The 67138-nt window shown below is 50.3% G+C and overlaps 3 protein-coding genes across 8 annotated transcripts in view; 2 read left to right on the top strand and 1 right to left on the bottom strand.

Annotated features, from left to right (window-relative positions):
• Positions 1 to 682: 682 nt before the first annotated feature.
• Positions 683 to 33196, bottom strand: TCN2 (transcobalamin 2). 5 transcript variants are annotated; one of them, XM_055080541.1, is made up of 10 exons: positions 33089 to 33190; positions 23869 to 23977; positions 14743 to 14959; positions 10149 to 10306; positions 8964 to 9125; positions 7429 to 7601; positions 7117 to 7303; positions 6105 to 6276; positions 3589 to 3704; positions 683 to 1255 (listed from the first exon to the last, which is right to left on the bottom strand). In XM_055080541.1, the coding sequence occupies exons 1-10, from the start codon at positions 33101 to 33103 to the stop codon at positions 1194 to 1196; spliced, it is 1371 nt and encodes a 456-aa protein (XP_054936516.1). In that variant the 5' UTR covers positions 33104 to 33190; the 3' UTR covers positions 683 to 1193. The 5 variants fall into 5 exon arrangements, with proteins under 5 accessions (XP_054936516.1, XP_007128726.1, XP_007128727.1 ...); XM_007128664.4 differs by lacking the exons at positions 23869 to 23977; positions 33089 to 33190 and adding exons at positions 11045 to 11237; positions 14231 to 14441 and having other exon boundaries at positions 14743 to 14831; XM_007128665.4 differs by lacking the exons at positions 23869 to 23977; positions 33089 to 33190 and adding exons at positions 11045 to 11237; positions 14231 to 14438 and having other exon boundaries at positions 14743 to 14821.
• A 3765-nt stretch (positions 33197 to 36961) lies between these two features.
• PES1 (pescadillo ribosomal biogenesis factor 1) lies at positions 36962 to 53241 on the top strand. The gene is made up of 15 exons (XM_007128662.4): positions 36962 to 37064; positions 39657 to 39736; positions 43182 to 43335; positions 44477 to 44586; positions 45991 to 46162; positions 46245 to 46334; positions 48510 to 48626; positions 48746 to 48820; positions 49021 to 49110; positions 49262 to 49389; positions 49782 to 49907; positions 50039 to 50223; positions 50683 to 50849; positions 50990 to 51151; positions 52736 to 53241. Exons 1-15 carry the CDS (start codon positions 37041 to 37043, stop codon positions 52817 to 52819), a joined length of 1764 nt encoding a protein of 587 aa, XP_007128724.1. The 5' UTR covers positions 36962 to 37040; the 3' UTR covers positions 52820 to 53241.
• A 2358-nt stretch (positions 53242 to 55599) lies between these two features.
• Positions 55600 to 67138, top strand: part of GAL3ST1 (galactose-3-O-sulfotransferase 1) — a 16543-nt gene continuing 5004 nt past the window's right edge. The window contains exon 1 of one of the 2 annotated variants that reach the window (XM_007128661.2): positions 55600 to 55661. Coding sequence is in view for 1 of the 2 variants with exons in the window: in XM_007128660.2 (XP_007128722.1) it covers positions 65074 to 65121 (48 nt within the window). In the remaining variant the exon portion in view is untranslated. Of the gene's footprint in view, positions 55662 to 64827; positions 65122 to 67138 lie in introns of those variants that run through there. The other variant, XM_007128660.2, reaches the window with a different exon arrangement.

Raw genomic sequence — 67138 nt, forward strand, 5'->3', positions numbered from 1 at the left:
ATGCTTCCTCCTGGGCTATAGTCCTCATTTTGCCCCAAATAAAACTTAACTCGCTACTCTCACGTTATGCATTTTTTGGTTTGTTTTTGTTTTTTTGTTGTTGGTTTTTTTTTTGCGGTACGTGGGCCTCTCACTGTGTGGCCTCTCCCGTTGCAGAGCACAGGCTCCGGACGCACAGGCTCAGCGGCCATGGCTCACGGGCCCAGCCGCTCCACAGCATGTGGGATCCTCCCGGACCGGGGCACGAACCCGTGTCCCCTGCATCGGCAGGCGAACTCTCAACCACTGCGCCACCAGGGAAGCCCCTGTTTGTTTTTTTAAGTCGACACAATCATGAAAGCCCCTGATTTTCAGTGTTTGAGTGGAGGAGCCAGGAGGCCTCCCCAGGCCAGGTCTGTCTGTCTCCTAAGCCACGCCCCCCCACCAGACACTCTCCCTCTGTAAAGCAGAGAGGAAAACAGAAACATCAACAACCTCAGAGTTGTGCAAGAGAGCGTCCAGCAAGTACACGCTCCCTAAACAGTAATCAGCGTCACCACCGCCAGCACCCTTCCTGTGCACCCCCCACCCGTACCCAGGAGAATGCTCACTCCCCTCCTCTGCTCCCCATGGGCCTCTCTCCCCCTCCTCTGCTCCCACAGCCCCCACACTGGCTCCAAGCATGAGGCATCAGGACCGTGGGGCATGTGCACAATCAATTCTTTAATCATTTTGAAGGTGGGCTGACAGCAGCCCTGCAGAGCCCTCGCCACCTGCTATGCCGCAGTCGGCTCTGGGGCAGCAGCCCCGATGGAGTGAAGAGTGGAAAGCTAGGGTCAGGGCCACAGAGCTCTCCTTGCAGGACCCCCATCCCAGAGCAAGCGGTACTCACAAAGCCAGTGGCTGGTGGCCTCCTCGTGCCAAGGAGTCTGAGATGCTCACGCCCTCCAGCCTATGAGTGGCCTTCACGGGACACCTGCGGGGCCAGGTGGGGCCAGACCCGGGCAGACAGACCTGCCGGGGAAGGTGCTGGGCTCCCTGCTCCAGGGTGGGCGGTGGTTTAGGACCCCCGCAGGGGTGGTGGCTGTGGCGATCCGGGGACAAGGGCACAAGAGGAGGCAGCAGGGTCAGGCGTGTGCCTGTTACAGGGATGTCTGGAGGGAGGGCAGAAGCCCAGGAAGTGTGGGAGGCAGCTGGGGTGGTGAGCCTGGGGTCTACCAGCCAACCAGCCTCAGCTCGATGGCTTCTCCATCCCTGGGTCTGTAGTCAGCAATACCTGCAGAAATATTGTGGGATGGGAGTTAACAGGGCAGAGTGTTCCCCCCACCAACCTCACCTTCTGGACCCCTGTCCTGAGGCCACGGTCTGTAAGATGGGCTCAGGGCTTGGTGGTGGGAGACTGGGGGCCTGTCCAGAGCCAGTCTGGAGACTCTGAACTCAGTTGTGACCTCAGGGTTGCTGAGACCCACAGGCTCATTTTGCAGTGGGGGACCCCCAGAGGGTGTGGGAGGGTATGGGACAGCATGCCGGATAACCAACATGGGGCCAAAGGAACCAGAGACCCTGAAAACACCTGACCGGCAGGGTCACTGTCTTCATAGTCCCCCAAAGGGCCATCAGGAAGAGGGACCTGCTCAGTGTGGTCTGGGGACCACGAGTGAAGTCAGCCTTTGCTCACTAGGGACAATCCAGGCTCCAGCACGACACCTCGGTCAAGCCCCAGCTCTGCATTCACTAGGGTGTGACTCTGGGCAGGTTATTTAACCTCTCTGAGTGCTGGTGTTCCCATTTCTAAAATGAGGATAATAATGATATCAACAACCAGACCCTCCTTTTTCCCCATGGGAGTGGGCTTCCTGCTGGAGTGGGAGTCGAGGGGGGTAGGTAGAGGACACGACCACCCACATCTGCCTCATGGCCGAGTCCATCAGGCTCTCCCCCTCGGCTACCTCCTCTGTCCAGCCTTTATCAGTAATAGAGGCCAGATCTGGTCTCTCCATCTGTCACCTCTTGGTTTTATTTCTCAATTTGTCCAGAAGCCAGGCAGGAAAAGAGAATGCTTTTTACTGGGCTCCCTCAGCAAGTCCCACCTTCTGTAAAGCATTTGGCCCAATGCCTGGCCCATGGCAAATGCCCACTAGAAGTTCCAGGTAGGAGCGGGGACAGATGACCCTTAAGAGTCTGTCTGGTAACTGGGCTGATGCTCAGGGATGCTTATGACAGCTTGGGGCATAAGAGTTAAAACTGGAGACATCCTAAAGGTCCAGCAGGAATTGATAAGCTGTGGTCCACCCATCCCACTCCACACCAGGGCTGGGCCCTAATTGGCCTAAGCCAGTCTTGCCATGGTCCCTTCTCTCTAGCCAATGATGGGCGCAGAACCTGGGCCATCTCCTAGCAACAGGAATGGGTCCAGGAACGCTCCTGTGTCCCAAATCCGCCTTCAGGATGCCAGGAGACATTTGCTGGGGGATTCAGAGACAAGTTTCCCAAGTCATAAAAGGGAGCAGCCCCAGGAAGACACAGAGTAGCCTCTCTGGAGGTAGGAAGCCAGCAAAGAGAGGGGGAGAGTCACAGGGAGGTGGGGCTGAGGCTTAAGTCCTTGCTCCCGCTGGAATCTGGTCTCGTGAGCCAATGGATGTCGTGGAAGCTAGTTTGTATTACATTTCTGTTACTTGCAGCCCAAAGCACCCTGCTGGATGAGATATCCTATGTGGCTATTACAAAGAAAGGGGAAGACCTACATATACCAACATAGAAAGATGGCTACAATATGTTAAGGCTGAAAAAAATAATTTGCAAAACAGTATATAGAGCTGTGCCATTTGATATGCCAGCCATTAGCCACATGTGGCTACTGAGCACTTGAAAAGTACAAAAAACAGGCATGCAAAATATGTCATTAATAATTTTGCATTGATTACATCTTGGAATGATATTTTGGATGTATTGGACTAAATAAAATATATTATTAATATTAGTTTCACCAACTGCAGAATTTAGAATTACACATGTGGCTCACATTTTATTTCTATTGGAGAGCACTGCTATAGAATATGGCTTCATTTCTATGAAAAAACAAACGTACAGGGCCTCCCTGGTGGCGCAGTGGTTGCGCGTCCGCCTGCCGATGCAGGGGAACCGGGTTCGCGCCCCGGTATGGGAGGATCCCACATGCCGCGGAACGGCTGGGCCCGTGAGCCATGGCCGCTGAGCCTGCGCGTCCGGAGCCTGTGCTTCGCAACGGGAGAGGCCACAACAGAGGAAGGCCCGCATACCACAAAAAAAAAAAAAAAAAAAAAAAAAGTACATATTTTTAAAATTATCTGGAAAAAATACACCAAAAGTTAAAAGAAGTTATTTCTGGGTAGTGGATTACTGGCAATTTTAATTTTCTTCCTTTTTGCCTATCTGCTTTCCTAGAGTTGCCACAATAACGTACATAAAAATTCTTCAGAATACAGTTAAATACATGCAAACTTGAGCATCAGTGGTTATCTGAGGCTGAGGCCCAGGAAGGTTCAGGGGAAAGCTGGCATGAGTTGACAAAGTGCTGGGACAGGGCTGGGCTGGGGGACACGTCCGGAGGGGGCTGGCCACCAGACTCACCTTGCAGCAGGGGGGTGTCGGGGGCTCGGAGGAGTTGCCAGAACTCACGTTCCCCAGCTTTATTCCCCATCACGGAGGTCAGGTAGGGGCCTGACAAGGAGGCCTGTGTTCCATACCTACCAAAGGGACAGACTAAGAGGGAGAAAAGGTGACTTTTGCTCCCCTCGACCCAAGGGCAGAAGTAGAACCACCCACACAAGCCAAGTCCTGCCCTCGCTCTCAGGGCAGCGCTAACCAAACCCTTCCTGGGCCACCTCACCAGGGGTCTCTCCTCCACGCCTCCTCTCCAGCCCCACCGACACCGCCCACTCGGGGGACTGCATCCCCTCTGGGGGCTGACACGGCAGGGGGCGGGAATTAGAAGCTGACAACGGCCCATGAGAGACAGTGAGGCCAGCGTGAGAAAGAAGCAGGAACAGGCAAGACAGAGGCAGAGACGCCCAGTGGTGGCTCTGGGTCTCTGCTTCCAGAAGTTTCTGTGGCTCAGGGGCACCCCCATCCTTGTGGCTGGGTTGCTCAGTCTTCTCTCCGACTGTACACACCCCACGCTCCCCACTACCAGAGAGGCTTGGATTAGATTCCTGGCTTTTGCAACCAAGAGACTCCTTCTTCATGCCACCCCTCCGTGACGCCACTGCCACAAACACAAAGGGATCCCGGATCCTAGTTCCCGGACCAGGGATCGAACCCACGCCCCCTGCAATGGAAGCCTGGAGTCTGAACCACTGGACTGCCAGGGAAGTCCCCAAAGGGATCCTCTTAAAACACTGTGGCCCTGTCCTTCCTGTCTCCTTATCAATGGTGTTGTTCTTAGAGAGGGAGAGTTTTCATAGTTTTAAGAAACAGAAATACCCTCAGGGTGACCTGGTCGAAGGGGAGGTTTTAGGGAGCAGCCCGTCCCCAGTCCTCCCTTAAGTGCGGGGCCACATGGCTGTCTGGAGAACCACTCTGTACTGGCCTCTCTCCGTTTCTCTCTCCTCTTTCTGCCTCTTTCTCTCCATCTCTCTCTGTCTCTTTTCCTGTCTCTCCTTCTAGAATCCAGCTTTCTCTGCTGTGCACTCACATGCCCCAAATGTGCCTCCCTTCTAGCCTCTGAACCCGTCTCAGACACCCCCTCCACCACCAAGAGAATCATTTCTCAGATTGGTATCCCTGACGTTTTCTCAGAGGTCCTGGAGTTCTGAATAAAAATGTTAAGTTCAAATTTTTTTCCATTTTGATGACAATATCCAAACACGAATACCAGCAGGTTCTAGGTAATCCCAGGGCCTGCCGGACTAAGGCCTCCCAAGGGTGCCCAGGGTGTGTGGCCCCCAGAGGACTGAGGTCGGCTTGGTAATAAGTGGCGTGTTCGGGGCCAGGGAAGAGTCTACAAGCTGCAGCTGCCTGTGCAAACTCCGCCTGACGGCAGCTCAAACCCAAGAAAGTGCTGAGCACATCAGGCTCACTGGCACTGGTTTGTACACCTGCTCCTCAGCAGACAGTCCCTATTTGAATGTTATTGGTTTCACAGTTCTCTTTGTATTTCATCTGCAAAGCTGTTTAGGATTTATAGCCGCCTAAGAGCCAAAAAGAGAAAGGACTTTAAATGGTAAACATTAGTACACATCTAAGTCATATTATTACAGAAATAATTTAATCTGGGGTCTGGGGGAATTTTCATCCTTTATAAGTGTTTTTGCATATCTCTGGCCTGAAATTCCCTGCCCCAGATGACCCCAAGGTGCCAGCTGTGGGTCCGCCCTGGCAGCAGGATGCTGCCCTTTGGGAGCTCCAGTTGGCGACAGAAATTGGGACCCTCTCAAACCGAGGCACATTTTTCTAGAAGAGAAGTCTGGGGTCTAGTGGGGTCTGGTGGAAGGTACTCATTCTCTGGGCCAGATGCCCATTGGTGATCCCTCCCATCTTATTCAGGCACAGACACAGCTGGCACAGAGCAGTGCTCTGGAAATGCTTGTCCTCAGATCTGTCAAATCTCAGGGTGAGAAGCAAGTTTAAGGCCGTTGGTCCACCTCCACATTCTGCAGAGGGCTTGCCCAGGTAATTAAATAATCACAGGGATTAGACCAAGATCGTTTGATAACAAAAATTCTTATTCTTCTGAAAGCTAACATGTATCGAGCACTTCTAAGTGCCGGACCCTGCACCCGAAAAGCACGTACCATGTCCTCTCTGTCCACTAACTCCTGGACTCCTGCATGGGCTCTGGTGGATGGGGGGAGCACACAACTGCCATCCTCATGAGCTGCAGGAAAATAACTGGCCTGGTCCCTAGCTGGAGAGCGGCGAAGCTGGGATTCCAGATGTGGAGGGTCTGCCTCGGGAGCCTGCTCTCCTAATCATGATGCCTGTTTCCGCCACAGCGTGGGTGAGTCGGGGGCGGAGAAGGTGGAAGAGAGCCCGGGCCTCTCCCAAGGGAACCCTCTCTCCATCCCTTGCCCCATCCATGTCCTGTTTTGGGGATGTGGGGTCAAGTCGGGTGAGGGCTGGGAGATGGCGGGGGCGGGCAGTCTCACCTGAATCTGCTGTGCTCCTGGGCCTTCTTCAGGACATCTTCCAAAGAGGAGCCGACAGGGACAGAGACGGAGTGTCTGTACGAAGGAAAGATGCTGGAGACCTTCAGCGTGACATGGATGAACTCTGGGACTTGGGTCTGTGAAGGGGTCTCCGTAGCTGGTTCCAACAGGACTGTGCCAGGGAGAGGGGAAGGGGCAGCTGGTCTGACGGCAGGGGGCCAGGCCTTAGTCCTCCTTTCTTCCCTGGAAGACACTGTGGCCCATAGAGACCTCCTCCTTCCCCTCGGTCCCAGCCCGGTCAACACCACCACCACCTGGCTGCCTTCCCAGCCTCCCCTGTCCCTCAGCTCCCACCACCCTCACCACCCAAGGTCAGGCCCCTCACTGGTTTTTCTGCCTCCAGTATCCCCCTCCCACCTCTCTGCCACAAGCACCCCCCAGGGTTCTTTCTAGAACATACATGTTACCTCTGAGGGCCTCCCCTCCTTTTCACCCTCCTGCCTGCCACTCCAGCTCATTCTCTCAGACCCCACTCTTTAGTGAGACCCTTCCCCCCAACTCCAGTCTTGTACACCTCTGAGACTTTGCCCTTGCTGCCCCCTCCCTGCTCTGCCTTTCCTCCCCTCTTCTCCACTGGCAAATCTCACCCACCCTCCCCAGTCCCTCCCCCAGATGAAGCCCTGATTCAAGCAGCTAACTGGGACTCATTATGATGTATCAGAGCTAACCAAAATGTGTCTCTCCCCATTCACTCATTCAAACACTTCTGTACTGGGTATCACACAAGGGGCTGGAGATTCATGGCCCACCCAGAGCTCACCATTTGATATCTCCCTCCCCACACTGTGAGCTTCTAGCATCTGTGACTGCATCTTAGCTGCTCGTGTGTCCCACGCACACCTGCAAACCCCTGCTGACTCAGCAAATCAAGATGGAGCAAGTTCCTTTCCTGGGACAGGCAGACCTCATTGCAGATTGAAAAGAGCAGGGCTTCTATGAAAGGCCCAGCTACCTCTTGGTGCCTGACAGTCTGGGGAGATGAGATCCACATAGCTCTTCTGGTTCAGGATGGGCAGCAGCTGAGAAATCATGAGAGGGTTCTGGAAGGCCTTGTGCTGTAGGCTGGCCAACAGAGCAGCCTTGGCCTTGAGGCATGCTGTGCCCAGCTCCACCGTGGGCCTAAGGGAGGCCATCAGCAACTGGTGACGGAATGGGGAAGAGGAGGCGGGTCAGCCATAGGGGAGGGGCCAGGTCTTCCAGCACCCCACCGGTCCACCTCCCACCAGCCACCAGGGTGGAGCCCAGCCCAGAGTCTCCTTCCCACCTGCAGTGCCAGAGGGGTGCTGTAGACATTCCCAAAGTGGCCCTCTGGGGTCTGGGCCTTCAGGATCTTCTCTTGCACTCTCCCGAGGGCCACAGTGATCCGGTTTCTCTGATTGGGGTTGAGGTTGGATAGCTCCAGACAAGAGAAGGCCAAGCCCGCCATGGCCAGTGTGTCTGCAAGGGACAGAGCCAAGTGGGGTCAGCCCGGGCAGGACCTTGGGGCAACGGGCAGCCACGGGAGGGCTGGAGGTAGGGGGACAATATGGTCAGAGCAGCATTTCAGAAAGTTTCCACCAGCTAGGGGGACCAACAGCCCAGTCTGCCCAGTTTCCAGGATGGCAAACTGGGATGGGTGGTCACCGTAACCCTGTCTGCTGCCTGGGGGTTAGAGGTTGGGGAGAGAGACTGGCGGAGGCAAGGCCAAGAGGACTTTAGCCTACACAATTGTTCCCAAACCTGCCTGCACTTTAGAATCACCAGGGGAGTTTCTTTTTTTTCTGGCCGTGCTGCACAGCTTGTGGGATCTTAGTTCTCCAACCAGGGCTCGAACCTGGGCCCTCGGCAGTGAAAGCGCGGAGTCCCAACCACTGGACCGCCAGGGAATTCCTCACCAGGAGATTTGCGCAGGCTCCGATGTGCAGGCTCAGTGGCCATGGCTCACGGGCCCAGCCGCTCCGCGGCATATGGGATCTTCCCGGACCGGGGCACGAACCCGTGTCCCCTGCATCGGCAGGCGGATTCTCAACCACTGCGCCACCAGGGAAGCCCACCAGGAGATTTTTAAAGGAGCAGGTGCCTGGGTCCACCCCCAGGTGGTCTGGTTTATTAGGTCCAGGGAGCTGCTTGGGCCCTGGGGGGTTTTAAGCTCCCCACCCCGGGATGATTTAATGTGTCCACTGTGGGTTTTCTATAAGCCTCTGAGGCAGAACAAGCTCTCTGCTGGCAGGGGCCCTGCTGCCTTCTCTCTGGGTACCTACCCTCCCCACCTCCAACCTACTCCATCCTACCCCACCCTATGCGAGGCACACACACTCACAGAACACAGCCAGGCCTACAAGAGACCTTGCAATCATGATGACAAGAAAGGGCACTGGAAACCCAAGGTCACACAGTGAGGAAGCAGATCCAGAATCCAGGCCTCAGGTCTCTCAGCTCATTTGATGAGAACATCATAGCTGTGTATCCAGAACTTCCTCCGTGCTGGGCACCATGCTATGCCCTTTACATGTAAGGCATCTTTTATTGAGATGCTGCTGGGGGGTTATTTTACCAGAGAAGCTGAGCCAGAAAGGCCAGCTGATCTGTCCAGGGTGACCTACAGTAGTATGCGATGGAGGATGGGGTCAGGAAGCCGGTCCAGCCCCAGCGCTGGCTCGCAGCCCCTGCACCACAACGAACCCTCACCATTGTGCTCCTAGTGGACTCGATAGGAGGGGTCCCAAGGAAAGGTGAGCATGGGACCAGGGGTGGAGGCCTTCATTTGGGGCAGGGGGCTGGAGGAGTGCCAGCCTGGCCTTCAGGGTCTGGCCCACTCACCCACAGGGAAGTGGCCCTTCTGGAGATGCTGTTCGTGTTCCACAGCATACAGGAGCTTGCCCACCACGCTGTCATGGACCCGCTTCTGGTGGACACACAGGGCCAGGATGCCCAGGCCGTACTGGTAGTAGCTGGTGTGAGGGTGGCCCTGGTGATGATGCCCTGGGAGGGAGAAAACCATGGGGTGGGGCTGTCATGCTGGGCTTGAGGGGTGACCTCTCTGCCCCCTCCCAGCAACCAGCACTGCCAGCACTGGACCCATTGCCCGCACTTCCCGACACCCTCCTTTGGGTCGTGGGATCCTTCTTCCCTTCATTCCCTTGACTCATACTTGCTGAAACCCCACTAAGTGTCAGGCACTGTGCTTGGAGGTATGAACAGTGATGACAGGCCAAGCACAGTGCAGCCAGGGCCTCCGGAAATAACACAACCCACGCTCACGAGATCGTGATCATAACTGAACTGTGGACCGAGGTCCATGTGGCCAAATAACAGAGGTCTTTGAGTAGCTGGGGAGTCGGGGAAGGATTCTCTGAGTCAGGGATGCTGGGAAGAAAGGGCAGGGGAGAGGTAAAGGTGGAGTAGGAGTGAGCTAGAAGGGGAAAGAAACCTTCCAGATAGAGGGAACATATGTCAAGACACTGGTTTGTGAGCTGAGAGAAGGCCAGGGTGGCCGGAGCCCACGGAGGGGCGGGCGAGTGGATGAGCCAGAGGGTGGGTGGGCAGGGCCTGGAGAGGAGAAAAGGGCAGACAGGCTGGGCCTGAGCGCTGTGAACACAGCAGGGAGCAGCTGCTAGAGGATTTAAGCAGCACTAACAAGATCAGATTTATATTTAAAGGCTGGCTCTGTGTGTGCCAGACTGAGGTAGGAGGCAGGAAAGTTAGCAGAGAGAGATAAGGAGTGAGTAGTAGGGAGGCTGTGCAGCTGTCCCAGAGGTGGGTAATCAGGCCAGACTTGGTGGGTGAGCAGCAGGGCTTGCCAACAGAGTGTATGTGGGATGCAGGAAAGGCTTGATCAAGAATGGCTACCGGGGGAGGCCCAAGCCTCTAGCGGATATGGAGATAGGCAGAATGGAGGGCAGGAAAGAGGCCTGGGGAGGAAACCCAAAGTTCTGATGTAGATGTTTCACCAGACAATGTTGTCTGATGCTCCCTCCCCCGCCCCGGCAGACCTCGCCTCCTCACCAATGGCCCCCTTCTCGTCCTCCAGGAACCGCTTCAGCTGTGAGACCAGCCTGCCCCCTTTGCGGCCTCCGACAAGCTTGCAGTTGGCCCGGAGAGCGAGCAGGTAGAGGGCCAGCTGGCCCATGGAGGGCTTGGCCTCGGAGTCACTGTTGTCATTGCTGGAGGCAGACATAGGACAACGCCAGTTAACAACACTTCAGTGAGAAAGTGCCACCCTGGTAAGCTTGGCTTGGGGTGCCCCACCACCACCACTATGAAGTGGAAAAAATCCTAGCAGTTGTAACGTTTCCAAGATCTGCCAAAAGCAGATGTAGTCAGTTATGTAAGTTGTGTATGTCACGCTTATTTCATAAAGATGAGAAACTAAACTCAAGGACAAACTCTGAGGGCTCTTGCCCTCAAATGACCTGTTTGCCCCACCATTTTGGTCACACTTCACCCATACACTCTCCCCTTTCTTTCCTCTCCCTGCCCTGCATCCACTTCTCAAGAGGGAGTCCAAGCAGGAGATGCTCCATGGTGGTTCTGACCCATCACCTCTCATTCAGACTCCCATGCTGGACCTCAGAACAGGCTTCCTCTTAATGCTCCCTGGAAAGGGAGCACAGATAGTCCGATACTGCTGCTGGGCTCAGTATGAAAGAGTGCGGCCATGGATTAGTAATGTCTGCCTCAGGTACCGGAGGGTAGAGTAGCTGCCCAAGGGCTCCGGATTGGCATCTCCAATCTAGTCAGACCAACCCCATTCCACAGATGGAGAAAGGCCCAGAGGAGATAAAACTTGCCCTAAGGTCTCCCAACAAAGCAGTGACGGGCCCAAACCGGAACGCAGATCTCCTGTCTCTTAGGATGTGGAGCACGCCATGGGGAAAAGAGGAGAGAGAGCGTGGCCAGACCTCAGGAGGCTCTGCTGGTAGCTGAGCTTGAGGCTGTGCAGGTAGTGGGCCTCCTTGGCCCCAGCCTGCAGGCTGGAGAGGCGCAGGCCCACGTAGATACTGGGGTTCAGCTGCTCCGGGGAGAGCCGGTCCATCCAGGGCAAGAGGCGCTGGCCCAGCCTCTCCACCAGCGTGCTGTCCACCTCTGTTATTTCTTAGGAAAGAGAACAGGCCAAGTGAGGTCGCAGGGCCAGGCCACCAGCGACACCTTACCAGGGTCTTCTCCAGGGAATAAACATCCCCACCTTACTGTCACCTGGCACACACCCTACTCGTATGGGGGAGTCCGACTGTAACGAGAGGCAGCGGTAACGGGGGAAAAGCTGGTATCCTGAAAGAGTGGCCGGAGTGGGCCAGGGAAAGGTGGCGGGCCCAGGGCAGAGGAAGCGGGTGCCAGGCAGCCACTCTGCCCATCAGGAGTGACAGGGAGACTGTATGCCGAGCGGCGTGGGGTGCCCCAGGCACTGCGCCCCACCTCCCTCAGTCCTCAGGCCAGCCCTGTGACATAGGGCTGTCATCATTGCATTGCACAAAAGAGGAAACAGAAGTCCAAAGTTGTGGGCGTGTTCCATCCATTTACAAAAACTTCAACCCACACTGGGAACAGGTTACAGAACCAGTTTTAAAACAGAAATAGAGTCACAGATGTAGAAAACAAACCTATGGTTACCAGGGGTGAAGGGGGGCAGATAAATTAGGACACTGGGATTGACATATACACACTACTATATATAGAATAGATAAGTGATAAGGACCTATTGTATAGCACAGGGAACTCTACTCAATACTCTGTAATGACCTATATGGGGAAAGAATCTTTAAAGAAAGTGGATATATATGTATAACTGATTCACTTTGCTGTATACCTGAAACTAACACAACATTGTAAATCAATTATATTCCAATTAAAAAAAAACAAAAACAAAAACACTGCAGCCTGCCCACTGGCTAACTGGGGCTGCCTGGTGAACTTCCTCTGGGCAGATCTCAGAATAACGATTTTCCTGCCCCCTCAGTTTAGGTAAAAAGGACCTGAGATTGTGAGGTGAATTGTTAGAAAGCCATCATCCTTTGCGACTATTTATCTGTGTGCGTTGGGATTTACCCAGGAGGGAAGCAGAAGCCTTAGGGGTGTTTCCCAGCTCCAGCTGACTGGCGCTTTCCTCCCTGAGGGAGGGAACCTGAGCTGAGTAGGTGGCATTAGAGCCACTTTAGACTTTTCCCCATTTACTGCCTCCCAGTTGCTGTGGGGCTCCAGCTGCTGGGCAGACCGCCCCTCCCAGGGGATGGAGCAAAGGAACTGGGGAGGAGGTGTTTCTCTTTTCCTTTCTCTTTCTCAGTGCTTTTCTGTGTCTGCCCCCATTTCTGTAGGAATTTCCCTCTCTCTCTCTCTGGATCTATCTCATTCTCTCCATCTCTCAGCCTGTCTCTCTCCTTATGTCTCCCTGCGCAGTTCTCTTTTCCTCTCCCTTTTCTTCAAACTGGAGAGGGACCCCTGCCCCCACCCTGGGCTCTGACCTCCAGCGGGTGAGTCAGGCCTGGGATTAGCATGATAGGAAGAGGAGCTGGTGCTGTAAAGAGAGGTGGGTAAACACAGTTCAGCCTCCTTAGTAGGAAGGAGCTGCTAAGATTCACCCGGGGTAATAAAAGTGAGCCTAGGCGAGCTCCCTCCCCTCAGGGCCTCCAGCTCACAGGGCTGCCCAGCTCTGCCAGCTGAGGACTGGCTTTGACACGGGGAAGCACGGGAGCCCACCCTGCATGGGCACTAGTGCAGATCTGTGTCAGTTTCACAGCCACACAGGGCTTGAACCTGGTAAAGCAGGTGGTGGGAGCCTTGCATCACACCAAGGAGGAAGGCTGGGGAGCATTCTTAGCCCATTTTACAAGTGAGTGAATGAGACTGGGGGTGACTAAATGGCCCAGCAGCAGTGGGCTGCACCCCCCAAACCCAGTCCAGGGCTCTTTGGGGTCAGGCCTATGGACCAACTGTTGACAGGTTCACACCCACTGAGGGTGCCGGGTCTCCCCTGGGGACTGCCTGGACAGGAACCAAGAGCCAAGGGCTGAGGGGTCTGGTGGCACTTGTGGAACACGCCAGGTGGGAGGCTCCTGGTGCCCAGGGAAGACCGTGACCTGGAGTTCTAAGAACTGAGTCCAGCAAAGCCCTGGAAAGCTGGGGCGCCTTGGGCAGGTCACCTGGCCCCTTCAACCCTTGACTGCTTCATGTATCACCTGCACACGACTGAACCTGCCTCTCGGTTTCTCCAAGGGTCACAAGAGACCCTGCTGGTGTAGGCAGAGCGAAATGCTGTGGGCAGAGGGCGAGGAGAAATGAAGAGAGGCGGGCGGCCCACCTTCCCTTCCTGCCTCTGCTTCCCATGTGGCTCCGAGGCATGAGCAGCCCTGAGCCTGTGCGCTCCAACTCCCAGACAGGTGCCAAGAGTTCCCGAGATACTCCCGTGGGCACCGGAGCAGGCAGGCCCCTGTATGGAATGTAAAGCAAACGCCTTGCCGCTGCCGTGACCCGCCAGGGTCTCCACACGCTCGCTTTCCCTCTGCCGGGGTGCCCGCCCCTCACTCATTTCCTTGCCAGCTCCTTTTCCTCTTTTGGGTCTCAGTTCCTGCATCACCCCCGGGTCCTTGGAAATCCTTCCCACCCCTTCTCCCTGAATTGGCATTCCCCCACCCCCTGCAGGCCTTGGGCTTCCTTTGGCACTCATCACAGCCCCCAACACAGCACTGACTTGTCTCTTGAGCGCCATCCCCTTCACTAGAACGGAAGCTCTAGGAGGGAGGCAGGGAGACCTGTCTTGCTCTTTGTTCTTTCCCCAAAGCCTAACATGGTGCCTGGCACAGAGAAGGCTCAATCAACGTGTATTGAATGAAACAAATGACTGAATTAATGGAAGTTGATCTTGTCTGGCGGCGAGTCAGACATACAATTCATCTCAATACAATGTGCTACAACGCTGAGGTCCAGCTAAGTCCAAACTGCTGCGGGAGCCCAGAGGGGCAGCTAAGTCATCCCTGCCACACACACACATCTGAGCCTGTTTCTCCAGCTCTATAATGAGGGGCTTGGACAAGATGGTCCTCTCTCCTAAGGACCCAGCAGGCAAGAGGCACGGAGTAGATCCAGGTACTCACCGCAGATCTGGGCGAGAGCTCCCAGGCCCCCAAGCAGGAAGAGGAGGGCCCCAAGGCACCCCATGGCAGGAGCAGGGGTAAGCAGCAGGCGGGGAGCAGGACAGATTCCTAGGGCTGGCCTGGCAGAGGCTCTCCTGACCACAGCAGTCACTGCTCCGAAAGAGGCGGCTTCCTGTCACTGATTAATCCCTCCACGCCCAGCGGCACACTGCTAAAGTCAGCAGAGAAAGGGGAAAAGGTCTGTAGCTGAGGGGAAAGGTAGGCCAAAGAACAGAGGAAGGAAGGGCAGGCCAGAGCAGGCCTTCCGGGAGGTCGGGGACAGGGGGAGGGGGAGGGCAAGCAGGGGTGGTGTGCGACATTGCGAGGCCAACCACATTCTGTCCCCGCTGCCCGAAGAGCCCTGGACCAGCGCAGGAGGTCTGACTTCTGATCTGCCCAAGTCTGTCCAAACACTCCTGTCCCGTATCCCCTTGGCTGTTCCAGCGGTAGACGGGCAGGGCTGGGGTGCCTACCTGGTACCACTCCCAGAAGGAGCCCCTGAAAGTGTCCACCCTGGCCTGGGACAGGGAGCAGGACTGGGAGCTGCAACGGTCACGTGAGCAGCGGCTGGAGTCAGCTGTTCTCTGCTGGCCCGACCGGCGGTGGGGTGGGGGTGGGGGAGTGTGGAGTGCAGCGGAACCCGGACCAGACAGGCCAGTTTTCTCAGCCAACCAGAAAGCTGGGAGCCTCCTGGAGACAAAACAAAGCCATTTAACGAACAAGACTTAATCATCTGAGACACAAAGCCATGGTTAGCAAGGCCACTTGTCAGGACTAGGAAAGTAACCTAAAAAAAATCTCTTCAAGGAGGAGAGAGAACAAAGGATTCCCCACCTGCCTAGGCCCACAGGAGAATCTATGTCCAAGAGTTAGCTCTGGAGGTGCTGTGTTACCTTGGCCAGGTGACTTAACCTCTCTGAGTTTGAAAGAGTTTCTCCTGTGTGAGCTGAAAGGGTTGGAGAAGATCATTCTAATTAAGCTCCCTTCCAGCTCAACTTGTGAAGATGTTATGACCTTAAGACATCTCTAATCACTTCTAAATAAAATATTTATTGCAATCATTTTATGGCAAATTGCCACAGTTCATTCTTTCAAGATAATCCGGTTTTGTGCCTGACTTATCACAAGCCAATAAATACAGACATAAATAAATACAGAGACGTGCATCTGTTTACGGAAGTACCTTATAAATATAAAATTAGATCATCTAGTGCAAGGAGGCTGGGCATGGCCCATCAGGGTGAAGTTCCAGGGAAGGAGGGATGCCAGCTAGAGGCCCAACTTCTGCATATTCTTGGGTTCAGACTTCCATGGGGGCCTTGGAAATTTGTGGGCAATGGAGCTGCCTTGGTTTGGGATGGGACTGCCCCGCTCCCCAACCCTCTGCCTGTGGCGGATGGCAATGATTCTGTTTCGGGCCACCTCCAGGACAGCAGCATCTGGTGAGAAGCAGCTTCCTTGGGAGAGTCACCTCTGATCCCTGAGGACTCGAAGGTACCGCAGTGACCAGTCGGGACAAGGTGCATTTCCATAGCTATTAGAAACAGAGTGACTGATTGGGGGTGGAACTGGACTGTTTCAGGTAATGCGGTCGGGGAAGTGAAAAAGAAAAATGACTAAATCATTTGGCTCAGGACTTCTGTTTGGGGGTCTATAGCTGAGAAAGTAAAGATTAGCTTGGAATGAGCAGGTAAAAGTTTGCCTGTCCAGACAGGCACAGACAAAGCCAGCTGCAATGTAAACAGGAAACATTATTTCTCCCAAGGTCACGTTACAACTGTAAAGTGTCCCGATAACCATGCTGTGTGAGTGACTATTACTTGTACTTTTTTACCAGGATTTCTTTTTTTCCCCTACAATCACAAACTATCAGGAATTTGCTGTCTGAAATTATGTTAGTAAGAAAGATACAACCCCGGAGGCGCCAAGTCACTTTGACACAGAGAAGTTGCCCCAGTATGGAATTCCTGGACTCAACGTTCCATGTCTGTCTCAACTTTGTAGTTTCCACTTACACAGGATACTTTGCTGTCCAAACCTGAAGCTGACACTTCTCACGCAGCCCTGTGCTGTGTTGAGCCTATCAAAATACTGCTTGGTTGGGACTTCCCTGGCAGTCCAGTGGTTAAGACTCCACATTTCCACTGCAGGGGGCACACGTTCGATCCCTGGTCAGGGAACTAAGATCCCACATGTTACATGGCACGGCCAAAAAAAAAGCACTGCTTGGTTTACATTTCACCTAATCTAACCCCACTCTTCACCCAAATCCTGTAATCGCCTTGCCCTCTGTGTAGTCAGACGCCCTCAGTTCCTCACCCTCATTGCAGTGGATCAACTGAGCTGACTGGCAGACTAAAGGTTTGTTCTTGGTGGTCTCAGGACGACTGGACTAGGATACAGCCTAAGAAAGAATCCAACAGGAAAAAAATTAAATTTTATGCATGAACAAGGATATACTGTACAACACGGGGAATATAGCCAATATTTTATAAGACCTATAAATGGAGTATAACCTTGAAAAATTTTGAACCCCTATGTTGTACACCTGAAACTTATATAACATTGTACATCAACCATACTTCAATTTAAAAAAAAAAAAGAAAGGTGAAGTGAAAAAAAATTGTATGTGTGAAGGTGGCATGAGAAGAATGAATAAAATACATGGCTGTATCGTTACATATGGAATATCCATTTTCTTAATTAAAAATGTAAATATATTAAAATCTTAGAGTCCATTTAATGTAGAAAGATGTTCATAATTAATCTTAAATTTTAAAAATTATATAAGTAAGACATGTGGATTGCATGAAAAATTAGAAAACGTGTTAAGGGAGAAGGAGGTAGAGGAAGAAGAGGGAAAGAAAAACCAGAAAATCACTGATAGTCCCATAACCCAGAGGATTGTTCTCAAAGTGTGGTCTGTGGATCCCTGGAGGCCTCCAAGACCCTTTTAGCGGGTCTGTGAGTTCAAAATTACTTTAGAAAATACTAAGACATTATCTGCCTTGTTCGCTTTTTGGGTATTTGCACTCATGGTGTAAAGCAGTGGCATCTAAAACTGCTAGTGCCTTAGCAGGAATCAAGGCAGTGATACCAAACTGTACGAGTAGTCACTGTATTCTTTACCCCCGTGCACTCCGGGGTGGGGAAAAGCTGGTTTCACTTAAGAATGTCCTTGATAAGGCAAAAAAAAAAAAATTATTAAATCTCAACAGCAACACCAAAAAAGGGGTCATCCCACAGACCTGGACTCTGGTCTTGCCTCTGTGACCTTTGGCAAGAGACACCCTTTCTAAGCCTGTTTCTTGTAAAATGGGCGTGTGGCACCGTGCTCATAGGTTTCGCATGAGGATCAAATGAGAATGCTTATAAAATGCTTAGCACGGTGCCTAGTGTGTGGTTCGAGCTCATACACTTTCAGCTCTTATCAATAACTATCTGTCAAAATCCAGGAAAGAATGTTACAGGGAACAGTCAGTGTCCACTTAGCAAGTTTCCAAATTCTAAGGATCTGGATTCCAGCTAAGTAAGAGAAAACAGCTTTGCATGTAACACACAACTGTTGGACCATCTTAAGACATGCGACTGAAGAGGTTCAGCTCCAGCCTCCCCCAAACACGCCATGGCATATGGATTCTTTTGAGCTAAGGGAAATCAAGACCCTGTGGGCTCAAGAGAAACATCTGTCCCTCCCTTAACTACCTGGAAGAACTTACATTGGAAGTCTCTCCCTAAATGAGAATTATTACCAGAGATGAATCTCATCTGAGTGACCCATCTGTGTGCCAGGGCTAATTACCAAATGTCTGCTCTTTTGCTTCTTGTTCCTGTGAATTGCCTTCCTTCCTGTTGAAGCCCCAGGTCCCTATCCCATTCCTTAGCTCAGGATGGCATAAATACCTCATTTTACCCTTCTGTCTTTGAACCTCTCATGTATGTGGGGTTCTCGTACTTACAAAATTAAATTTGATTTTCTCCTGTTACTCTGTCATATGTCAATTTGATCATCAGACCAGCCAAAAGAACCTTTAAAGGGTAGAGGAAAATTCTTTCTCCCCAACACAAGGCTGGGAAACATCAAATGATCCTGTGGCAGGATTGGAGTAATCCTGTCCGACAGCCTTCCCCTCTTTCCCCTGCATTCCCCCTCCCTCCTCAAAGGCTAGCGGTCTTGACAGGACCTCAGGAGGGGACACACTGGATTCCTACTTGCAGGTCCCAGGAGAGCTGCTCAGACAGATCCTTGGAACTGTTCTGAATTTACAGGCGACTCTTGCAGAGGTCTGGATCCAGCTTCACATTAAATATAGGGCTCATCTTCCTTTCCTTTGGCCACTTCTCCAGCCAAGGAGAGTGTTCCAGGCAGAGGGAACAGAATGTGTAAAGGCTGGAGGTAGCAGAGGAAAGAGGATCGGCAGGGAAACAGTGGAAGAGGCAATGCCTCCAGGTCCTGGTGATCAGAAATGGCAGAGCTAGGGACTTCCCTGGCGGTCCAGTGGTTAGGACTCCGTGCTTCCACTGCAGGAGGGGAGGGTTCGATTCCCGGTCACGGGAACTAAGATTCCATATGCTGCATGGTGCGGCCAGCAATGGCTGAGCTAGAAGGACACTTGGCATCTGACCAACTGAGCTCAGACGCAGAATATGCCCTTTACTTCTGTGTGGACTTGGGCATGTTAATTTCTCAGCCTCCGTATTTTTTAATCTCTAAAGGGGTCATAACAATACCCACATGTGGGAGAGTTTTTATGAAGATTCAAGTAGGTCAAGAAACTGGCCCGCAGTCTGTGTTCATGAAACAGATTCTGACTCAAGATATAAAAACTGAATGGCCACTGTGTGCCAACGGACATACATTTTTTTCAATTAGCCCTCAGAACAGCTCCGTCATCCTCCAGTTTGTTAATGAAGAAACTGAGGCTCAGAGGGGACAATTGACTGAGGTCACAGCAGGCAGTGGCCAAGGGACCTTCCTCTGTTGTTGCTCCTGCCTTTCTGGGAGCGCTTCTATTCCCAATGTTAAGACCTTCAATAATAATGAAGACTAAAAGTGATTTATCATTATTATTATTATAAATAATATTTTAAAAACCAGCCTGGTACATGGCAGAAAAAAATGATATCTCTTTCATAATGTACTTCAAACCTATACCTCAAAGAATCCCAAAGGAAGGGGAGGGATAAATCAAGAGTATGGGATTAACAGATACACACTATTATATATAAAATAGATAACCAACAAGAAACTACTGTATAGCACAGGGAACTATACTCGATACTTTGTAATAACCTATAAGGGAAAAGAGTTTGAAAAAGAATATATATATATATATATATATATGTATACATACACACACACGTGTGTGCATATATATATATTCAGTTTTTATATATATATAACTGAATCACTGTGCTGTATACCTGAAACTAACACAACATTGTAAATCAACTATCCTTTAATTAAAAAAGAAAAAAAGAAGAACCCTGGAAAAAAAATTAAAAAAAAAAAAAGAAATCAAAGAAGTTCTAAATAAATGGAGAGACATTCTGTGTTCATGGATTGGAAGACTCAATTTTATTAAATGTCAGTTCTTCCCAACATGATCTATAGTTTTGAATAATCCCAATCAAAATCCGAGTAAGGTATTTTGTATATACTGACAAATTGATCCTAAAGGTCATGTGGAAAGGCAAAAAAACCAGAATAACCAGCAAAACACTGAAGAAGAACAAAGTTGGAGGACTGACACTACCTTATTTCCAGATTTACAATAAAGCTGCAGTAATCAAAATGGTGTACTATTGGTCAAAGAATCAACAGACTGACCAACAGAACAGAATAGACAGCCCAGATACAGACTACCGCAAAAACAGTCAACCAATATTTTGACAAAGGAGCAAAGGCAACTGACAATAGAGAAAGAACAGTAATTTCAACAAAAGGTGCTGGAGCAATCGGATATATCAAAAATAAAAAGAATTAATCCTAGGCATATACCTTTTACCTTTCACAAAAAACTAATTCAAAGTGGATCTAAATGTTAGAGACAAAACTAACAAACTTCTGGAAGAGGTGATGACTTTTAAGATATAACATCAAAGGCATGGTCTATAAAAGAAATGATTGCTAAGCTGGACTTGATTAAAAAAAAAAACAACACTTCTGCTCTGCTACGGACACTGTCAAGAGAATGAGAAGACAAGCCACAGTGTGGGAGAAAATATTTGCAAATGATATATCTGATAAAAGATGGTTATCTAAAGAACACTTAAAACTCAACAATAAGAAAACAAACAACCCAATTTAAAAATAGACCAAAGACCTGAACAGACATCTCACCAGAGATGATATATAGATGGCAAATAAGCATATGAAAAGATGCTCCATTTCATATGTCACCAGGTAATTGCAAATTAAAACAACAATGATACCACTATATACCTATTAGAATAGCTCAAATCCAAAACACTGACATAACCAAATGTTGGCGAGGATGTGGAATAACAGGAACTATCACTCACTGCTGGTGGGAATGCAACATGGTACAGCCACTTTGGAAGACAGTTGGCAGTTGCTTACAAAGCAAAACATAGTTTCACTATCAGATTCCACAATCGTGCTCCTAGCTGTTTACCCAACAGATATGAATACTTATGTCCACACAAAAATCTGCATGTGAGAGTTTATAACAACTTTATCCATAATTGCCAAAAACTGGAAACAACCAAGGTGTCTTTCCATAGGTGAATGGATAAACACATTCTGGTACATATATACTATGAAATATTATATAACTGAAAATAGCAATTAAAAGAAATGAGCTATTGGACTTCCCTGGCTGTCCAGTGGTTAAGACTCCACACTTCCAATGCAGGGGATGCACAGGTTTGATCCCTGGTCAGGGAACTAAGATCCCACATGCTGAGTGGCACAGCCAAAAAAAATTAAAAAGTAAAAAAAGTAAAAAAAATGAGCTATTAAGCCACAAAAAGACAAGGGTGAAACTTAAATTCATATTGCCGAGGGAAGAAAGGGGCAAGACTGAAAGGTCTCCGATTATTCCTATTACACAGCATTGTGGAAAAGGCAAAACTATGGTAATAGTAAGAAGATCAGTAGTTGCCAGAGGCTGGGGGGAAAGGGTAGGGGAAGGGAGGGTTGAATAGGTGAAGCAAGCATGGCAAAACTGTATGAGAGTATAATGGTGGATATATAATACTACATATTTGTCAAAACCTATAGAACTTTACAGCACATAGAGTGAACCTAACGCATGCAAATTAAAAAAAGATTATTCAGGAGACGAGGGGATCCCAGGATAGAATGCAGAATGTGACAAACAATCTAATTGTATTACAAATGTATGAAGCAACCTCACCAAAAGAGTGGGGGAGGACTTCCCCGGTGGCACAGTAGTTAAGAATCCACCTGCCAATGCAGGGGACACGGGTTCGAGCCCTGGTCCGGGAAGATCCCACATGCCGTGGAGCAACTAGCCCCACTGAGCCTGTGCTCTAGAGCCCACGAGCCACAACTACTGAAGGTTGTGCACCTAGAGCCCGTGCTCTGCAACAAGAGAAGCCACTGCAATGAGAAGCCCGCACACCACAACAGAGTGGCCCCCGCTCGCCGCAACTAAAGAAAAGCCCGCACACAGCAAAGAAGACCCACGCAGCCAAAAATAAATAAATAAATTTATTTTAAAAAAAAAGAGTGGGGGAAAGGGTGCTGACCTAAGAAACTGTGATGATGAGTGGGGTCTGTAGAATAAAGGCAAAAAGATCTGCACATAAGCACTATATCATGAGGGTGAGAGTTAATAATTCTGATGCTAGCATTCATGAGTATTGGAATTGAACAATTAAGCAAGTGGATGGCAGGTTACAGAAGGCAGGTTTCTCAACTGTTGGAGTCGGGGTTTACAGACAAGCAAGGGGAGGAGGCTAGAATGATCTGTGTGGTGACGGTAGTGGTGGAGACATCAGTATGAATTCATGTTTAGCTTAATACAGACAAAGATGGTGATATCCAGAAAGTTATAGGTATGTGTGTACACAACAGAACAGTATACACAAACATATTTTTTGCTGTCAGCTGAGAGGGTCTAGAAGCAAAGACAGCATAGTAGCGATAAGATTACCGAGCGCCCAGATTTTGATTTATAATAACCATTCTCCAATAAAAGGAACCAGGTTCCCCTAATATGACTGATACTAGGACTGGGACAAGAAATATGCAAGATGAGCCTGGAGCATCTTATAGGGCCAGAAGGTAAGGAAGTACACACATGCACACGTGCACCCACACTAATGGAGTATGTCAAAGGGATACAGGAGCAAACTGAAGGGGGGCCCCTAGTGGCCAAAGCTGGAATAATTAGAGCAACAAAAGTGATATTAGACTATAACCCAAAGTAAAAAATAAATATCCATGCTTACATACTGATATAAATACATGATTCAACAAATAAATAAACACTGACATACACTGAATGTTTTTGTCCCCCCAAATTCATGTGTTGAAACCTAATCCCCAATGCCATGTTTTCTGGACGTGGGGCCTTTGGGAGGTAATTAGGAGCCGTCATGCATGGGATTAGACTCCTTATAAAAGATACTCCAGTAGATAACTAACAAGGACCTACTGTATAGCACAGGGAACTATACTTAATATCTTGTAATAACCTATAATGGAAAAGAATGTTAAAAAAAGAATATATATATATATATATAAATAAAATAACTGAATCACTTTATTATACACCTGAAACTAACACATTGTAAAACAACCATATTTAAATAAAATTTTTTAAAAAAAGAGAGACCCCAGAGAGAGCCCTCGCTCCTTCAGCCATGTGAAGACACAGTGAAAAGTTGGCTGTCTAAGAACCAGAAAGCAAGCCCTCACCAGACACCCAATCTGTCAGAACCTTGGTCATGGACTTTCCAGCCTCCAGAATTGTGAGAAGCAAATTTCTGTTCTTTGCAAGCTACTTATGGTATGGTATTTTGTTATAGCAAGTCTATGGTATTTTGTTATAGCAGCCCAGACAAAGACAAATGGATGAGACAAATCTCTCATGCAGAAAAATTCCCAATAATGTATGTAGATACTCTGACTTCAAGGAGGTGGAGCATAACTCCCTACTCCCTAAGTGTGGGCTGTGCAGAGTGACTTCCTTCCAAAAAATACAGTACGGAAAGTGGGTGGGAGGAAGAGCATCTTTACAATCGAGAAGCCCAACAAGCAATTCGTCAACCAAATGACCAAAGCCAAGGTGAACAATGATAAATCATGTTGACAGTGTACACCCTTGATAGGATGTGATGAAAATGGCACTTTGCCTCTGTGGTCTTCTTCCTCCAACCCAAAGTTTTTTAAAAATTTATTTATTATTTATTTTATTTATTTATTATGGCTATGCTGGGTCTTAGTTGCAGCATGCATGTGGGATCTAGTTCTCCAACAAGGGCCCCAACCTGGGCCCCCTGTATTGGGAGCGTGGAGTCTTACCCACTGGACCACCAGGGAAGTCCCTCCAACCCCCAGTTTAACCATGAGTAAAAAAACAAATTCCAAACATCCTGCAAAATACCTGACCAGGACTCCTCAAAACTGTCAAGGTCATCACAAATAAGGAAGGTCTGAGAAACTGTCACAGCCAAGAGGAGCCTAAGGAGACATGACAAATGTAACGTGGTGTCCTGGAACAGAAAAAAAAAAAAGATATTAGGTTTAAAACTAAGGAAATCTGAATAATGTATATTAATAATAAAGTATCAATATTGGTTCATTAATTGTAACAAATGTACCATACTAATGTTTGATGTTAATAATAAGAAAAACTGACTGTGGGATATATGGGAATTCTCTGCACTATCTACTCAATTTTTATATAAAGGTAAAGCTGGTCTAAAAAATAAAGTCCTGGCGACTTTCCTGGCAGTTCAGTGGTTAAGACTCCACGCTTCCAATGCAAGGGGTGTGGGTTCGATTCCTTGTCGGGGAACTAAGATCCCACATGCTGTGTGGCGTGGGGGGAGGAATTAAAAATAAAATCTATCTATCTATTTATTTATTTATTTGGCTGCATTGGGTCTTAGTTGCGGCTCGCAGGCTTCTCTCTAGTTGTGGCATGTGGGCTCAGTAATTGTGGCATGTGGGCTTAGTTGCCCCATGGCATGTGGGATCTTAGTTCCCCAACCAGGGGTCGAAGCCACGACCCCTGCATTGGAAGGCGGATTCTTAACCACTGGACCACCAGGGAAGTCCCCAAAATAAAGTCTACTTCTTTTAAAAAAAAAGGAGGAGTCCTTAAAATGATCACCTCATCATTTCTGTGGACTTTGAAGGTATTTTGCTGGTGTCCTTAAATAAATAATCCTATGTCCTGGAGGGTCTACTGATTTTAAGCAAATTATGAAGAGTGGGGGTTCTTTGGGGAGACTAGGTTAAAAGTGATGCTACTTTAACCAGTTGCTCAAAGACTCACATCTTGATTTTAATTGTTCTTAGTAGAAATTAAAATCTTAGTATCATCTTTTTGATAGGTTATCAAATATCATAGTTGATTGACTTCAATTTTGTCTCAATCAGCCCATACATAGTAATTTTATGTTTCTTTTTGCAAGTTAAATCAATAAAAATGCGATTTCAAAAAAAAGTGAGCTGTTAAGAGGCATGGAAGGCAGAGTAAGATGGTCCAACATAAGTCTAATGGAAACTACAGGAGGAAAAAAAATGGTGAGAAAGAAGAAGCAATATTTGAAAATATAATGGTTGACGATTTTCCAGAATCGAGGAAAGATATCAATCCTTGGAATGAGGAATCCCAGTGAATCTCAAGCTGCATAGGAAGACAGAAAATGACACATTATCTACAGAGAGATGATAATTCTACTGATGGATACCTTCTCAATAATAACAATGGAAGTCAGATCAGACTAGAATGATATGTTCATTGTGTTGAGAGACTGTACTAGTCACTTGAATTCTATACTTGGTGAAACTATCACTCAAAAACAAAAATTAAGAGTAAAATAAAGACATTTTAAGACACCCAAAAACTGAGAGTTCACTTGCACTAGAACCTAACATACTTCCAGAAGAGAAAAAAAGATGATTCCAGAAGGAAAGTCTAAGATGTAAGAATGGGAGCAAAGAAAATGTCAAGGCTGCAGATAAATGTAAACAAATATTGAGTACATAAAACAATACCAATATTGTGTAACATACAGGGTTTAAAATTAAGGTAAAGTTCAACAATTTTATGTAAGTTTAGAGGGTTCAGATTGGAGTTAAAGTCTACTAAGATCCTTTTATTAAAATTTCTGAAGAAGACAAAGATAATGATTAACTTTAGGATCTGCTAAGTCAAATGTGTAAGTTAAAAATTTTGGATAATCATTTAAAGAACAGAAACAGAGTATGTAAACTAGTAGAAGGACAAACAGAATTATTGTGGGGAGAATTTAATCTAAAAGAAAACAAAAAGGAGGGGGAGAAAAAAGAAACCCAGAAAAAGTGAATAGGTAGAACAAAAATAAGACAGAAGACAGAAACCCAAATATATCAGCCATCACAATCCATGTAAATGGATTAAACTATCCAGTTCAAGGGCGAAGATTATCAGGTTGGTTTTTAAAATACCCAGCTATATTCTGTTTTCAAGAGAAATTCCTATAACATAAAAATGCAAAAAGATTAAAAGTGAAAGGTTAGAAAAAGATATACCAGAAAAATACCAACCAAAATAAAGTTGGCTTAGCTATATTATTATCAGATCAAATAGCCTTAGGCAAAAAGCATTAATAGAGACAAAGAGCATATATCAGATTGTATTTTGCAAAGATGGCTGCAACAATACCCACTGTGGTCTTCTATAATTTTGTCATTCATCCACAAAGTCTAAGTCCCCTCCCTTTGAATCTGGGCAGATTTGTGACTTGCTTGTAAGTTGCAGAATATAGGAGAAGTGATAATATATGACTTCAAGTCAGAAAAGAAAATGCACTGCCACCTTGCTCGTGGCAACACTTGAGATCTGTTGTGTAAGCAGTCCAACCGCCCTGAGGCTGCTATCCTGGGTGGAAGCCTAAATTGGCCCAGGAAAGTAATCCACGTGATTACCTGAAGAAGCCCTGTGATAACCTGAAGAGACAGAAGCATGTCCAGCCAGCCCCCAGCTTCTCCAGCCCTCAGACTATTCCAGCTTTCATGATTTCAACTGTATAAGACTTATAGACAGAAACAGTCAACTGAGCCCATCCCCAATTTCTATTTATTTATTTTTTTATGGCCGTGCCACACAGGGATCTTAGTTCCCTGACCAGGGATTGAACCTGTGCCCCCTGCAGTGGAAGCACGGAGTCCTAACCATTGGACTGCCAGGGAATTCCCCCATGCCGTATTTTTAACCCACAGAAACCATGAGATAACAAAATGATTCTTGTTTTAAATCACTAAATTTTGAGATAATTTGTTACACAACAACAATGACCAGAACAGAGGGTTACCACATATTGATAAAAGATTCAATTCACTAAGATTTTTTTAAACCATTCTAAACCTAATAATATAGCTACAAAATAAGAGGTGAATTTTGATAAAACTGCAAGGAGAAATGGAGGACTGGCCTTTGCCCTCAGCTTCTGGGAGGTAATCTCTAAGCCCTTGGAATGTCATGCCTGATAGGAGTGTCCTTGTTTGACTGGGGGCCTTGAGCCAGACAGATAACAGTTTTTTAGGGTGGGGCACTTTGGTTCATGTGATACCAGCTTGGACCTCCTGAGGGCTGGAAATTGTTTTCAGCCACATGGGTAGTCAACCCTGCTTGAGTGATGGAGCCCAATAAAGACTCTGGACACCAAGGCTTTGGTGAGCTTCCCTGGTTGGCAATACTCCATGCATAGTGTCATGCATTGATGCCTGGAAAGTAACACTGCCTGTTACTGACTAAGCTCCACGTTTGGTACTTTCCTAAACCCTGTCCCAAGTGTCTCTTCCCTTGGCTGATTTTAATCTGTATCTTTCCCTGTAATAAACTGTTAACTGTGGTATAACAGCTTTCATTGAGTTTTGAAGGTCCTTCTAGTGAATTATCAAAACTGAGGATGATCTCAGGGACCCATGCACTTGCAACTGGTGTCAGAGTGGGAGTAGTCTTGTGGACTGTTCCCTATCTCCACAATTGTTTGAATTTTTGCACTACCTAATCTCCACCAAGAATAGAATGGATAAAGTATGGTATATTCTATATGGCAATTAGCATGAGTGAACATTCACACAACAACAGGGATGAATTTCACAAGCATAATGTTGATTGAAAGAAGCCAGACAAAAAAGAAAACACAGCATGTAGGGAACTAAAATCTCCATGGATGTCTCAGTCCTCCTGTAAAAAGCCCTAGCCTCCTGAGATGTGGAAATGTATACAATATAAAGAGCAAATGCTTGCTTTAACTTCCCCTAAAAGCATTTTGCTTTCCACATACCATAAGACTTTAATCTGTAGCCATTTGTGTAGTTAATTGGTCTTATCCAAAAGGATAATAGGGACTTCCCTGGTGGTCCAGTGGTTAAGACTCCACTCTTCCACTGCAGAAGCTCGGGTTCAATCTGGCATGCTGTGGCCAGGGGCAGGGGGGCGGGGGAGAGACAGAAACAAAACGATAATAGAAGTTATCTCCCTGAGAGAGTTAAATGGTTACAGCCCAGATTAGGCCCAGAGTTAAGCTCCCAAAGGTACCAGGAAGACTAGAGAACTATCTCCCTGTCAAAAGGGATGAAGTCCACACATCCAAACACCTCTAGGTCACAGAAGCCAGACACTGGGGCTTATCCAGTTCTTGAAGCAATGCATTTACATTCGAACAGGTTAGGGTAAGTATCTAAGATACTTTTCATTCAATCTCCAAGAAGCAGAGGAGAGGCAGCTACTTTTCTCCTGCAGGTAGAAATTAGAAAATCTGTTGTTCTTTATCCTTCATTTACGGGGTGTAACTTGGCACTCACATAGAAAGTTTCCATCAGCTCTCATTGCACTGCCTGTGGGTCTAGGTGTGGGGAACGATGCTGCAATGTTACCCTGGCTGTTAATCTGGTTGTGAGTATCAAGATAGAGCTCTGTTCCCTGACCCAGAAGCCTCATGTTTCTTCAGTATTCACATATAAAAGTTATGTATCTGTGTGAGTGGAGTAACATCTCAGACCCTTCACAGTTCTTGACAAACCATACTATGAGATTCAATTGATATAATTGTCGACTGAAAAAAATGCACAACCTAAAAGTTTAGAATTGGGACTTCCCTGGTGGTCCAGTGGGTAAGACTCTGCACTCCCAATGCAGGGGGCTCAGGTTCGATCCCTGGTTGGGGAACTGGATCCCACACGCATGCTGCAACTAAAGATCCCACATGCCGTACTGAAGATCCCGCGTGCCACAACTAAGACCCGGCACAGCCAAAATAAATAAAATAAATAAATAAGTATTTTTTTAAAAGTTTAGAATTATGTTTTATTCAGCAGACTTTCTGAGGACTTAAACCCAGGATACAGCCTCTCAGATAACTCTAAGGGACTGTTCTGAAGAGGTAAGGGAGGAGCCAGGATACATAGAAGAGTTTTTGCAAAAAAATAAACAAACAAAAAACACACAAAGAAACAACAAACAAATGAAAAACAACAAAAAGCTCAGGTAGTTGAAACATCAAAAGATTCCTGTTAATTAAAGAGAAAACAGACATCTCAAGTTAATGAATTTAGTGCTTTTCTATATATGGGAAGATGCAAGAGTCTGGGCTCATTGAAATCATTCCTTTGATATGCACCTTAGCTATCTAGGGCTAGTATCCTCTTTTTCCCCATTCTGAATCCCCTCAGGGTGTAATAGGGAATTCTACTACAAGTTAATCACTAAAGGGATGTTGCCTATAAGCTTGAATTATAATGGCCCACCTCTGGGACCCCTGCCTCCCAGGTGATGAGCACTAAGCTAAAATCCCTTTGTTTAGCTCACATCCTGACCAGGCCCACCTGTGAATGACTACAGGAAGGAGGAAACTAACACATCCCCTCCTGAGGCTGACCGGAACCAGGAAATGTTTGACTTTACTCCCTCCCCTTTTAGTATAAATGGAAGCCTGAATTCTAACTCAGGCGAGATGGTTCTGTGGGACATGAGTCCACCATCTTCTCAGTCTGCTGGCTTTCTGAATAAAGTCACTATTCCTTGCCCCAACAACTCATCTCTCAATTTACTGGCCTGTCGTGCAGTGAGCAGTATGAGCTTGGACTTGGTAGCAAGGATGCCTAGTGAGGCTGCTGCAGTGGCTGATGGCCTGATGGCAGGAACATCCATTTTTTTTACTGATACAGCAGGTGACATTTTTTTGTCCACAGAGTTGAAAAATAGGCAAAACTAAGGTATGATATGGGAATTTGATTAGTGATTCTCTTTGAGGGATAGGAACTGGAAGGGGGCACTGCAGGGAGGGCTCCTGGGTGCTGGTCATGTTCTGTTTCCTGAGCTGGGTACTGCTTATATGGGTGTATTTGCTTTGTGAAAAATCAAGCTATAAATCTATGACTGGTTGTGTTAGTCCTGGTCCTCCGAGAGTAGATGCCAAGATGGTATTAGATGTGCATAGGCTTGATTGGGGAAAATTCTATGAGTGTAAAGGGAAAGGGAACCAGAGGAAGCCAGTGGACCTGTCAGACTATGGTGCAGGTCTGACCCCTGTGAAGGAGAGAGGGAAGGAAGGAAATAGGTAAGGGATGTCTGAGACTGCTGTAGAGATATATATATATTTTAATAGATCTTTACTGGAGTATAATTGCTTCACAATACTGTGTTAGTTTCTGTTGTACAACAAAGTGAATCAGCTATATGCATACATATATCCCCACATCCCCTCCCTCTTGAGCCTCCCTCACCCCCTCCCTATCCCACCTCTCTAGGTCATCGCAAATCACCAAGCTGATCTCCCTGTGCTATGCTGCTGCTTCCCACTAGCTAACTATTTTACATTCGGTACTGTATACATGTCGATGCTACTCTCACTTCGCCCCAGCTTCGCCCTCCCACCCCATGTCCTCAAGTCCGTTCTCTATGTCTACCTCTTTATTCCTGCCCTGCAACTAGGTTCATCAGTACCATTTTTCTTGTTTTTGTTTTTAGATTCCACATATATGCGTTAGCATACAGTGTTTGTTTTTCTCTTTCTGACTTACTTCACTCTGTATGACAGACTCTAGGTCCATCCACCTCACTACAAATAACTCAATTTTGTTTCTTTTTATGGCAAGTAATATTCCACTGTATACATGTGCCACATCTTCTTTATCCATTCATCTGTTGATGGACATTTAGGTTGGTTCCATGTCCTGGTTATTGTAAATAGTGCTGCAATGAACATTGTGGTACATGTCTTTTTGTTTTTTTGAATTTTTGAATTTATTTTTTATACGGCAGGTTCTTACTAATTATCTATTTAATACATATTAGTGTATGTATGTCCATCTCCCAATCATCACACCACCACCACCACCCCTGCCACTTCCCCCCTTGGTGTCCATACGTTTGTTCTCGACATCTATGTCTCTATTTCTGCCCTGCAAACTAGTTCATCTGTACCACTTTTCTAGGTTCCACATATATGCGTTAATATACGGTATCTGTTTTTCTATTTCTGACTTACTTCACTGTATGACAGTCTCTAGATCCATCCACATCTTTACAAATGACCCAATTTCGTTCCTTTTTATGGCTGAGTAACATTCCATTGTATATATGTACCACATCTTCTTGATCCACTAGTCTGTCAATGGGCATTTAGGTTGCTTCCATGTCCTGGCTATTGTAAATAGTGCTGCAATGAACATTGTGGTACATGTCTTTTTGTTTTCTGGCATTTATTGTTTCTAGACTTTTTTTGTTTTTGAATTTTATTTTATTTATTTTTTATATAGCAGGTTCTTATTAGTTATGTTTCTAGATTTTTTGATAATGACCATTCTGATCGGTGTAAGGTGATACCTCATTGTAGTTTTGATTTGCATTTCTCTAATAATTAATGGTGTAGAGATTTAAGAAACTTTCAGCAAGGCCTACAGCAAGCCCTGGGATAAAAGTTACTGTAGTGGGGCTTCCCTGGTGGCTCAGTGGTTAAGAATCCGCCTGCCAATGCAGGGGACATGTGTGAGCCCTGGTCTGGGAAGATCCCACATGCCGTGGAGCAACTAAGCCCATGCGCCACAACTACTGAGCCTGCGGTCTAGAGCCTGCGAGCCACAACTACTGAGCCCGAGTGCCACAACTACTGAAGCCCGCATGCCTAGAGCCCATGCTCTGCAACAAGAGAAACCACCCAATGAGAAGCCTGCGCACTGCAACAAAGAGTAGCCCCCGCTCACCGCAACTAGAGAAAAGCCCGAGCGCAGCAACAAAGACCCAATGCAGCCAAAAATAAAAATAAATTTAAAAAATTACTGTAGTGTAAGTGCCTGACAGTAAGCTTTTTTTTTTTAATTGTAAGTGCCTGACATTAAGCTTTCGATTGTTGAGGCATTCATTTCAAAGACACACACCTCAAACATTTTGCAGGACACAGTTACTAGCTAAACAAATAGATAAGGAGACAGGCTGCCCCCACCCATGAAGTCCCTCCCCCCCTTTTTTCTTTTAGCCCAGCAGCTTGTGAGATCTTAATTCCCTGACCAGGGATTGAACCTTCCTCTTCAGCAGTGAAAGCGCAGAGTCCTAACTGCTAGACCCCCAGGAAATTCCCCAAAATTCCCCTTTTAGAAAGTCCTGGGTAACCTACATAACTGACTGCTTGAGCGACCCCACTTTTTCCTTCCTGTGTCCTAATTCTGACTCTTCTGTTTTACATTTGCCAATAAAGAGTGAACCTGTGAAACCCTAGGCACCTCATCCTCAACCCCAATACAGGCAAAACCCCAGGTGCATGCTCTCTCTCTCTCTCTACCTGTGACCTTGCTGTGTGGCCCCAGACGTGCCAGGTACCCTCCAGGACTTGTGAGTAATAAACCTTTTTTTCCCCCCAAAGTTCCCTAATGGTTGTTGCTGAGGTGTATCTTGCAATCACAGTGAGAACCACAAGGAGTAGTCCATCCACGACACGGGCTCCAGTCGGGGAAATGTCTGCGGTGGGGCGGGGCTCCCACTGGTAGTACAGGCCCCCCAGGCACTCCTAGCCAATAGCATCACTGTTAATGATAGGCTGAGACGGACACAAAACAGTCACCCAGCAGAGAAGTCCTGTGACTCCAAGGACCAGGCCTCCCTCAGTATCCTTGCTGAGCCCATGGGAAGCACAGCCTTCGCACTAGCACTCGATGGATTTCAGAGCACAGCTGGGGCGATGGGGCGATTGGGCAATTGTGCTCCCCACAGTAGGAGACCTGAGAGCCATGTTTTGAAGCCACTACAGTCCACCCCTTGCACCACATACATTTACGTCTCCACACAGGTTCAGGGATAGTTCCATGGGCCTCTCTTCCTGAGTGGAACCTAAGAAAAGGGATGCTACTGGAATAAACTACAACCTCCATTGCTTTGGTTGATCCGTGGCTTAGGGCTGCAGTTGGTATTCATCTTCTTCCACCATCCATCCTAAACTCACCTGAGTCTCAGCTCTTACCTCAGCAGGTCTTGATGATAGCATAACCCAAACCTTATTGCTGAGGGTTGTGAACCCTTGGTATGTTAACTCTTTTCGTGCCAGGGGTAATTCATGTGTCCATTCTCAGTTGCAGTGGGCAATGGAGTACCAGGAGGCTCCCAAGCAGCTCACCTGGGTTCCGCACATGTTGTCCCATCCCCACTGTGTAGAGCAGTGTGACCTCTTCCAGCTGCTCGAGGCCAATTACTCCTGCCAGTACAGTGACTCTTCTTCAAACCTGCTGGTCCCTATGCACAAGAAAGTCAAAGTACTGATGTGGTAGCCATAACTTATAATTCAATGGAACCCTTTCTGTGTCCCCTGGGAAAAGCATGTCCTCTTTGAGGACCAGGATTTCCAACATTGCAGAGCTCAGAGTTACAGGAATGGGAAGCACAATATTCTCCCAGTGAGTCATTGGGAGTAAGTGGGTTGGCTTATCACAGAGTATTTCCTCCAAGCTGGTACCTCAGTTATGCTTGTAGAAGGCTGTTCCAGCATTCTGTGATGCTGGATGTCTCTGGATGGTGCAGTAGGTGGTATATCCATGGGATCCCAAAGCCATGGGCCTACTCCTACACCTCCCTGCATGTAAAATGGGTCCCTAGTTGAAGGCTATGATACGTGGGATTCCATGCTTGTAGATCAGGCATTCCATAGGCTGCTGAATAGTGGCTCTGGCTGAGACTCTGCAGGCAGACAAGGCAGACCCTTGCCCAGGTTAGGTATCTCTCTCTCTGAGGACAAACTGGTGACATTTCCAGGACAGAAAGGCCCACTGTAGCTGAATTATCAAGTGGCCAGTTGGTCTCCTCAAGGAATAGTGGCATATTGGGGGCTCAGTGTTTTCTCTATTTCTCTCATCCAGCCATATGCCGCTACCTCAGACCTCCTTATCTCTACATTCTAGTCCTTTTCCTTCCAGGTCCCCTTCCAGACAGCCAGACCACTGACCACTGCTCAGGAACCTATCTGTATTTTCAACTTGGGCCACTTCTCCTTCCATAAAAAGGGGATGACTGCTTGCAGCTCCACCCATTGGGAAGATTTTCCATCTCCACTCTCTTTCAAAACCAACCCTGAAAGTGGCTGCTATGTAGCTGTGGTCTATTTTTGCTTTGCACCTGTGCACTGAGCCAACCTGTCCATAAACCAAGCTTGAGTCTTTTCCTCCTCGTTTTCAGCTAGTCATGTGGGACCTCCATACAGGATTAGGTGCAAACAGGGAAGGGATTTTGGAGCAACTGTTGTATGCAATAGTGGTGCTAGGCTACTTGCTCATGCAGCTTACTTGTGCCCTCTGGTCCCAGGAGGGCTTGATTATATTTACAATGACCTCTGCTGGGCCCATTTACTTTTATTCCTCACTGGGTCCAAAATAACCCAACTCTTAATTGGAAGTTCTGAACTTGGTCACTTGATGACCAATGGCCAACTGTTTTCTACCAGGGCTCAGTAACAAGCCAGCAGATATTTCTTCAATGGTGTATACTTCTCTGCAGTAGGTGGCATGACCTTGCCCAAGAATTCCAGAGTTCTGCATTGTGATTCTCCCACTGGGGCTTGCCATAAGCTCTATACTGCATCTTTCCCTCCGCTGACTCCACCAACACCATAGGGTCTGCTGGATCCGATGGTCCAAGTGGCGCACGGTTTGCTCTGCAGCCAGGACCTGCTTCAGAGCCCTCTCTACATGTCCTGTCTGATCAGCATGATATCAGTGTAACAGATCAGTGTCACATCTGTAGGCTGTTCCGATGATCCAGATCTCTTCAGACTAGTATTATGACAGAGGGCAGGAGAGTTAACATAGCCCCAACGTAAAACTAAATGAATATTATTGTCAGTTCCATGAGAATGAGAAGTGTTTCTGATCCTCTTTTTTTTTGGCCACACCACGCAGCATGTGGGATCTTAGTTACCAGACCAGGGATCGAACCCACTCTCCCTGCTTTGGAAGCGTGGAGTCTTAACCACTGGACCGCCAGGGAAGTCCTGATCCTTTTTTCTAAGTGGAATGTAAAAGAATGAACTTGCTAAATCAATGGCAGCAAACCATATACCTCAAGCCTTATTAATCTGCTCTAGCAATGAAACAATTTCAAGCACATCAATTGTGATCAGGGCTATTACTTGTTTGAGTGCACAGTAATCTATAGTCATTCTCCAGAATCAATCCAGTTTCTGCAGACACCAGACTGATGAATTAAACACAGATGTGATAGAGACCACCACCTCTGCACCTTTTATAACTTTCATGGTGGCACCAATCTTTGCCATCCTTCCTTCTCTCCTGCCCCCCTTCTGGAACACTCCTTGGTCTTCTGCTGTGAGCACCACGTGACCCTGGTTTTCCTCACACCTCTCTGGCAAGTTCGTTCAAAGTTTTGCCAGCTCACCTTCCCCTACCCGGTTTTCATTTCATTTCATTTTTCGCTGTTTGTAGAATCACCAGGTTTTTATTTTATTTTAGCTTTAATTGAAAGTACATAATAAAATGCACATTGTTCAAAACAAGCACTAGCCAGTGCTTAATGTCTGTATTTACCTTTAAAGGGTGAGTTCTATCACCACAACCTTGGGTCACGTCACATTCACAGGGCCTCAAATTTAAAATTTTGAGGCAATCTTGGGACTTCCCTGGTGGTCCAGTGGTAAAAAGTCCACCTTACAATGCAGGGGACACAGGTTCGATCCCTAGTCAGGGATCGAGTTGTGTGCCACAACTATGGAGCTCTCACGCCTCATCTAGAGCCCATGTACCGCAAACTACAGAGCCTACACGCTCTGGAACCAGAGCGCCACAACTAGAGAGAAAAAAACCCTCATGCCGGAACTAGAGACAAGCCCACGCACCACGACCGGGAGCCTGTGAGCTACAACGAAAGATCCCCCATGCCTCAGTGAAGATCCCATGTGCCGCAGCAATCAAAAATAAATTAAATAATAAATAAATAAATAAAAATTTGAGGGCTTCCCTGGTGGCGCAGTGGTTGAGAGTCCGCCTGCCAATGCGGGGGACGCGGGTTCGTGCCCCGGCCCGGGAGGATCCCACATGCCGCGGAGCAGCTGGGTTCGTGAGCCATGGCCGCTGAGCCTGCGCGTCCGGAGCCTGTGCTCCGCAACGGGAGAGGCCGCGATAGTGAGAGGCCCGCGTACGGCAACAAAAAAAAAAAAAAAAAAAAAAAAAAAAATTTGAGGCAATCTCCAAATGGAGTTTAGAGGCCTGAAAGAAGAAAACATGAAATTTTACAAATTTTACCTGCTTCCCAGACCACACCACTTGGTGTGAATATGTGTATAAATCTTGTAATTATTCTTTGAGGAACACACTACGAAATTTGTGTATACATATTAAAAGCTCAAACGTGTTAAATGTGCATTTTAAATATACCACGAGTTCTGTAATTCTACTTGGTCTTTCGTCATTTTTCAACCCTCCGCTAAGGCTCAGAAAATATAAGTGGCCTCTCGAGTCTCTCCACCTCTGTGAAGAAAAAAGTCTGCTTTTGCTCGGTTTATCCCGGTAACAGCGAACGGACAAAAGTAAAAGCCAATGGCCAACGGCGAAGCAATCCGCCCTTCACTTACCGCGGAGGCGGCCTCTCAGACGACGAAGACACGTTCCGACGACGCCTAGCAACCGTTACCATGACAACGCAACTCGTGCTCCCACACCTCTGAGCGCGGCTCCCCTCTGCATCCCAGAAGGCGCTGTGCCGCCACTAAGCCTTCCGCCCCCTTCCATCCCAACATGCAACGGGGCTCATAACGTCAAGCGCTCGTCATCAGGATGATTATAGAAATGCCTGAATATACGCCCATGCTTAAACATTAAAAATGTCTGTAACAGGCTCACCTATGGGAAAGAGTCCGAAAGAGCTGTCTTAGCGATTTTTTTTTCAGAGGATTTAGTTTTAATCTCTAGGAGAAAAATTCCATCTTTCAGTAGACTCGCTCAGGCACCTCCTTGAACAGCACGCGCAGGCCGGCGGCGTGGGGGCCTCGGGGCCCTAGGCAGGGCACGTGCGGGAGGAAGTGGGGGGTGTTCGCGCGGTGCTTGTAGATACTGCTGCGTGGAGCCATGGGAGGCCTGGAGAAGAAGAAGGTGATGGGCGAGAGGCCGGGGCCGGTCCGGGGCAGGGGGGACGGGGGTGCCTCAGGAGGTAGGAGACGGGAGCGATGGAGCCCGGGGACTGTGCGTTTCCCAGGCCTTGGATCCTCGTGGGTGCAGAAGCGGCTGGGATCAACGCGACAGGAGACAGCAGGCAGAAGGGGTTCGAGGATGGGCGAGGACGGCAGTACTTGTTCTGTAAAATAGGGGAAAGAACCCTGGAGTAGATCTGTGAAAGGGCTTTGAGGTTGCTGCATCCCACAACAGGCCGAGCCGGAGGATAACTTTACTGAAAGTGATGAACATTATGTAGAGCTCACCATTATTTCGAGCTCATCATCTCTAAAACTGTGACTTCCTTTTCTGCTGAATCAGGCCTTGTCCTGGACATTGGGGATGGAGACATAAACAACTAGTTGTGGTCCCTGCATTCGTGGAGCTCACTTTCTAGTGGGGAAGTTGGACACTAAAGTAAATAACCAAATAAAACGATCACAAACAAGCCTGGCAGCGGAAACTAAGTGCCAAGGCCTTCGGGTGGAAAAGGCTTGCTGTGTGCAAGGAATTAAAGGATATCAGCTTGGCTGGGGTATAGTAAACCAATAGGAGAGTGGCATCTGGTGAAGTTGGGGTTGGACAGGGACCAGGTCATGCAAGCCCTGTCAGGCACAGTGAGGAGACTGGATTTTATTCAAAAAGCAGTATGAATCAACTAATGGGGGAGTAATATCCGTTTTTCAAGGAGTTGTTCTTGTTGCTGTATGGAGAATCACTTTGATGGCATGAAGAGATTAGAGAGGGGGATGGGGATGTGGATGAGGAAGATGTAGTTGCCTCGATTGTTTCCGTCAGCTGGAAACTTTCTACTGCCAATCTGTTTTTAATCCAGCACGCTATTGAGCTAAGTGCTAGTGATTGGAACTACAAACATATAACATTGAAAACCTGACTTTGAGACACAGGTGCAGATATGTAAACAAATCATGACAGTTTTTGTTGTTGTTTGTTTTGTTTTGGCCACGTCCAGCGTCTTGTGGGATGGAACCCGGGCCCCCTGCAATGGAAGCTCGGAGTCCTAGCCACTGGACCACCAGGGAAGTCCCAACAAATCGTGACAGTTTTTAAAGCAGGGTTTCAGAACCGTTTTGACATTTTGAGCCAGATAACTGTTGTGGGGAGGGTTGTCCTGTGTGTTGTGGGATGTTTAGCAGCACTCCTGGCCTGTTACCCACTAGGTGCCAGTAGCATCTAACAGCCTAAAATGCTGAATGCACCCCCATACACCCAGGGAGTAAAATCACCCCAGTTGAATTTAATTATCCCCTTAATGTTTGAAAGAATAAGAATGGTGACAGTGTAGGGCAATAGAAAACAATTTTAATGAAAGCAGCTTCCCTAAGACAGTCTGAAAGTCATCTTTGTATCCCCAGAACTTGGTATGGGCCTGATCCCCAGTAGACAATTAATAAATGTCTAAAGGGAAGAATGAATGAAGGGCATGTTTCGTGACTGTGGGATTATTCATAAACATACCCCTCAGGAGGCTACATGTTTGTCCCTTCAGATCTGGACCTGGCCATCGAGGCCTATGCTGTCTTAATCCAGAGGAAGACCTCGTTTGGGAAGGACGTGCTTGGTTAGCATTGCAGGGAGCTGGTACAGTGCACTGCTGCTCTTTCAGGGATACAGAGGTGTGAGTGTGAGGCAGCGTCTTAGCACCACAGATGTCCAGATGGTTGCACAACACAACATGCTCTTTGGGGGAAGGTAGAGACCAGGCCTTTTGTCCTTATCACCCTCCTAGCATCTAGCTAAACACTTGGAACATAGTAGAGGTCGTGTTATTGTCTGTTGAATGAATGAGGAAGGAGAGAGGCTGTGTGGCTTAGAGTGTGCATTTTCAACTGGATGGTATCATCCCGAAGGGAACAGAAATTGGTTGGGGGACATCTTAGACATTACAATGATGTGTAGCCCTCAGAAGGACCACATTACAGAAACATCTACAGTGTATCTATGGTATTAACATGTTATGGGGCTGTGAGAGAGGGGTGATTAAAGGGGAGAAAAGGTCTAAAAAGGCCTCTGGTGGTGGAGGGGTGGTTATAATGAAAAAGAAGTTGAGAACACTGGCTTAGTGGATGAGGCATTCAGGTTCTGGACTTGGACCTAGGTCTGAATCCAGCCCCAGCTCTTAAAAAGCTATGTGACCTGGGCAGGTAATTTTACTGAGCCTGTTTTCCTCCCTTGTGAAATGAGAATTTTAATGGCACCCACCTCACAGTGTTGTGGAGATTAAATGAATAATGTGTGCAAATCAGTAATCATAATGGTCAGTACTTACAGCCACTGCTAAGTGCTTGGTATAGCACCTGATCCACAGCAACCTCATGGTCCTGCATCGTGCAGATGTATGTGTCCTCCTCTGTGCTGACAACTGCAGGGACAGTGCAGGAGCGCTCCGTCCCCACAGCCTCTTGGCCATTTATCCAGAGTAATAGTCACCTCTTGCATGAGCAATGTCCAGAGGTTGCTCTCCATCATTGTAATCATTGCTAATGGAGAATTGATTTTATCCTCCCCAAGTATGAACGAGGCTCTGCTACCAACTACATCACCCGAAACAAAGCCCGGAAGAAGCTGCAGCTGAGCCTGGCCGACTTCAGGTGAGGTTGGAGAGGAGAGGGGGACTTCGGGTGCCTGGCCAGCGAAAACTCAGCCACATCCCTCTCTTAACGGCACTGCTGCAAACTCTGTCTGGGATTCTGATATTCCTTCTCTTTCTTGCCTGGCTTTGCTTTAGTGAGCTGTGCTTTGCCAGGTGTGGTCCATGGGGAAGCTGGAGAACTGGGTCGTGCCACCCTGAGTCATCAAAATGGGCCCACTGGTACAATGCACTGCTGCTCTCTTATCTGGGTCTTTGTCACCCATCCTCTCCCTTCTGGCAGTAGTGACCCCTGATCCTGCAGCTTGTGGTTCTCAGCTCCTTGGAGAGTCCAGTCCAGACTCTTCAACAGCCTGTGTCCTGCTGCCTGGCTCACTTTTCATCTTCCAGATGCACCCAGCACTTCCCACTCTTACAGCTTATGTCGTTTAGATTCTCTTCCCTCTGCCCTTTATAGGCAGACCTTGGAGATATTGTGGATTCGGTTTCACACCATTGCAATAAAATGAATATCACAATGAAGTGGTTTCCCAGTGCATATAAAAGTTACATTTACACTATACTGTAGTCTATTGAGTGTGCAGTCGTTTTATGTCTAAAAGAAATGAACATGCATTAATTTAAAATACTTTATTGCTAAAAAATGCTAATCATTATCTGAGCATTCAGTGAGTGGTAATCTTTTTGCTGGTGGAGGGTCTTGCCTCGATGTTGATGGCTGCCGACTGATCAAGGAGATGGTTGCTGAAGCCTGGGCTGGCTGTGACAGTTTCTTAAAATAAGACCACAGTGAGGTTTGCCACGTCGATTGACTCTTCCTTTCATGAACCATTTCTCTGTAGCACACAGTGCTGTTTGACAGCATTTTACCCACAGTAGAACTTCTGTCAGAATTGGAGTCGATCCTGTCAGACTCTGCTGCTGTTTTATCAACTAAATTTACGTAATAGTCTAAATCCTTTGTTGTCATTTCAGCAATTTCCACAGTAGATTCCATCTCAAGAAACCACTGTCTTCACTCATTTATAAGAAGCACTCCTCACCTGTTAAAGTTTTATCATGAGATGGCAGCAATCCAGTCACACCTTCAGGGTCCACTTCTAATTCAGGTTCTCTTGCTGTTTCCACCACATCTGCAGTTACTTCCTCCACTGAAGTCTTGAACCCCTCAAAGTCATCCATGAGGGTTGGAAGCAACTTCTTCCAAACTCCTGTTAGTGCTGATATTTTTATCTCTTCTGAATCACGAAAATTCTTAACGGCATCTAGAAGGGTAAATCCTTTCCAGAAGGTTTTCAGTTTACTTTGCCCAGATCCATCAGAAGAATCACTGTCTAGGGTGGCTATAGCCTTATGAAATGTATTCTTAATTTATAAGACCTGAAAGTCAGAATTAGTCCTTGATCCATTGGCTGCATAATGGATGTTTTGTTAGCAGGCATGAAAACAACATTAATCTCATTGTACATCTCCATCAGAGCTCTTGGGTGACCAGGTGCATTGTCAATGAGCAGTAATATTTTGAAAAAACAAAGAACTTTTTTCTGAGCAGTAGGTCTCCAGAGTGGGCTTAAAATAGTCATTGACCATGTTTTTTGTTTTGTTTTGTTTTTTAAATTTATTATTTATTTTTGGCTGCTTTGGGTCTTCGTTGCTGCTCATGCTTTCTCTAGTTGCGGCGAGCAGGGCTCTAGAGCAGTGTGTGGGCGTCTCATTGTGGTGGCTTCTCTTGTTGTGGAGCATGGACTCTAGGTGCACGGGCTTCAGTAGTTGTGGCTTGCGGGCTCTAGAGCAGGCTCAGTAGTTGTGGCACATGGGCTTAGTTGCTCCACGGCATGTGGGATCTTCCTGGACCAGGGCTCGAACCCATGTCCCCTGCACTGGCAGGTGGATTCTTAACCACTGCACCACCAGGGAAGCCCCTGACGTTGTTTTTTGTAAACAGATGTGCTGTTATCCAGGCTTTGTTCCATTTATAGAGCACAGGCAGAGTAGATTTTAGCATAATTCTTAAGGGCCCCAGGATTTTCAGAATGGTGAATGAGCATTGGCTTCACCTTAAAGTCACCAGCTGTGTTATCCCATAACAAGAGAGTCAGCCTGTCCTTTGAAATTTTGAAGCCAGGCATTGACTTCTCTCTAGCTATGAAAGTCCTAGAAGGCATCTTCTTCCAGTATAAGGCTGTTTCATCAACATTGAAAATCTGTTTAGTTAATTATCTTAGCTAGATCTTCTGGATAACTTGCTGCAGCTTCTACATCAGCACTTGCTGCCTCACCTTGTACTTTTATGTCATGGAGACAACTTCTTTCCTTAAAGCTCATGAACCATCCTCTCCTAGCTTCAGACTTCATCCTGCAGCTTCCTTACTTCTGTCAGCCTTCACAGAATTGAAGAGAGTTAGAGTCTTGCTCTGGATTAGGCTTTGGCTTAAGGGAATGTTGTGGCTGGTTTGATCTTCTGTCCAGACCACTAAAACTTTATATCAGCAATAAGGCTGTTTTGCTTTCTTATCGTTTATGTGTTCACGGGAGTAGCTCTTTTAATTTCCTTCAAGGGCTTTTCCTTTGCATTCACAACTTGGCTGGCTGTGGTGTAAGAAGCCTAGCTTTCGACCTGTCTTGGCTTTCACCATGCCTTCCTCACTAAGCTTAATCATTTCTAGCTTTTGATTTAAAGTGAGAGACGTGGGAGTCTTCCTTTCACTTGAACACTTAGAGGCCACCGTAGGGTTATTTGTTGACCTCATATCAATATTGTGTCCCAGGGAGTAGAGAGGCCCGAGGAGAGGGAGAGAGACTGGGGAATGGCAGGTCGTGTGGAGCAGTCAGAACACACATTTATTGATGAAGTTCACCATCTTGTATGGGTGCTATTCGTGATGCCCCCAAAATGATTACAATAGCAACATCAAAGATCACTGATCACAGATCGCTATAACAAATATAATAATGATGAAATCGTTTGAAATATTGTGAGAATTCCAAAAATGTGACACAGAGACATGAAGGTGAGCAAATGTTGGAAAAATGGCGCTGATAGACTTGCTCAATGCAGGGTTGCACAGACCTTCAATTTATTTTTTAAAAAAAGAAAAAGAAAATGCAATTACCTGCAAAGTGCAATAAAGTGAAAGTCAATAAAATGAGGTATACCTCCATGAGGCTGAAATGTTGATTTGTCAGCAAGGCCTTTCCTGACTCTCCTTGCTAAAAGAGGTACCTGCCAGTTGGCCCCTGTCAATATCCTGATTGTTTCCTTTCTGGTGCTTGGGACTGTCTGCACTGTGTTTGTCGGGAACTTGTCAGTGTCGGACTCCTGCACTAGGATGTGAGTTTTCCAAAGGGCAGGGCTCCTGTGTTCTCTGTTCACTGCACTTTTCCAGGCCCAGCATGCCCAGTGCTCAGCACGTTTGCTGATAGAAGGAGTGGCCTTTGTCTTCCAGGCGGCTGTGCATCCTGAAGGGCATTTATCCCCATGAACCCAAACACAAGAAGAAGGTCAACAAGGGCTCCACGGCAGCCCGAACCTTTTACCTTATCAAAGACATCAAATTCCTCCTCCATGAACCCATTGTCAACAAGTTCCGGGAGTACAAGGTGAGGCCTGGGCTCTAGGGTCTGGATGGGGCCCTTCCCAGCTCTATGCAGACCCACTAACACTGACCTTGGGCAAATTGTTTGATCTCTCTGAGCAAGCCTGTACATAGGGTGAGGTAATTCTACCTCAAAAGGGTGTCGGGGGGATTGACTGAGATCTTAGGTGTGGAAATCATTTACATAGAACCTGGCCAATGATTAATGCGTTACCTGTCATACTTTCCCCCCGGTTCTTTTGGAAAAGAGTAAATATATTGCCTCTGAGGCAAAGATTGTCGTCTTTCAGGGGCTCTCTGGTGTGTTTTCTGCCCAAATAAACCACTCCTATTCAGGTTCTTTCTGGAATTGTTCCCAGGGGACCAAGCTTTTCATTCCTCAAATAGGAACGATTAAATGCTTAAATACCGCAGGGAAAGTAGAAACCTAATTATACCAAATGCAAATAATTGAAAGTAGACTGCTGTTACTGTAGCCTTTGCCGAGCAGCAGGGCCAGGCTGTGGGGTACAGCTGCTGGCAGCCCTCTCGCCAGAGCTGGCCAAGGTGGGTGGCTGGACCTGTCCTTCTGCTGGGTTTTCCAGCCACCTCAGCTCATTGCATTGGAACTGGGCCCCTTGTGGGACTGGCTGTCTCAGAGCTGCTGTTTACAGTCTCAGCGCAGGTGGTCTCTGAGCCTCTGAAGAAGTGCTCGGGGGAGGCAGTTGGTCAGTTTAGAGGACTTTCTGGGGCCACCATTGGCCTCAACTGCGTTTTCTCGTGTGGCCCAGCCCCACACGTGGGCCTGAGGCTTGTTTCACACACATGCGGACTGGTGTTTCTGGCCCAGCCTCCTGTCTCACTTCTCAGTTGGAAAATAGGGCTGAAAACGTTATACTTTCACGTAAACATGCGGAGTCAGCCCATCTGAATGCTTATCCCTGTTCATCTGTCAGCGGGATGCAGTGGGGTGGCTCTGTTGTCAGTCTGGGTCAGGGTCGCTGCTCCGTGCAGGTGGCTGTTGTGCAAACCCCGGGCTGAAGGGGCAGATCGTGCCGGCAGACAGCTGTGGTCGGAGAGCCCTCCTGCCCCGAGCATCCCTCCTCCACGGAAGGGGTGTCCGGGAGCCGCTGGCCCCACATCAGCGGTCTCCTCCTCCCTCCCAGGTGTTCGTCCGGAAGCTGCGGAAGGCCTATGGGAAGAGTGAGTGGAACACGGTGGAGCGGCTGAAGGACAACAAGCCCAACTACAAGCTTGACCACATCGTCAAGGAGCGGTGAGCCGGGGGCTCTGACCTGGTGCTGGGGGTACCATGGGGAACGGGGCCGAGACCCTGCTCGCAGAGCTGGCGTCCTGCTGGAGGAGGCAGACCAGAAAACAAACTGGCAATTTGTTCTAATGGTTGCAAGTCCACACGAGTGCCACGAGGGATGCTCTCCAGGAAGGGAGCTGGAGGACACACGTTAGTAACAGGCTTGTCAAAGGAGTCTCTGGGGGGAGACAGTTGAGCCAGCCACGGGAGGCATGGTTCAGGCAGAGCAAACAGCAAGTGCAAAAGCCCTGTGGTAAGAGAGAGCCGGAGTCCTGGGGGTATGCATGGTCAGTCCTGGAAGACGTGGCTGGACACCTCTGATCTCAACTGTTTCTCGCCGGTCCTTCTCAGCAGTCCCCGTCATTCATTGACTAAATCAGTGGGGACACTTGGCAATGTCTGGAGACACTTCTGCTTCTCCTGACTTGGATGGCAGGGGGTCTACTAGTATTTAATTAGTAGAGGCCAGGGATGCTGCTCAACACCTTGTAGTGCACAGGACAGCCCCCACAACATGGGACAACCTGGCCCACAATGTCAGTGGTGGTAAGGTGCAGAAACTCTGGGCTAACTGAATGTCTGCCTTCTCTTGGTGGCTGTTGGCCCTAGGAACACTTAGCTCCAGGCTGGATGGACTTGGCTTCATTGAGTCGGGCCAGCCATGGGCTAGCAGGGCAACAGCCTTGGCCTGGCAGCTCGACAGCAGGTGTTCTCACCCCAGCCCTGTGGCCACGAGCTGGGCAGTCCGCGAACTGCTCCTGCTCCAAGCAGGTCCTCCTCTAACAGAGAGATGACGCGTGTGACACAGCTGTCCTGTGGAACAAATGAAAAAAAAAAATGCACAAGAAAAAAGCAGGTGTCTGGATTCATGTGCACACTAGATGGCAGTATGGTGGCGTTCCCATTCTGTGTCACCCCCTTCTCCTCAGCCCTTGCTTAAGAAAGAATGGCCAGTGCTGTTTCTAGGAAAGGCCCGGGTTGTTGGGTTTGTCTGTGAGGTGCAGAGCGAGGAAACTTTGAGGCACAAGAGGGGACTGATTGAGGCTCTGGCCTCTGAACCAGGGAACCAAGTGCCTCTCTTGTTCTGAGAGGTCCCTGTGGACCTCTCTTCTGTTTTGCTCTGTCTGAAGACCTGGCTGGCCCCTCCTGACTCAGATTTCTCTGACCCTCAGAGCCAAGTGGGCACATCCTGGTTCCGTGGTTCCTCCTGAGGCTGTAGGGAGGTTGGAGCTGCCAGGCCCCAGGGCGTTGCCCAGCTCCCTGTTCAGGAGATGGCGGTGGCAGGGCCTGGGGTGGGGCAACAAGATGGGGGGCCCCTCAGAGCCCAGGCTGAGCGACCCTGTGAGCACTGCCCTCCTGGCCACGCAGGTACCCCACGTTCATAGATGCCCTGCGGGACCTGGACGACGCCCTGTCCATGTGCTTCCTCTTCTCCACCTTCCCACGGACCGGCAAGTGCCACGTGCACACCATCCAGCTGTGCCACCGGCTGGCCGTGGAGTTCATGCACTACGTCATCGCCGCCCGTGCCCTGCGCAAGGTGAGCCCAGGGCCACCCAGCGGGGCCCAGCCCCCGCCCCACCCCACCGTGTCCTCACCACGCTGTCCCCCCTCCACCGCAGGTCTTCCTGTCCATCAAAGGCATTTACTACCAGGCCGAGGTGCTGGGCCAGCCCATCGTGTGGATCACGCCCTACACCTTCTCGCACAACGTGAGTGTGCCCACGGGGAAGGGTTGTGCAGGGACCGTTGCTCCCTGTCTGCTTCCTAGACAGAGATAATGGTGTGGGTGAAGGGGGGCTCTTCCTGTCCTGCAGAACCAGCTGGGTTCCTGAATGCTGGCCGGGGCGGTGTGTGGTACAGAATTGTAACAAGAGCCCGAGCCAGCCTGATTCCAGTACCTGCTAGCTGGTTGACCTTGGACGTGTTCCCTTACCTCTCTGCCCAGTTAATAATGTGCTTCCACCTTCTAAGCCTTGTCGTGAGGATTTGAGGGAAAAAAGCTTTAAAAGTGCCTGGTGATTGGCCCTCGGGGGTTGCAGAACGAACAGTGAGTGGCCACCGGGGCCGAGCACTGCCTGTATACACGGCCTTGCCCTCCAACCTGCTGGGTCCTCACCCGGCTCTGCCACCCCCACTCCTGTGCCCCACCCAGAGCTGGGGACTGGGTGAGATTGGGGAGGATGAGCACAAGAGGAGCACTACTTATTAGTGGCACTATTTCTTACCATCTTTCTAAGACTGAGAATTTTTGGCAGGATCCGTCAAGAGAAATCTTGGTTTGGCCTCCGTATGGGGGTTGTTAGCCTCTAGTCTCCCACAGGGTCTCAGGCTTGGCGCCTGACTTATCCTGCTGTGCATTTGGCCTTGCTTCCTGCTTGTGCCTTGAGTGAGAACTGGTGCCTTCAGTGGAGACCCAGCTGGATGGCAGGTTTGCTGGCCGGGCAGCGGGTGCTCCAGCGTGAGCTGGCGGTCTGGGTTCCCTGGGCCGCTGCTGATTACTCTGGGCTGGGGGCCACAGGCCGGAACCCCCGCTGAGCGCAGAGCAGCGGTGACAATTGGCGGCAGCCTGTGGTCTTTGTGGGTGAGAGGCGCTCGGCCCTCAGCAGTCCCTGTGCCCGCTCCCTGGGGGCCGGCATGTATGCAAGTCTGTGCTCTTCCTTCTTCCCCTCTCTGTCCCGCCTCTCCTTTGTCCTTCTTGCCTTCTCTGCCCTGCCTTCCCTCCTTCCTCTCTGCCCCTCCCTCTCCTTCCTTCTCTCTGATGTCCCACCCCCTCACTGCTCAGGCTGGTCTTTGTCTGTCCTGCCAGTGGTGAATAGGGCCCTGTGGAGGCCGGCTTCCACACAGCTGGCCCTGGAGGAACGGGGGAGGGCACGGGCCGCCCCTTCCTCCTTCCTCTCTGGCCAGCTCACTGCCGCTGTTTTCTCTCAGCAAGAGGATGGGGGACCAGCCCTGGGTCATAGTTGGGGCCCCTGTGCAGCCAGTGCTGGGCTCCTGGCAGCAGGACCCAGGCAGGTAGCGGGGCCCAGGGTGCTGCTGTGCTGTGGGGCAGTCACTGCTCACGTGCTCCCAGGCCCATCGAAGGCCCTGGTGGATGCTCATGGAAGGACCTTCTGAGGTATCAGTGGGGGACAGGTGGGGCACCTCTTGGCCCCTGTACCCCCACAGCCCAGTCACTGCCTGCTGGCAGAATGTAGAAACAGCTCAGCGTCACAGGCGCACAGGCACAGAAGGGATGCTGTGATCATTATTGATTTCATCATCGCTTGGCGTATCCCCCTGTCCAGGTCTCAGAAGTCGGCCAGGCTGCCCTGGACTCTCTGGTATGCCAGGCAGTGCCGCTCAAGGGTCGAGGCACTTTGGTTTGGGTCTCAGATCCTTGCCCTGTTTTGTTTTATCAACTCCTCAAGGTTTAAGATGAGCCCTCCCGTGTCCCCCGCTTGCTCTGTTTTTGCCCCAAGCAGGCAGCATTTCTCAGGAGCTCCCTGGGGCTGAGCCAGGCAGCTGCCCAGCCTGTCCTGGGTCCTCGGGTTGTGCCTTTGTCTCCAGCTCGGGCCCAAGGCAGGGTTGCTGAATTCTGAGTATCTGTCTGAAGCCTCCTGCCAGGGCTCGTAGGTGCTGAGTGCCGCCCGCCCACTACCCCCACCCTGGCAGATGGGCTGATCCAGGGCCACCTTTCCCAGCCAGGCCCCCAGGTGCTCATGGGCTGGCCCCAGAAAAGACGGTAAATGGAAATTACGGGATGGCCTCTTCTCCTGGTGCAGAGCTCTGAAGGCGGGGCCACCCTGGGGGAGCTCCTGGTCCTTGGGCATCCGGAGCCCCCACCCCACATGGGTTGTCAGTGCCATCTTTGTACTGACACTGCTGATGTGTCTCTGTGTCCCCAGCACCCAACAGACGTGGACTACAGGGTCATGGCCACCTTCACCGAGTTCTACACCACTCTGCTGGGGTTCGTCAACTTCCGCCTCTACCAGTCACTTAACCTGCACTACCCTCCCAAGGTAGGCCCCGGCTCAGCCCAGTGCCTTCTCCTCCCTGGGCAGAGGCCACGGCCTCTCTCCCCACATGGAGGTGGGGGCTAGGGGCATCCTCTTCCTCTGACCTTCCCCTTGCCTCCCAGCTTGAGGGTCAGGCCCATGCAGAAGCGAAGGCCAGCGAGGACACCTACGCTTTGGACTCTGAGAACTCTATGGAGGTGAGAGAGGCTTCCAGCATTGGCCCTGCATCCCCCAGAAGTGTGGTTCCTGGCCCGGGGTTGGAGGCGGTCATGGCTAGATAGGTGGTCTCAGGGCTTGCCCTCAGAGCCCAAACCCACTGATTCCCGGCCGAGAACTGCCAGCGCTACCCCTCCCCACCCGCAAGCAGCATCCCTGAAACCCTGCATCTTTCCCACAGAAACTGGCCTCTCTCAGTGCCAGTCTGGCCCGTGTGGTGGTGCCTGCGGAGGAGGAGGAAGCCGAGGTGGATGAGTTTCCTGCTGACGGGGTGAGGACTGCGCTGCCCTCTGGAAGCGGGGGTCGGGGAGGCGGGCGGACTGAGGGCTTTGAAGGCAGCTGGGGAGGGGCTCGTCTCCAGCCTCTGCCTCCAGTGGGGTGCAGGCAGGCCTGATAGTGTGAGCAGCCCCTTTTCTCGGCAGGAGATGGTGGTGCAGGAGGACTGCAGGAAGGAGCTGGAGGCGCAGGAAAAGCACAAGAAGCTCTTCGAGGGCCTGAAGTTCTTCCTGAACCGTGAGGTGCCCCGGGAGGCCCTGGCCTTTGTCATCAGGTGGGGAGCCTGACGGCACTGGCTCTGCCATACTGGGCTGGGTCCTGCCCTGGACAGCACAGCCCTGGACACCCATCGGTAACAATGGGCTGGCGTCAGTATCCGCTGCTTAGGGCTGTTGTGAGGATTCAACAAAATGGGTGTGGAAAACTCAGCACACCCCAAGCACGTGGAAAGCACCCATCAGAGGGCAGCTGGCATCACTTCCTCACCAGCTTCGGGCAGAAGGTTTCCACTGGGCCAGCACTGGAGGCGTCAGCCAATTGGAGGGGGCGGTTCCTGGGGTGGGGAGGGGACAGGTGTGTCCTAGGAGCGTGAGCTTGTGGGCCAGCGGGTCCCAGGGTGGGCACCTCATGCCTCAGTACCCTCATGGGCTCCCCCTGTGCCTGTAGGAGTTTTGGGGGGAACGTGTCCTGGGACAAATCTCTGTGCATTGGGGCCACGTATGACGTCACAGACTCTGGTATCACCCACCAGATTGTCGACCGGCCTGGGCAACAGACCCCCGTCATCGGCAGGTAGGCCCCCAAGGCCCTCGTCTTCCTCCGCCTGTTCGGGTTTCTGGGGGCGGAGGTCTGTTTCCAGGCCCTTGCAGATGCAGTGGGGTCTCGGGTGGCCCCACGACTTTCTCTGCCCTGGCCCTGCGCAGGTACTACGTGCAGCCCCAGTGGGTGTTTGACTCCGTGAACGCCCGCCTCCTCCTCCCTGTGGCAGACTACTTCCCCGGGGTACAGCTGCCTCCACACCTCTCGCCCTTCGTGTCAGAGAAGGAAGGCGATTACATGCCCCCTGAGAAGCTGAAGTTGCTGGCCCTGCAGCGGGGGGAGCACCCAGGTGAGTGAAAGGAAGCTGGGCAGGGCGGGGTGGGCAGGCTCCTCCAGGCTGGCCTCAGCTCCGGGGGCTTCACCTGGCTGTTTCCCTTCTTGGCTACAAAGGTGGCAAGCTCCAGAGAACAGGGCAGCAGGGGTACGAAGCCCTTTAAACTCTCATTGGAGTAATGTGGCTTAGGAGGAGGAAACGTTTGTGTCTTATAATCCAGTGTTACTTGATGTCCAGAGTGACTGAGCAGAATGGTCTGGAAGTTCCACGGGAGGCAGCAGAGCTGAGGGGTTGGGGGCCTGGAGTTTGCTCTGAAGGCAGCTGGGGCCTGTGGGGAAGGTGCCAGAGGGCCTGGGGTCAGGATGGCCCTGCTGTGGAACGTCTGTGCCAAAGAGGGTGGTGCCTGGCACCCGTTCTCACGCTGCAAGGGGAAGGGCAGGCTCCCGGGTGTTCGGAATCCTTGGCTGTTTGTAGGAAATTTGAATAACTCTGAAGAGGAGGATGAGGAGGAAGATGATGAAGGTGATGGTGATGAAGAGGGAGGAAAAGAAGAGGAGGAGGAAGAAGACAAGGAGGCTGGTTCGGAAAGGGAGGAAGAGGCCCGACTGATGGCCCCGGAGGAGCCGAGGATGGAGGGGAAGGTACCAGGGAGTTGATTGGGTTCTCGGCCTGGGAAGCATCCCCGCTGGCCACCTTGGTGCCAGAAGGGTGGGAGCCAGGGGGCTGGGGGTGGAGGGTGGGGGTCAGCCTGCATCCACAAGTGTCCCCCCTGTATCCCCAGAAGCCCAGGGTGATGGCGGGCACAGTGAAGCTGGAGGATAAGCAGCGGCTGGCCCAGGAGGAGGAGAGTGAGGCCAAGCGCCTGGCCATCATGATGATGAAGAAGCGGGAGAAGTACCTTTACAACAAGATCATGTTTGGCAAGAGGCGCAAAATCCGCGAGGTGAGTCTCCCCGCTGCCTGAGGCTCCAGGTGGGACCACACAGCTGAGCTTTGAGGCCGGCTGGCTCTCCTGGGCAGTCTCTGGGCCCTTTTCTAGCATTTTTCTGATGTTGTCTGCCTGCCCTGGGCATCTTGGTGTCAGTCTCCTTCCTGCACCCGGTAGTTTCTGAGTCTGCTGGGATCGGGGGCCAGAGCTGCTGCAGCAGACTCAGGGCCTGCACTTCACAGAAGTGCGTGAAGCTGGAGGGACTGTGGGAGGTTTTGGTTCAGCTTCTGTTTTGTTTCCTCTCATTCACAGAGCCACATATGCTCAATATAAAAGAAAAAAAAAATTTAAGAGAGTTCTGTGCATGCCAGAACTCTATAATGACACGAAAGTGGCTCACAGTCTTGCCCTTGGGGTGATCTGTAGTAATAGCCCCCCAGGTTTCTTTTGTGCATGTAATAACACAGATGTTATTCGGGGGGCATTGTGCTACACATACAGGCAGAGCTTGTGTTATGGCACTTCACTTTATTGCACTTTACAGATAACAAGTTTGTTACAGATGGAAGGTTTGTGGCGACTCTATGTCGAGCAAGTCTGTTTAGCACCATTTTTCCAATATTTGCTCATTTCATGTCTCTGTGTCACCAGTGACAGTAATTTTCACAATATTTCGGACTTTTTCATTATTATTATATTTGTTATGGTGATTTGTGATCAATGTTCTTTGACGTTACTGTCGCAAAAAGACTATATAATTCACTGAAGCCTCAGATGATGGTTAGGTTTTTTTTTAGGAATAACGTATTTTTTATTAACGTATATGCACGGTGTTTTTAGACATAATGCTATTGCCACTTAACAGACAACAGCATAGCATAAACAGAACTTTTATATGCCCTGGGAAACCAAAAAATTCATGTGACTCCCTTTATTGCAGTATTCGCTTTATTGGGGTGGTGGGTGGAATCCAACCCACAATATCTCTGAGATCTGCCTGTAGGTTGTTCTGCTGTGTGTTTGTTATTTAACCATAGCATGAACTGTCCATGGCGTCATACAGTGCATGGCCTGTTCCCTGCTGACAGGATTAGGCTGTCTCTCTTTTATAGTCATTCTCAGAGAACAGTCTTGAGCACCTCTCTTCCTACCTCCAAGTGTCTCTGCAGGGTAAATTCTTAGGAGTGTAATTGCCAGGTTGAAAGGCCACCTGTTTTGGAATAGATCGTGCCACATGGCCCCGGGGAAGGACTGTTCCAGGTTGACCCCACCCTAGCAGCTCCTGTTGAAGGTTTGAATGGCCCCCAGCTTTCCCAGGTGAAGGGGGTCAGTGGGGCAGTTGCCTCCAGCTCTGGGAGCCTGCAATCCTCCTGACTTGCTGTGGGCCCATAACTTCACAGAGTCATAAAGGCAGGGGTGAAGGCACGGTTCCTCACCTGAGGCTCTTCAGAGAGGTTTGCCTTTTCCCCTTGGTAACTTGCCTGTTAACTTTCCTGGAAGCTCTGCTTTTAAGGGGTGGCCTTGAGTGGCGGAAGGGGGAGTCCCCTTCCCCGTCCTCCTCCCCCCATCACAGCTTAATCCTCCCATTCCTCCTCACAGGCCAACAAACTGGTGGAGAAGCGGAAAGCCCACGATGAGGCTGTAAGGTCTGAGAAGAAGGCCAAGAAGGCAAGGCCGGAGTGAGTGGTGGCAGCCTCACCATGGGTGGGGCCAGCTCCCGGAGGCTGGACTTGGCACAGGGACCCAGAGCGCCTGGGCTTGGTGACAGACCAGGGTCTTTTCTGTTTTCATCCTTCTCCGCCCTCTGCCGGCCCTGGCCTCCTCTCACAATCTCTGGCTGGGCCCATGGACAGCCCCAGCCTCGCTCGGATGGAGCTCCCTGCTGGTGGCTGGGCAGAGGAGAGGCCTCTGTGCCTGGCCCGACGCGATGCTCCCACGGGTCAAGCGACACGGGGCAGGACCCGACCAGCCCCTCACTGACTGTTCCCATTCACCCTGGCTTTCTGCATCCCCTCCCCCACACGTACGGTTGGACCCACGATTTTCCCAGTGCTCTGATGGGGGGTAGGGTGGGGAAGCATTTGTTATTAAATGGCTGGAGTTCTGCAGCCAGTTGAATTCTGTGTTCATGAGCCTTCCTGGGGTTGGAGAAGGGCCACCTAGTAGTGCTCCAGGTTGGCCAGCCCTCAGTATTCACTGAGAGGAGCCGGTCACTGCCCGGAGCTTTCTGGCTGCCCGTGGATCCCTTGGGGTCCAGGGGTGCCAGAAGGTAGGCGCGCATTCCAGCCCAGAGACTTTTCCTCTGTGAACCTGCTTCCTCACGTGTAAGCTAAGCGTAGAAATTCTGGAGCCTTCCTCCCAGGCATGTGTGAAGGGTTCAGTGATAATGTTTCAGAGAGTCACTAGTGTCAGGTGTCTGGTAGGTAAAGTACTCAGCAAACACCAACCGTGATTGTCATCACTTCCTGCTGGAGTCAGCCCGGGAGGTAAAAGCCAGTGTCTGAAGGATCTATGGGGCCTGAGTTGAGGGTACCTAGCTTTACCTTGTGGGCTTATGGGCAGAGCTACCAAGGACCCCCAATGTGGCTTTGCCAGCAGCCGGACTTGTAACCCTTTCTGGGCCATCCTTATAGCTTCCCACTTGACCCTGGCAGTGCCCTTGCAGAGGCGCAAGGGGACATGCCCTTGCCTGGATTGCCGGTGCCTCATGGCAGAGCCAGGGCCACTCGACCCCTCCCAGGTCAGGCAGGGAGATTCTGAATGCCCCCCAGGGTGCTCCTGTGGGCCGAGTGCTCTCAGGAGCAGGGCCCAGGATGGGGAAGTATGAGTTTGGAACTGGGCCCCTTCTTCACCAAATCTAGGCACTTGAGGGCCTTGGCCCTCTGCCCCTCACTCTGTAGAAGTGCCCAGGCTCTATAGAACTCTTTTGGGCAGTGTCTTCAGACCCAGACTGTGCAGGGAGAATGCAAGAGCTTGGGCAGGCTCTCTGGCTGAGGGAGTGGAGAACCTAGGGCTCCTGTCTCACTGGGCCTCGCCGTGGGTGTGATGTGGGTGTGAGAGAGAGATTATGTTCCACTCTGACATGCTTCATGGTGTGTGTCGGGAGGGTGGTCTTCTAGAGTCAGGGACAGGGTCAGGGCCTCTGGAGCCAAAGTCTGCAGCCCTAGGGGATAACTTGGTCCTGCCTGGGTGCATGTATATCCCAGGGCCATGGCAGGGGTGCCATGGCAAGGCCGGAGAGTGGGCCCATCAGATATGGAAAAATCCTGGACTTCCCTGGTGGCGCAGTGGTTAAGGATCTGCCTGCCAATGCAGGGGACACGGGTTCGAGCCCTGGTCCGGGAAGATCCCACATGCTGTGGAGCACCTGAGCCTGTGCGCCACAACTACTGAGCCTGTGCTCTAGAGCCCACGAGCCACAACTACTGAGCCCTCATGCCACAACTACTGAAGCCCACGTGCCTAGAGCCCATGCTCTGTTAGAAGCCACCGCAATGAGAAGTCCGCCCACTGCAATGAAGAGCAGTCCCTGCTCACCGCAACTAGAGAAAGCAGCAATGAAAACCCAACGCAGCCAAAAATAAATAAATAGGAAAAAGAAAAGATATGGAAAAATCCCTGGCAGTCATGCTGATGTGGAATTTTCCCCATTCCGGAGTCGCCCAGTAATGGCGGGGGCAGTGGGGCTCTGACGTGGCTTATGCCCCGCTGGGTGGCCAGCTGGTTTTGCACTGCCCACAGCTGGAGCTGAGCATTCTCAGCTCCAGGCAGGCACTAATCCCCATCCTTGGGCCTGCTCCTCTGGGTTGAAGGAGGGAAGCCTGGGACTGGAGAGTCAGATCCTGAATGCGGCACCTGCATCCTGATGGCACTGTGCTCAGTGATGGGCACCTTGGAGAGGGGGGCGTCAGCTGAGACCCCCCCCAGTGGTGTGACCACCCCTACTCCTCTCGTCCACATTTCAGATGCCAAAAATGTGTCCCCAGTTTGCACCGACTTTAGAGCCAGAGGCCATATCTTCCACTGAATAAAGTTCAGCGGCTAGTGTAGCCTCCTCCTTTTTCCCAGAGCTGGGCTGCCCTCACCATCACCACGCCACCCCGTTTCCCAGGCACCCTCGAATCCTCTATGGAGCTGGGAGCTCGGCCGAGCCTCAGGGTCCAGCGGCAGGACAATGGCCCCGTTGGCACATCCGAGACAAACGCGCCTTGTTGGGCCAGCGGCGGGGGCGCGACGCTGCGCCCCGGCGCGCTGAATGCGGCTTCTGTGCGACCCGGGCGGGCGCGGAGGGGAGGGGAGGGGGCCGGGGCCCGGGGCGCCCATTGGCCGCGGCGCCGGGGGGGCCGGGCCAGGCTGGCGGCAGCACCTGGCCGGAGAGGGTGCGGCGGCGGCGGGGGCGGGAGCATGGTCCAGGCCCGGCCGAGCTGGGGGACCCGGCGGGTACGCCCCGCCGCCTTAGTAAGCGCCCGGGCGGCGCGGCCCGGGGCCGAGCCTGCACGCCAAGGCAGAGAAGGACGGGGACAAGGTACGTCCTGGGGGCCCAGCACCCATCACCAGATTGCGCCCTGCCTCAGTCTACCCCCTGGGGTCCAGGACCGCGCTGCCCATGCCCGGAACTGGGGCTGCGCACGCCAGACTCTAGACCTGAGTGGTGAGGGAGTGCTACACTACCGCTTCAGGGCCCACGCACCTGTCCTGGCTGACAGAGGGTGGGAAGGCTGGGGCCTGGGTGGGGGGTGTGGCGCAGGTTGGTGCTCGCCCGGCCCTTGGTTTCTTCCCCAGGGTCCCATTTCCAGGGTTTACCCAGTTCTTGGACTTGGGGTGGGTGGGGCCTGGAGCTGGGCTGGAACTGGGAGTTCATTAATCATTAATCTTGGACATGGTGCCAGAGCCCTGGGGGAGGAGGGGCAGGGATCTTCCCTTTTCCCGCCAGCCTTCCCCTGAAGAGGGGCCGTCAGAGCAGGCGCTGGGCATCAGGGTAAAAGATGGATCCCCTCTGCCTGGGGAAGGCCCTGTCCTCCACCACTTAGGGGGCAAGGCCACCAAGGAAAGGCTTGTGGGAGTGGGATAAACTCTGGTATCCAGGAATGGCCCCGTAGGTAACCCAACAGTTCCCTTGTTCCCTGGACCAGTGCTCAGAAAGGGGGTCCAGCTTGGTCTTCCCCCGTTGGTGCCAAGCCAAGGTGCTTTGGTAACATTACAGAGCAAGGCTGTGGTTCCTTCCCAGCGGGGACCCCCTCCCACCTGCCTAGAGCAGGAGAGGTGATGGACACACATCTGGCTGCAGTAACCCACACCAGTGGGGGGGAGGGAGAGAGGGCGGCAGGCCTGACACCTGATCACCTGGGTTGCCCCGGTGACAGGTGCCATGGAAATCCTCAGGAGGACAGTCCAGTTGGGAGAATCCAACCTCTGCCTTTACAAAGAGTGTGACCTAAGACCCAGAGAGTTAGTAAGGCCATGGGCAGGCCTGAGCTGGAGCAGCACATATGCTGCTGCATTGTCCCTTGCCCCTCAGAGGAGGCATTGTTACTAACCCTATTATCCAAGGGGGGAAACTGAGGTTCAGGGGGATTCGGTGACTTGCCCAAGGTCACATAGTTCAAATGTGGCTAAACTGACTTCAAATTCTGTGACTTGCCCGAGTCCCCATTTCAGGACCCCAGCCTTGCTCAAGATCTGTCTGCCCTTCTGGGGTCCTAGCCTCTTAGACCTTCCATGGCTGCCCCCAGCCCCCAGCTCAGGACCCCTCCCCCCTTGCCTCCCTAGCTCCCAGCTCTGCCTGACACTCAGGGGGTGGGCAGGCTGCTACCCTGGGAGCAGAGACAACGGAGCCCTGTTCCCAGCTGCCACCTCGGACTGCTTCCTCCCTGCTTCTCACTTGGGCAGAGCCCTGCCTGAAGGAATCCCTGTGGACAAAGAAGCACGCCTGCCTCCTGTGCATCCCCTTGTCTGATGCGCATGGGTCTGATATTTGAGGGCATGGGTCCAATCCAGCAAGGGAGGAGTGTGTCCTTCCCTCTAGGCTTTAAGGGACTAATTGTGTCACCCTGGTGAAAGAGGCAATGATTAACCTGGGAGAACCATACACAGATGTTGGAATTCCAGGCATGGCAACAGGCTTGTGAAGGGCTTCTTGCTTCCCTCAGACTGAGCAAGGAATATGGACCATCCCTGTTTAGGAGCCCTGTCCTACTCCAGACAGGGAGGGCAGGATGGAGCAGAGAGCCCATGGGGGTCAGCGGGCTGGGGTCAGGGGAATAGCCAGGTGAGGAGTGATGGTTCAGAGGAAGTGGGGTTCCAGAGGAAACATGCTTTCCTACCTGCCAGCCCCAGGGCAGAGATGGGGTGTGGCTTGGGCACCCCCCAGATCTGATCTCAGTGGTGCTCAGACTTGCCATGGGACCCTAGGCAAGTCCTTCCCTCTCTGTGCCTTGATTTTCTCAGATGTGAAATCTGGGAGTCAGGGACCTTGGGTCTGGAGCATGGGAAGTATGGGTGCTTGGATGGGGAGGGTGGCCCTCCAGGAGATGGTACTGGCGGGTCCTGCCTCTCCTGTCAGGTGGATCTAGAAGGGTCATGATAATAACCCAAGGTGTGTGCAAAGGGCTCCTTATGCCTCATCCCCTTTGATCCTCAGAGCAAACCCGTGAGAAGGTTGAAGTATCCCCATTTGTTAGGAAACCAAGGCTCAGAGAGGGGAGGTCACCTGCCCAAGGTCGCCCAGCTGGGGAGCTGGGATTTATAGGCAGACCTCTCCAGGATTAGCGAGGCGGGCGGGCAGATCCAGGGCACTGTGCATAGCAAGTGCTCAGCACCTTTTAAAAAACCTTTATATTTTACATATTTTTATGCAAACAAGTGCATGATATCCCTTTAAAAAACATTTCAGTCATGCTAGAAGGTACGGAGAATGATACTACCAACTCTCACATACTCACCTGAGGGGTTGGTTCTCAGTGATTTTTTTTTTTTTTTTTTCTGTACATGGGCCTCTCATTGTTGTGGCCTCTCCCGTTGCGGAGCACAGGCTCCGGACGCGCAGGCTCAGCGGCCATGGCTCACGGGCCCAGCCGCTCTGTGGCATGTGGGATCTTCCCGGACCGGGGCACAAACCCATGTCCCCTGCATCAGCAGGCGGACCCTCAACCACTGCGCCACCAGGGAAGCCCCCTCTCGGTGATTTTGAAGCTAATAAAGACGGGGCTGACTACTTGCTTAACGTGTGTTTTGCCACTCTCCAGTTAGAGCTACTTTGGGGCAACTCAAATCTGCCGTCAGGAAGGGTGGTGATTTTGCCTGGACAAAGCAGCGAGGCAAGACCTGTGGGCTTGCTCGTAGTTCTGAGCCTCGGTGTCCCCGCTGTCACATGAGCTAGCAGGTGACACTAAGCGTGTCTGCGTGGTTGCCACTTGGAACCGTGGAAATAGGTGATTGACCCCGCAAGATCAAAAAGTTTTCTGAGTCATTAAAGAACGTTGCCCTTTTAATCAGCTGCCAGGCCCGGTACCCAGCTGCAGCCATTCCCCCAGCCAAGGGGACAGTAGGAGCAAGATGTCAGGGCTCCTTGACAAGTTTGGAGGTGGTCCTGAAAGCTGAAGTGCCCCTCGGGAGATCCTCCCCATCTCTACTCCAGCACCCCCTCCAGAGGGTCTCAGAGGGAGGAAGCTTCCAGATTCTTGCAAGTCAGTCCCCCAGCGCTCCTGGATGGAGGGCCAACCTCTCCATCTGCACCTTCAACTGTGCAGCTCACACTTTCCAGCTTCTTCTTTGTCCCAGACCCTTGCTGTCTCTTCCCCATTTTAGGACACTGAGGTTCAGAGAGGGCAGCATGCCTGCCATGGTCACACAAGGTGTGGCATGGTTCAGACTAGCCACGGTTCCCTCCTCCTCCAGCCAGACTGCAATTTTTCAAAATGGAAACGTTGTTATTTTTAATTTTTTCCAAAGTAATACAGACTCTTTGTAAAACAAAATTATATGTGTGTAAGTATATATTTATGGGTGTGTATGTGTGTACATATATGTGTGTATATATGTGTTGTTTTACTTCATTATATATTATGGGCATCATTTTAATGAGGACATATTAGACCATTTGGATGAATGTCACATATTTTTAACCATCCCCTCTTGTTGGACACTTAGGTTGTTTCCATTATTCCCCTTCTCTAAATAATACTACAATGAACATCTTTGTGCTCCGTCTCAGATCTCTTGTTAGATTTTCTTCTTTGAACAAATTCCCACACGTAGAAGTGCTGGGTCTGAGACAGACACTTTTAGAGCTATAATAGTTGCTGTCAAATATGCATTCTAAGCACTGTAGGGAGAGTCTTTCTGCTCTCTTCTTAAAGTCTCCTCCATTGTCCCCGTAAGATTCCCTTCCAGCCACAGGAAACAGCCCTAGGACACCCTCACTCCACCACCTTCTCTGCCAGAGCCCTGTTCCTATGTGTGCGCACTGAACAAACAGCATGGATGCCCATCAGTCAGGGAATGGTTCACAGGAGCAGTGGTTCCACAGAATGTTCTGCAGCCTATGTCTTTGGAGGCCCTTTATCTCCTTGGGGGGCTCTTTCCCTCCCTGTTCCCATAAGTGCAGGGGTCTTCTCCTTCCTCACCCTTTCCCTGGTGACTCCATCTCCTCCTCTGGCCTCAATTCCCACCTCTGTGCCCATGGCCCCCAACCTCTCTCCCCCGAGATCTCCTGTGCTCTAAGCAGGGGCTCCTCCTGCTCTTTGCACATTCTACGGGCATCTCACACATCCCCCAGACTCAATGTGTCCTAAACTGAAACCGACGCTGTCCCTCTAACCCCAATACTAAACTTGCCCCTCTCATAGCCTCCCCTAACTCAGGGACTAGCTCCACTCCCAGCCAGCCAGTCACCCCAGCAGGGATTCTTTCCTCCCCTTCTCCACACCCTGTCACCCACCAAATGCTGTCCATGCCATGACCTACAGATGGTTCCAGTCCGTTCCCAGACTTCTCCTTGGTCCAGGTCCCTTCACACCTGGACAGCTGTAACAGCCACCATCTAGGTGTGCCTGCTTCTCCCGCTCCTTCCCACCCCTACAGTTCATTCTCTATCCAGCAGCCTGATGGGAAGCCCATCTCCTCACTCTTCTTCTGAAGACCCTCCCAGGGCTCCCCACTGCTGACAAGATACAAGCCAGATTCCTTAGCATGTTTCCTGAGGCCCTGAATGTCCTGCCTGCCCCTGCCCCCTTTCTGGCTGTGCTGCTAATCTCCTTTGCCCACCCAACCTCTGACAGGCACACATACTGGACACTCCCAGCCAGGTTGAATATTTGTCAGTTTTTCAATTGTCCTGGACCTTTGCACATGCTTTTCTCTTTGCCTGCTTATTCTAGGGTAACAGGTGCGTTAGTTAATGCTAGCTGTTGTAACAGATAAGCCCCAAGTTTTAAAAGGCTTAACACAACGGCAGTTTAGTTGTCATTTTCCTGAATGCAATCAGTTGTTTGGTGAGCAGGGATGCAGAGACCCAGGTTCCTCCCATCTCATGGCCCTGCCCACCTCCAGATCCTTAGAGACCCCCCCGCATTCATCCAGCAAGTGGGAAAGGAGACCACAGAGAAGATCTGACCACTTAACCTCATCAGCTCTCATTCTGCTCATATTCCACTGGCCAGAATTCAGTCACATGAGGACACTGAACTGCAAGGGAGGATGGGAAATGTAGTTTAGCCACGTACCCAGGGAGAAAGGGAACTAACTGCCTTTGGAAATTGGAAAACACACCGTAGCTTCTGCCGCGGGGGCCCCCTACCCCAGCAAGTCTCCCTGGCCACGCTCCTCCCGCCTCCAGGCTGGATCACGTGTTTTCTCTGTGCTCCAGGAAGCCCTGCCAGTGTGTCCTCTATCACAGCATCCGCAGCTGTCAGCTTGCTCCTGTCTCACGTCCAGCACTGAGAGCCCGAGCTCCGTGCACCGGGCATCATGCACCCCAGTGCTGGGCACAGTGCAGGTGCTCAGTAAATACCTGCAGAACAGATCAGTTTAAAACTCATTGTGATCACAAAACGATGTCCACAATCTATTGACATGTGAAAAAAAAAAAACGTGCTCCCCAACAGAGACCCCTCCTATTGCCTCTATGGATAGAGAGAAAAAATGTGAGGAGGCTTGTGCCGAAGCTTTAAGGGTGCTGCCCTCTGGGGATGGAGCTCTTTTCACTGTCCTCTTTATATTTTTCTGTAATTGTCTGAACTTTTTTTCATTGAGCATGTGCTGCTTTTATAATTACAACAATTTTTTTCCGGTGGGGGCAGAACCAGCCGGAGCCGACGTCACTGACACTGGGGGAAGAGACCCCTCTGGCAGGGCTGGAGGCGCAGGTTCTGCAATCAACACTCCCACTCTGGAAAGCTTGGCTTCACGTGGCTCTTCTTTTCTTTTTTTAAATTTATTTTATTGAAGTATAGTTGATTTACAATGTCATGTGAGTTTCTGGTGTACAGCAAAGTGATTCGGTTATACATACACACACACACATATATATATATATTCTTTTCATATTCTTTTTCCATTGTGGTTTATTACAGGATATTGAATATAGTTCCCTGTGCTATACAGTAGGACCTTGTTGTTTATCCATTCTATATATAATAGTTTGCATCTTCTAATCCCAAACATTTCTTACTTTAGAAAATGCTTTTATTGAGGTGTTTTCTTCATACTTCCCCAAACTGCTTACTAAATATGTAAAAAATCAGGGTAGTGTTTTATATCATAGCTTTTGATAAAAGCAATGACAAGAGCCAAAGTTCTTGAGATATTTTTTAAAACAGTAATTGAGTCACATTTTCCTCTTTACTGTATCAAGATGCTGTTGTTTTATTGAGTTGCCCTTGTCTCAGACTTAAACTATCTTGAACTATTGTCATGTTGTAATTGAGATAAAAGAGGAATTTGCTTTGCATCAGCACTAATTGGTTTATCAATATCCTGTACCATTTACATTTTAAAACTGAATGTCTGTAAGATGGTAAGGCATATCTGTACAAAGCCTTACAACTGGTAGTGTATAGGAAGCTGTTCAGAGTGTTATGTCTGTATTATAGCCAGTTTTAGGCTATGGGTCACTTATCATAATTGAAAAACTAGTTACTAGTAACTTGTCCAGCCTCTAGACTAAATTTTATGGGAGAGGAAGTGTAAATTTCTGGAAGAAAAATTGCATACAAAATTAATTGGTGTTGACAATAGGATTAGAGCATTAGTATGCATTTGCATCTTTAGAATTTCATCTTCGTTTTTCTGGATGTAAATGAATATATAATAAAAAAGTAAAAGCCTATGTTATGCTACATTGAAATTTCCCTCTATCTTTGCCAGTTTATCTTATATTCCACTTCTTACTTTGAGCGTAACTGGATCAGAATGTTCCTTAGGCGTCCTCTAGCATTCCTCAAATAATTTTCCTAGCAAAACTCTTATTAGATGATCATTTGCCATTCTAAAATGAAGCTTTTGTACAATTAGTGCTGTGGAAGTCTAACTCCAAAGGCCAGCTAATAAAGAACTGTATGAAAATCAGTTGACTCGGGCTTCCCTGGTGGCGCAGTGGTTGCGCGTCCGCCTGCCGATGCAGGGGAACCGGGTTCGCGCACCGGTCTGGGGGGATCCCGCGTGCCGCGGAGCGGCTGGGCCCGTGGGCCATGGCGGCTGGGTCTGCGCGTCCGGAGCCTGTGCTCCGCGGTGGGAGAGGCCGCAGCGGTGTGAGGCCCGCGTACCACAAAAAAAAAAAAAAAAAAAAAAATCAGTTGACTCAAATTAATTGAATAAAATGTATACAATGCGATGTATACATTGGCTACTAGAGTAGGGTTGTTGTCAAAGAGGAAAGGAAGTGATCAAATTCCCGATAGGAATATTAAGAGCAGAAGCAACAAATAGAATTTTCCTTATTGTTGGCCTTGATCCACTATGACAAAAACAATATTTAGAAATATGAAACTTTCAATGTTTAATTTTTTCAAAACTATATATTACTGTTACAGATATATATGTGTGTCAATAAAATATTTACATGGCTCTTCTTTACTAGCTTCCCACTCTTCTCACGATCTCACCTCTTGCTCAAAAGCTTTCACTCCACTCCTACATGGATGAGGTTCTTACCCCTGTGTGACACTGGGCTTGTCACTTCCCCTCCTTGTGCCTCAGCTTCCTCATTTACAATAAAGTGAGGGATCTAAAGGGCTCCCTGCAAAGATTATGAGGGTGCATGATGCATGGGAAATCCTGAGCACAGGACTGGTCTGTGGTCCAGAGTCCACGCTCATAAACCAGCATGTCTGCTATTTGATGCCAGCTCTGCCCCGACTTTCTCCCATGCATCCATCTTCAAGCTAGCTCAGCCCAGAAAAGATAAAACATCTCTATCCCGTGCCCTGGACCTGGTTCAGCACTCAGGGAGATCAGGACTCTGGGCCTCCCCTGTTTCGTGGGTGCTTGCCGGGCTGCTCCCCGGCTGGGTGGGGCTTTGGGGGAAAGAGCATTCAGAGCACACTGTCAGATGCCTGCTGGTCCTTGGGAGGGAGTGGTAGCTGCTCGTCCTATGAAAGTGCTCGATGTAGGGCTTCCCTGGTGGCGCAGTAGTTGAGAGCCCGCCTGCCGATGCAGGGGACACGGGTTCGTGCCCCGGTCCGGGAAGATCCCACATGCTGCAGAGAGGCTGGGCCTGTGAGCCATGGCCACTGAGCCTGCGCATCCGGAGCCTGTGCTCTACAACGGGGGAGGCCACAACAGTGAGAGGCCCGCGTACCGCAAAAAAAAAAAAAAAAAAAGAAAAGAAAGTGCTCGATGTGGGATAAATGACCGTCACAGTAATGATTATTAATAACTGATGGTGATACCTGGTTCCCTAGAGCCCCACGCACGGGCCATGGTGGGAGCTCTGGACATCAGTGCTGACGGAAGGATGCGGGGGGCTTTTCTGGGCACCCTCTGTCCATGGGCAAGGCTGAGCGAGAACAGACCTGAACCCAGCTAAGAACAGGATGTGAGAGATTCCAGTGCCTGTGCTGAGCCCGAGGGCCTCTGGCCCCTAACTGCCTCTTCCTATGGAGACCTTGAGAATGGTCAGCATCTCCGATCGGCCCAGATCCCTCAAGGCTGGTCCAGGGTGTCCTGTGCCACCATCCCTCACACAGGGTGGAGGCAGGACAGGCAGGATTCCGTACTGTACTTCTTTGATGAAGGGTTTGGAGGTCAGAGAGGTGGAATCTCATCAGACTCAGTACCTCCCAGCCCTGGTCAGGTACTCTTCCTCCAGGGGGCCTTCCAGGTTGAGTTGCTTGCTCTCTGGGCTCCCACAGATTTTAGACAAACCTTAGTCTCGGGTTGTGTCTTGGCATCTTTAAGCCCTAGAGTTTGGTAAGTCCCTGTTTTGACTCTGGTTCTGTCTGCTCTTTGCTAACTGTGTGACCTTGGACTGGTGAGTTCACCTCTCTGAGCCTTGGTATCTTTACCTGGGGAGTGGCTAACAGTGGTACTTGACTCATAGGGTAGCTGTGAGACTTAAATGAGATGTGATTGGAGGAGAAATTAGCTTCCCCAAACTCACCTGCCTCCCTGTCCCTCCCGTGGCTTTCAAGCCGGTCCCAGGCTCTCTGCCGGGCTCTGCGGCTGCTTGTCCTTGTCCCAAGGACGCCAGGGACCTTGCTGAGCCCTTGGATGAAGGAGCTGCCTGGCTGCTGAGGTCCAGAGAGGGTTGGGGACCACCGAGGGGGCAGAGGGCCAGGGCAGCACCTGCAGGGTACAGGGACATGCCACCTGCTCTCCCCAGGGAGGGAACTCATGAATATTCACACCCACTAGAGCATGAGGGAGCCAGCCAGCACACTCCTGGGTGTCATTGGAGCGTTCCTGTTTCCCAGTGACCGCAGAGGCAGCCTGGGAGTCAGATGTGGCTCAGTGAGGGAGAGGAAAGGGGCATCCAGACACGGCCGGAGGTGAGTGTGTCTTCCTCTGCCCCACGCACGGGCCCCTGGGGGGAGCAGGACACCCTGGGACTGAGGCCTGCCTGGTGGTGATGCTCTAGGCCAGAAGGTTCACCATCCCGGGCTCGGTTTCCCCGTGTGCATGCTGTGGGGGATGAGTCCTGTTTCTCCTTTGTTCCCTGGAGTGTGCTGGTCCAGCCAAACAGGAGGATTGCTGGGCCTGGCCTGGAGCCAGCCGTTGGCACAGATGGAGGGTGATGTGGCTAGGGTAACCCAGTAGGAGAGGAATAGATAGGGTGGGCTAGGGAGGGGGTATGGTCTGCCCTGAGTGCCTGGGACTGTCACCACCATAGCAGAGGAAAGAGACTCAGGTTCTGGCCCTGTCTTTGCTACTGCTGCACTGTGTGACCTTGATGGTGGCTCTGCCGTTTCTGAGCCTCAGCCTCCCTGCTGCACTGTCTTCCAGGCTACAGGCCGTGAGGCTCGGGCCAGGCGGAGATTGTCCTTGGTACCCCATGGACTTAGACCTGGGACCGTCAGCTGCCTGCAAGCCTCAGCCTTCTGTGATGGAACATCCAGCTGTGCACACCCTCCTTCCCATGGGCTCGGGCTGGGCCTGGGACATGCCAGGCATGGACAAACGGGAAGATGCACATTGCAGGCCAACAGACCTGAACTCAAATCCCAGCCCTGCCCGCTCGCTGCCTAGTGACCCTGGGCAAGTCACGTCACCTCCCAGAGCCTTGGTTTCCCCATCTGCAAAATGGATGTGACAGTGGGGTCTGCCTCCCAGGATAGCTGGGTGGAGTCAGTGAGATGCTCTGGAGGAGACCCCATCCCAGGGCCTGGCTCATAGCAGGGCTCAAAAGTGAAACCAGAGGGTGGAAAGGGCCCAGAACCCGGCACCTAGCAGGGCAGGGCCCGGCTGGTTTTGAGGAAGCCAAAGTGGGGGAATGAACAAATGAATGAGGGAAGCAGGGATGGGGGTCGAGGGGGCGGTCCTGGGCGGGGCCAGGCAGAGCCTGATTGGTTGTCCTCGGAGGCTGGTCTGCCCCCTGCTGCCTGACCTGCACCCAGAGCCTTGCCAGCTGCCTCCCAGAGTTCCAGAAAGTGCCGTGGTGAGTGGGGCTACTGGGGCAGGGGTGGGCCCCGGGGTTTTTTAGAGGGCAGCAATCCGAACCCCTCCCCGTTTTAAAGTCAGAGAAACCGAAGCCCAGGGCCCCACTCAGGGTTGGGGCTCACATCTGAGGCTCTGGCCTGGCCCAGGGCTCTGTCCTGATATTTGCTGGGACCCCTGAGGAACAGGAGGCTGGTGGGGTCACTTGAGGCAGAGGGCAGGTTTGTGCTTGGTCAGGGTCGGGGACAGCCACTCCTTGTTCAGGGGGAGCCCACCCTGAGGGCAACAAAGACAGGAACCCGGAGCAGGTCCCCACGCTCTTTGAGCGATAACTATGCGCTAGTCGTTTTGCCAGCCCCATCTCAGGAAAAGCCAGCACTACCAGCTTCCCCACTTAACAGATGAGAAGCTGAGGCTCCAAGGGGTTCCTGTGATTGAAACACAGGCCCGGGGCTTCCAGGTTGGCCCCTCCCCTCTCCTGAGGCCTCTTGGTGACCAGACCTTCGCTAGCTGACTTTCCCCACTTCGCAAGTTTATCTATTATTTAAACATAGTAAATACATGTTATTGCCTTTTTCTGATTAAAAGTAATATATGCTCCTTAAAAAAAATGCAACCCTTACAGAAATCCATAATATAGAAAACGATTACCTTTTATACCCCTCCCCCAGCTACGCAGAGAATACCACTGTTAAAACTTAGAATATGCCCCTACACTGGTTTCTTTCTGGGCCTATGTATATTTACCTATCGCCTATATGGATTTGGGGGCATAGTGTTCCAGAACTTTCTTTTTCTTTTTTTTTTTTTTTTCGGTACGCGGGCCTCTCACTGTTGTGGCCTCTCCCGTTGCGGAGCACAGGCTCCGGACGCGCAGGCTCAGCGACCATGGCTCACGGGCCCAGCCACTCC

This window comes from Physeter macrocephalus, chromosome 19, assembly GCF_002837175.3.
Source record: "Physeter macrocephalus isolate SW-GA chromosome 19, ASM283717v5, whole genome shotgun sequence".
Classification (NCBI taxonomy): domain Eukaryota; kingdom Metazoa; phylum Chordata; class Mammalia; order Artiodactyla; family Physeteridae; genus Physeter; species Physeter macrocephalus.

Coding starts and splice junctions, on each gene's coding strand:
- TCN2 (XM_055080541.1), bottom strand. Junction 7,602..8,963: donor GAAGGGCCACTTCCCTGTGG/GTGAGTGGGCCA, acceptor TGTCCCTTGCAG/ACACACTGGCCATGGCGGGC. Junction 6,277..7,116: donor AGACTGTCAGGCACCAAGAG/GTAGCTGGGCCT, acceptor TCCCTGGCACAG/TCCTGTTGGAACCAGCTACG.
- PES1 (XM_007128662.4), top strand. CDS start 37,041: ATGGGAGGCCTGGAGAAGAAGAAG. Junction 49,390..49,781: donor GCCCTGGCCTTTGTCATCAG/GTGGGGAGCCTG, acceptor CTGTGCCTGTAG/GAGTTTTGGGGGGAACGTGT. Junction 50,850..50,989: donor AGCCGAGGATGGAGGGGAAG/GTACCAGGGAGT, acceptor CTGTATCCCCAG/AAGCCCAGGGTGATGGCGGG.